General features: G+C 42.1%; 1 pseudogene across 1 annotated transcript; it reads right to left on the reverse strand.

The window, feature by feature from the left end:
* Positions 1–9,177: 9,177 nt before the first annotated feature.
* On the reverse strand, positions 9,178–43,538 carry LOC308609320 (rho GTPase-activating protein 12-like; annotated as a pseudogene). Its single transcript has 5 exons — positions 43,479–43,538; positions 42,357–42,689; positions 40,666–40,692; positions 12,169–12,292; positions 9,178–11,733 (listed from the first exon to the last, which is right to left on the reverse strand). The product of its transcript is annotated as a rho GTPase-activating protein 12-like (transcript).
* Between the last annotated feature and the right edge of the window lie 28,551 nt (positions 43,539–72,089).

Consider the following 72,089-nt stretch of genomic DNA (forward strand, 5'->3'; position numbering starts at 1 on the left):
ATTCTTTTGGAGCCTAACTATCCCTTTAGCCATCAACCTCCATCTCCTGGGCCATGCCAGGAGTTTCTGTCTCCTCACTTGTGCCTTCCAGAACTGTTTCTCACACATTCCCTCCACTTTTAAAAATTAATAGACCATCTTTTAGAGCAGTTTTAGGTTTACAGAAAAACTGAGCAGAAAGCACATGTACCCCCTCTCCCTCTGCACCCGTTGCCTCTATTATTAATATCTTGAATTAGTGCGCTACGTTAGTTACAATCGATGAACCAATAATAATATATTATTATTAATTAAAGTCCATAGCTTTCATCAGGGTTCACCCTTTGTACTGTACAGTTCTATGCATTTTGGTAAGTGTATAGTACTGTATCCACCATTACAGTATCATACAGAATAGTTTCACTGCCTGAAAAATCCCCTCTGCTCTACCTATTCATGCCTCCCCTTTAGCCCCAGCCCCTGGCAACCACTAATCTTTCTACTCTTTATAGTTTTGCCTTTTTTAGAATGTGATTTAGTTGGAATTATGTAGTATGTAGCCTTTTCAGACTGGCTTCTTTCACTTAGAGATACGCATTAAGTGATATTAAGTGTCTTTTCATGGCATGAGTGCTCATTTCTTTTCATTGCCGAATAATATTCTATCATCTGGATGTACCAGATTTTATTTATTTGCCTATTGGAAGATATCTTGATTGCTTCTAAGTTTTGGCAATTAGAAAGAAAGCTTCAATAAACATTGTGTGCAGGTTTTTGTGTGGACCTAAGTTTTCAACTCATTTGAAAACTACTAAGGAGTGTGGTTGCTGGATTATACAGTAAGACGATGTTTAGCTTTGTGAGAAACTGCCAAATTGTCTTCCAAAGCGGTTGTACCATTTTGCCTTCCCACCAGCAATAAATGAGAGTTCCTGTTGCTCCACATCCTCCTTGCCAGCATTTGGTGGTGTTAGTGTTCTGGATTTTAGCCATTCTAATAGGTGTATAGTGAATGGCATCTCGTTGTTTTAATTTGCAATTCCCTAATGACATGATGTTGAGCATCTTTTCATATGCTAACTTGCCATCTATATATGTCCGGTGAGGTTTCTTCTCAGATCTTTCACCCAGTTTTAAATTAGGTTGTTTCCTAAGTTTTAAGAGTTTCCTATATTTGGATATTAGTCCTTTATCTCTTTTGTGTTTTGGAAATATTTTTTCCCAGTCTGTGGCTTGTTTTTTTCATTCTCTTAAGAGTGTCTTTAACAGGGAAGACTTTTTAATTTTAATGAAGTCCAACTTACTATTTCTTTCTTTCATGGACTATGCTTTAGGTATTTTATCTAAAAATCATCACCAAACCCAAGGTCACCTACATTTTCTCTTATGTTATTTACTAGAAATTTTATGGTTTTGCACTTTACATATAGGTCTAAGATCCATTTTGAGTTAATTTTTGTGAAAAGTATAAGGTCAGTGTCTATGTTCTCTCTCTCTGTTTTGTTTCTTTTGCTTGTGGATGTTTAGCTATTCCAGCACCATTTGTTGAAAGGGCTATCCTTTCTTCATTGAATAGCCTTTATCTTTCTGTCAAAGATGAGTTAGCTATATTTGTGTGGGTCTATTTCTTTTTCTCTTCCAGTTTTATTGAGATATAATTGGCGTACAGCACATTGTATTAGTAAGGTGTACAGCATACTAATTTGACTTATATACAACATGAAATGATTACCACAAACCACAATAGTTTAGTGAACATCCATCATTTCATATAGATACAAAATTAAAGAAATAGAAAAACGTATTTTTCCTTGTGATGAGAGCTCTTGGGATTTACCCTCTTAACAACTTTCATGTATAACATACAGCAGTGTTCATTATATTTATCATGTTGTACATTACATCCCTAGTACTTATTTACTTATAAATAGAAGTTTGTATCTTTTGACCACCTTCATCCAATTCCCCCTCCACTCCCCCTCTGCCTCTGGTAACCGCAAATCCGATCTCTTTTTCTATGGGTTTCCTTGTATGTTTGTTTGGTTTTGAAGTATAATTTACCTACAACACTATGTTAGTTCCTGCTGTACAACATAGTGATTCGATATTTCTATACATTTCAAAATGATCACGACAACAAGTCTAGTTACCATCTGTCACCCTACAAAGATATTACATAATTATTGACTATATTCACCACACTGTACATTTCATACCAGTGACTCATTTATTTTGCAACTGGAATTTTGTATTTCTGAATCTCCCTCAGCGACTTCTCTCCTCTCCCCACCCTCTGTGGGTCTACATCTGGGTGCTCTATTCTGTTATGTTGATTTATTTGTCTGTTCCTTTCCCAATACCACATTGTCTTGATAACAGTAGGTCTTGAAGTTGGAGAGTGTCAGTCTTTTGACTTTCTTCTTCATCTTTTTCTTCATATTGTGTTGTTTATTCTGGGTCTTAATACCTTAGCATATATACTTTAGAATCAGTTTGTCAATATCCACAAAGTAATGCTCTGGTATTTTGATTGGGATTGAGTTAAGTCTATAGATCAAGTTGGGAAGATCTTTGCATCTATGTTTATGAGAGATATTGGTTTGTACTTTTCCTTTCTTGTAATGTCTTTGTTTGGATTTAATATTAGGGTGATGCTGACCTCACAGGACAAGTTAGGATGGGTTTCCTCTGCTTCTATTTTCTGAAACACACTGTAGAGAATTGATATCATTTTTCCTTAAATGTTTGGTAGAATTCACCAGTCAAACCATCTGGGCCTGTTGTTTTCTCCCTTGGAAGGTTATTAATTCTTTTTTTTTTTTTTTTTTTTGGTATGCGGGCCTCTCACTGCCGTGGCCTCTCCCGTTGCGGAGCACAGGCTCCAGACGTGTAGGCTCAGCGGCCATGGCTCACAGGCCCAGCCCTTCCATGGCATGTGGGGTCCTCCCAGACCGGGGCATGAACCCGTGTCCCCGGCGTTGGCAGGCGGACTCTCAACCACTGTGCCACCAGGGAAGCCCCGGTTATTAATTATTGATTCCATTTCTTTAGTCAATATAGGCCTTTTCAGATTATCTATTTCTCCTTGTGTGAGTTTCGGTAACTGTGTCTTTCAAGGAATCGGTCCATTTCATCTGAGTTATCACATTGATGGGCATAGAGTTATTGCTAATATTCCTTTGTTTTCTTTTTAATTTCCATGGGATGCCCTCTACTTTTACCCCATTCATTCATTTAAAAATTATGTGTTGGGGCTTCCCTGGTGGCGCAGTGGTTGAGAGTCCGCCTGCCGAGGCAGGGGACACGGGTTCATGCCCTGGTCCGGGAAGATCCCACATGCCGTGGAAGGGCTGGGCCCGTGAGCCGTGGCCACTGAGCCTGTGCGTCCAGAGCCTGTGCTCCAAAGCGGGAGGGGCCACAACAGTGAGAGGCCCGCGTACCACAAATAAATTAATAAATAAATAAATAAATAAATTAATTAATTAATTAAAAATTATGTGTTGAGCACTTACTATTAAAAACATGAATTCAGCATACATTCATTGAATGTCTATTATATGCTAGGTACTGTGGTAAGGTTAGGGATAGCACGGCATTGTCCTCTTGGAACTTACATTCTAGTGAGGAAGATCGAGTTTGAATAAATAAATAAACACATCAAACAACTGCAATTGTAGTGGATGCTAAAGAAGGAAATAAACAGTCAGGAGAAAACTTCTATAGTAAGGGTGGGCTGGGAAAGCCTCTCTAAGGAGGTGACATTTTAGCCGAGAATTAAAAACTGAGAAGGATCCAGCCTTGAGAAAAGCCTAGGAAAGAGCACTGCAGGCAAAAGGAACCACATGGGTGAAGATCCTCCAGAGAAGGAAGAGCTCACATAGGAGAAGATGAAATCCCTTCAGTGTGTCTAGAGCATAGTGAGCAATGGAGACAGTAGCCCCAGAAGAGGTCTGAGAGGTAGGCAGGGGCTTGATCCTGGAGGACCTTCTAAGTCATGGGAAGGAGTTTGGATTTTCTAAATGAAATGAGAAGCTTTTGAAGGATTTTAAGCAGGAGAGTGACACGATCTGATTTACATTTTTAAAAGATCACTCTGTGATCTTTCCTGACAGCTGTGAGGAAAATAGAATGGAAGGAAATGAGAGGGAACAATCAGGGAAACCAGATAGGAGCTATGACTTTTGTCTAGGCAGAAGGAGCTGGGTGTCTGGACTTGAGCAGGGAGGGCAGTGACAGTTGAAATGGGGAGAAGTAAAAATGAATGAATTGGGATCTATTTTGCCAAGCACAGGACTGGACATTACAAGCTGCATTAGCCAGGCCATCCACGGAAGGATGCCTTTCTCTACCTCCAGTTTGAGGATTTCTTCCTCAAGAACCTCAGTTGCTCAGGAGCCACAAAGTGACCTCACTGGTTTCTCATATTATCCCAATAAGCTCTGGGAGTGACTATTATAGTTCCCTGGGCTTATCAATGACATATGTTCAGGGATCACAATTTCCATCTCAAACAGGTGTTTCTACATTCTGGGCACATTCCAAATAGTGCAGCCCTGAGGATCTCTGTTCTCATCTCTCCCAGCTGGGTGACATTTAGAATGATTATTGTTCAGTAGCACTCAGACTTCTACTAAATGGTATGGCAGAAGGAAGAACCTTGACTATCAGCGTGATTAGACAGTGGAATGGATTGCCAGAGGAGGTTATGAAGTTTCCTCCAGCCAGACAAGCTGCTGAAATATGAAGACATTATGTACCAATGTGAGCAGCATCTTTATATTCTAAGGGTGGGTAGAGAAAGCAATTCAAGTGACAGGGGGAGTAAGGTGGAAGGACACAGTCAGTGCTAGGTCATGGGTGGCTGCCAAACAACGCAAGCCAGGACACACAGCCAGGCTGGGCCAGCAGGTGAATAGGGGAGCTAGAATGAATGCCCAGGGAGCTAGTTACTGTGAGTTATGAGGTTGAAGCCAAGGTCTGAATCCAGGGTGTAAAACCAAACTGGAGGACACAGACAAGGTCTGGAGTCTGAATAGACAGGAAAGAGTAATCCTGCAGAGGTCCAAACCAGGCAGAAAGCAGTGTCAGGAGAATCCTGGTCTAATGGTGGTATTGGTCTGTGGCTGGGCTTCAAGCTAAGAAGAGAGAAATAGGTGCAGATAAAATCAGAGTGGGACAGGTTATCTCCTGAATCAGAACAGCTAGGTGGGTCCACATCATAGCTCAGCCAAGGATGTGCCACTGGATCTCAGAAATGGGACCCATCTGCCCTCTGCCTTATTTCGAAGCTTCCCAGAGAAAGGCAGTTTCACAGATTTTTGTGACTTCAGCACAATGCTACGGGCTCTGGGGGATGGGGCCTCACTGGGTGATCTACTGCCTCTATTTTCTGTGGTCTGTGGACATCCTTTTGACGTGGCAAACAGATTGGGAGTAAAATCAAGTTCACAACATAATCACAAAGAGGAATTTCTCTGACTCTGCCTTTTCCTGTATTTGCCCCTCTTCAAAGCCTTTCACTAATCCAACTATTTCTGCGAGTCTCCCAGAGGTCTGTGACATAGGTTCATTAACGATATCCTTTCACCTCCCCAGTGGCTTCCACCATTTCCTCCTTTCCTCTCTAGCTCCCTGGGGTGATAATCTGCTGCCAAGTCTTCTGATGCCTGTAACAAAGACATTGATGCATTCAGGTGGCCGCTGCTGGTGCTGTCGCAAAGCTGCTTCCCACCCAGCTGGAACTACTAAAGCCAGTGCTTCTGATGTGCTCTGTGTACTCAATGCCCCACAGAGATTTTAGTGAAATAGTCCTTTAAATTGGTACTTACTCTTACAAAGCCCTCTCTACTTAGGACTCAGGTATGAGTCCCGGGAGGTAGATCAGAAGATAACCAGGGTAGTGGCCTCTGGTGGGTATTGTGTTGTTGTTGTTGTTGTTATTTGTTTTTTGCTCTTCCCAGCAAGCTTTTCCACTCCCCTTCAACTGGTTATGGCCTCTACTCCTGGCCTCAGGGATGAGTATATGAACTAGAGCTGGCCAGTCACAGAACATCCATTCTCTTGGCAACAGTGATTGGACCGAATGATGGGCACACGACCAAAAAAAAAGGCCAGTCAGAAATGTTCCCTGGGATAGATCCATGGACTCTGGGAGATAGAATTTCTCTTTGTGAGGCTTTGCCTGCTGACAGCCATGTCTCTTTCAATGTGGAGAAGACCAGTGTGCAAGAAAGGATGAGACAAATGGGGAAAGAGAAGCAGAGATAAGCAGCGATGAAATATAGACCCAGAGAGTTCTGACAATGTTGAGTTGTTAATTACAACCTGAGAGTTATACTCAACATCTTCCCTCCCCCTCAACTCTGAGGTCTAGGAGGGATCTTAGATGTCCATTCTTTCTTCCATTAGGATGCCATCTTTCCTGCAAAGCTCTTTCAGCTTCTAAACACATAGTTTCTCAGTGGACCCACCTCCTAGACTCTCCAGACAGAACAATACATATGTGAATCCAAGGGTGAATCCAATTTAGGCTGCTAAGTTAGGCCCCTTCCACATAATCACTCATTTAACAAATATTTATTGAGCTCTTACTATGTACCAGACACTGTTCTAGGAGCTGAGAATATAGAAGTGAATAAAATAGACAACATTTCTACCCTCATGAAGCTTGTATTCTGATGATCATTAGATAACAAATAATTACACATATAATTTAATCTCATCAGTGTTATGAAGGAAAATGGAGCAGGTTAATAAGATAGGAAGTGATGGGGTAGAGTACTATTTTAGGCAGTATGTGCTGGGGAGGCCCTCCAAGGAGTGAACAGTCCTGAATAAAATGTGGATATGAGTCATGTGGATATTTAGGAGAAACATAGTTTAGGCTAGGTAGACAGGAAGTACGAAGGCTTGGAGGTGCTTGACATGTTCAAAAACAGCAAAGGAGGCCAGTGAATTAAGGTGAGTTAAAAGGAGGAGTGGTAGGAAATGAGGTCAGAGAGGTAGCCAAGGGCCAATCTGCAGCAGGCCTTGGAGGTTGGGGTAAGAACTTTGTATTTTTCCCTAATTGTGATGAGAAGCTATTAGAGTGTTTTGATCTGGGGATTGGCAGTATCAGATTGACCTTTTACAAGCATCCCTCTGGCTGTGGTGGAGATAATGGATTGTAGAGAGTGAAGCAGGGAGGCAAGACAGGAGATTATTGTGTGAGTCCAAGTAAGAGATGATGGTGGTGCCAACTAGGGTGGCAGCAAGGGAAGCAGTGAAAAGTAGGTGGATTCAGCATCTATTTTTCTTTTTTTTTTTTTTTGGTTTTGTTATGACCAGAAAACAAGTGAGAAGTTTTAATTCACAAAAGATGAAAACACAAGACATTGATCTCATTATACATACAATATTACAATAAGCTGATTAGCTGTGGACTATGAAAACATTTAAGACTTCACATACGCACATGTGTACTTTGAAACAAGAAACACAGGACAATTTTAATCTTTGATATGTCATAACTACCAAGAGAAAGAACACTGATTTGAGTCCAATTGTTTTCCTGGCATGCAATCACTATATAGGCCAGGCCGAAAGCATACTGTATATTTTTAAGGACATCTTTAGGCAAATATAAACATTCTCATTTGGGAGCTTTTTCTCCCCACCCAAAACAATCTGCTTTTTCCATCGCTGTCAAGTAGCTTGGTTTGTTATCAGTTTAACAAGATCACGACAACAAACAACATTTTCACCACAAAACTCAGGTGAGAGGTTTTTACACAGGTCATACAAAAAATATTTGTTCCCAAGAAAGGCAATCTCTAAATTATAGATGCAACCCTAATAAAAAGAGTCTTGGTTACAAATCATTCACTTTCAAATATTGATGAAGAAATAAAGAATGGAGGGGTGGGTAGGGGTGGGTGGCAGAGGCACTGGCATGGCAGGGAGCACAAAAGGTGTGAAATGAGGAAAACATTTGCCACAGGAAATACTGGATTCAGTTGATTTTTTTTAAAATGAGGTATTATAAGAGTGTGCCAGTAAATGCAATAAAACCCCCAAAATTAGAAACCAAAATGCACATTTCCAATGGAAAAATCTCTAAACCTCTTATAGTTTTCTTTATTTAGATTAGACATTCCATGTACAGCAGTTAATCTAGAAAAATACATTAAAAAAATCTTCAGCAGACCATGCTCTCTGTAACAAAACTTTCCAAACCCTGTTTTATTATACAAACCAATCTACAATAGTAGTGTAAAAAGAAATTCTCAAATTTAGCAATGTCATTTTCGATCTGACATCCGTCTAATTTACATATGGGTTTCCACTATTCGTATTGCAGAGCTAGAATTCTGTAATAATTTTTTTTCTAATGTATTCTGTACATATTAAATAATCTAAAATGTTCCTCTTGTAGTGCATTTACCATTTAGCAAGTCTATTCAGCATTTTTCCAGTACCATTTGCATTACAGTGATTTGCCTGTAAATGTAATTAAAATCTAAAAGTGCACACAGTTAACTTTCTTAAATAATGGCCTATTTCTGGAGGAAACCTAATATTTACAGAAAAGAATTACCAATATCGTGATTAGAAATGGGGGGTTAGAATGCACTCTGAGACTATGTAGCACAATTATATACATAAGCTAAAGGACAGTGAGTCTTTAGCCTGTATTTACATCAAATAATGTTGGTTTCCACAGGGTCATACCAAGAACTCAGTATGGCACTAGATAGAATTAGGATTGTTAGCTACAGGTCAGTGTAGAACAGACAGCCCCAAAATACCCTGAACTGGCTTATGCTAAATTAAAGTCCAGTATATTACAATGTTTTAAATACTATTAGTGTGCTGCTGTGCTACTCTGTAAAGACAGCAAGCCTTCATCAAGGGATCGCATCTGGCTTATAATGGGTCCTAGCAGTCAAAATGCCAGTGTATGCAGAAACCCTGCAAAAAAAATACACAGGTTTCAAAACAGATATACTACATTTTGTTTAAAATGCCCAGGAGTGTTTTCAAAATAACTGATAGTAAGTATTGTTTTATAGAGTGATGAACCTATTGAATCATAAGAAGAAATTCTACGTTATCCAGTTTGAGGAGAAAAAATGTTGTATCCTTACCAAATTATCCAGTGTATATGACTGGTTAGAATCGCAAGTTTTGATTTTTACTGAAATTCAGAGTATGAAATGCAAACATTCAGGATAAAATTAATTCAAACGTACACACAGTTCTATCAACTTGCAAAGAAGCAGCAAATATGAGGGCCTATCCCACATCTGGACTCTCCCATTCCTTTCTGATCCCTCAGAAAAGTGCAAAATCAAAGAGTCACTGCTTGGTCCAAACATAAAATACATCAGGTATAAGGACTTGGAATCTGATGAAATCCGGCTTCTATTCCACAGGTCGTCTTCAATAAGAGTCAACGTCCGAAGGTGGAATTTATCTCGAGAAGAATTAACTCTACAATCTGATTCTGGTAGACAGTATGAACTGCTATGCTACCAGTCTCATTCTCTGGCTTTAACAGAGTGGGACCAGACACAATTGCTATACTCTGATACGTCATTCTGTTTTTTTCTCCGTTTTCTATAACTCTTTTGAGATGTGTAAAGAGAGTCTACATTGTGTCCTGATTTGGCTTTGGCAACTGTTTGATTAGATCCTTCACAGCAGAGACACGCTGTCTTGGTTCTTGTTTAACTGCATTAACAAAATCATTAAAATGATCAAATGTAAGGAGAGGTACTGGTAATTCTCGAAGAAACATTTTCAGTGCTCCAGTGATGACATGAATATCTTCCCATTTACTATCCTTCAAGTCCAATTTCTCATGACTGCAAACCTCAGCTTCTGGATCACTGCAAGGTTGCCACTAACTCTGTAAATCCCATCAACATCCAACCCATATTGTTCAACATGTTCAATGCACAATTTCACAAATTTTGGCACTGTGCCATTCTCTCTCTGACACAGATTAGCAAGATTGGTTCCAAATACCTAATCTTTAATATAACCTTTTTCACGAACAGCTTGCAAAGTGGGGCGTCGTGTAAGAAACTTCTTTAAGTTGTTCTTGTTTTCTTTTTTTCTGTTCTGAAGAATCTCTGCTAGATACTTTTGTGGAACGCAATTTCTTCAGATCCTTATGGTCCTTTTCTTTATTGCGCTTTTCTATTCCTGGTGAATCTGGTATATCTTCCTCAATTGCTTCATCAGGTTCTACTGTCTGATTACTGATAGTGCTACTAAGAACTTTAAACCACTCATTGATAACAGCGTCATTATCAAACTGAATCAGCACTTCCGTTCCTTGACGGGGTTTCAGCTCAAATACATTCTTTTTGCTGGATTTATCCTTTGAATCTCAATCATCGCCCTCTTATGGTCCACCGTGAACTCTGGTTTGGACTGATTACTCCCAAACCAGCTTGTGCTACTTCCTTGAGTTTTGGTAAATAGTAAAGATGAACCCTGCAACATGGCCCAAGAAGACAACTAGTTCTTTCAAACCTTTTTCCCATTTTCAGTAACTTGTGTTACATTTAATAATCCATATTTCTCTTGACCCTTTGGACTGCTGGCTGTATCTTCGTTCTTTGGTGAAGAGGGAGAAGACTCATTTTCAGAGTAGCAGGGTTTTGAGGCAGTTGGAGATTCCTTGTCATTGGTGTTCAACACAATGGTGCTATGTCTCCACTTTGTTAACGCTATTGGTTCTTGCAGCCGCCTGTCCAGACTCCTACTTTTAATAATTTCTCTTTGCTGCTGAGATGAGGCATTATACTTTGGCAACTCCCATTCTGACCGAGATCCATCTGCACTGTAGTAATATTGTCTACCTTGATCGTCAACATGCTTGAGCCACTCTTGATCTCCTGGACTTTGGGAATCTCCTTTGCTGATGTTTGTATCTCGAGTCCAATGAGGGGGTTTCCGAGTTCTTTCCTGTGTTCCTCTGTTATAGTAAAAACAATGCCCTGAACTATCTTTATGAGGTTCCCATTTTCCATTAATCTGAATTGCTGGGCTTCCGGGGATTGGGGGGGAGAGACGACTGGGATATTTTCAGTTCTTGCAGGTTAGCGTAGACAGGAAAATCTGGCCGTCCTTGATTTGGAGGTGTTGTCGTCCTTATCTGCTCAGTGGAGCTGCTGCTAAGCTTATCACCGGACTCTGAATCTTGATGTATCCGTTCTGAGCCTTCTCCTGCTGAATCACAAGACTGTTCCTGGGAGAAGCCAGCTTTCTCTACATCCAAGAACTCTGGACCGGGAAAGTGACCAAATAAACGTGTCCTATTCTGGCCAGAAACTTTGGGAAAATGTGAGTCACTGTTGAACTTTCCATTATTATGGGTCAGGTTCAGGCTGAGGTTGACAGTCTGACCTGGAATATAATTGGGTCCAAAATTCTGATTGGCATCACGAATAAGACCTGTTCCTTTAACAGACGGCAATGGCTTTCCAAAACTTGAAAGCTCGGGCAATTTGTTCACATTTTCTGTTGACCTCTGAAGGTGGAGTCTCTGCATCATTTTCACAGAATGATGCGGCAGCCCCGCTGCCTGTTGCACAGGCGGCATCAGGCCTCTGCGGCCGACCTCCCTCAAGTACTGGACAGGCACATAAAACGCTTTGGAGTTCTCGTCAAGCTTGACCTGCCACCAGTCATCGCTGATCTTCTTCACCAGGATGTATCGCTCCCTTTGTTTTATCACGACCTTTCTGTCCTTCACCTCATATTCTTTTTTTTTTTTTTTTTTTTTTTTTTTTTTTTGCAGTGCGCAGGCCTCTCAATGTTGTGGCCTCTCCCGTTGCAGAGCACGGGCTCTGGACGCGCACGCTCAGCAGCCATGGCTCACAGGCCCAGCCGCTCCGTGGCATGTGGGATCTTCCCGGACTGGGGCACGAACCCGTGTCCCCTGCATCGTCAGGCAGACTCTCAACCACTGTGCTACCAGGGAAGCCCCGCTTCGTATTCTTAATCATACTCCACTTCAATATACACGTGCCCTGGAACAATCTTCCCACCTCTTCAGCCGTTTTCTTTCCATAATATTCACCTCTCAAAAAGGATGCTTTGCCACATTATGACTCTGTGGCTTGTTGGAGCAATATGGCTTAGAAGGAGAACTAAACATCCAGTCTTACATTTAAACTGAGGGCCCGGTGGCCTCACGGGGGCCGGCTCCGGCGGGGAGCCCAGGCGAGCCCGAAGGGCGCTCACTCGCCTGCAGCCGGGCCGGCGCGTCCCCATCAGCATCCATTTTAAAGGCAAAGCCAGTTAAAGCGAGAAAGCTGTGCTGATGAATTGGACATGGAGTGTGAGAGAGGGTCAAGGATGACTCCCAGTGTCTCAGCCTGAGCAACTAGGTTGATCGGGGTGACGTTTTTTGAGATGGGGAAGAATGAGAGAGGCACAGGTTCAGGGATGGGGGAAATCCTCAGTTGAGTTTGGAACCTTTTAAATTTGAGGAACCCATTAGGCGTCTAAATGCAGATGTGAAGAAGATTGGAGAAAGGAAATATATATCAAACAAAGGGGTGCAAAGTGCTTGGATGGAAAGGGAGAGTTTCGGAGAAGCAAGCAGAGTTCCAGCAACACCCAGGCAGAGCACATCACACTGCCAAAAATGGAAAGAGAGCAGATAACTTTTCTTTTTTCTCATTATCTCCCTAACCAGGGCCTGGCAAAAATTCAAGCTATATTAGATGGAGGGGGTTTTGTTACTGTAAATCAAGATAGGTAAAGGGACAGAGACTCTTCTAGCATCATAATCCACCAAAAAGGCATGCCAAAAGAATGTCAATGGCGGTGTGGAATGTTCAGCTTTCACAAAGAGATTCCACCCCGAGGCCAGTCTTTGGTTTCTGCTCTCTCCATCCCCCTCCACTCACAGGACTGGAGAGGCTTCTTCATCTCCATTCAAGTTTGGAACTGGATGGAGCTGAGTGACTACCCAATCTAGACACCCACATCAGACAGGGAAGTTCCCAGAGGTCCAGGTGGATGGAGAGAAGAGGCAGGGAAAGTTTTCCCACTGACTGCAAGAGGGGGAGGAGTGCTCCAAAGCATCTAGAACAGAGATCTTGTGCCCACTGAGGAACTGAGAATTGAGTGGAGTAGTAAGGGGCCACTCAAAAGCAACGTGTCCTATTGATTCGGATTGGTTAGAAAGTGTGATTTAAAGGAGGAATAAAGGCCATTTGGTGCATTTTTCTGCACCCCGTGTATATATGGGTGACCAACTAACATGCTCTTTTAATCTCTCTCTTTCTTCCACCCAGAGGTTGCACAAGTATTCAGAGCACATGGAAATACTGAACTCTTTGAGGGCAGGAACCGGCGCTTAGTTTAGTAGCTGGCACACAGTAGGCACTCAATAAGTGCTTGCTGAATTTTTTTAAAAGCTAAAAGAATAATCCAAATAAACTGAGGTGAGAATCAAACCAAAGGGATAAGTGAGCAGAACAGAAGGAGAGGAGAAAAAAGGAAATGCAAATGTGAGGGATAAGGGCTGTCCGGCTGCACTTGGGAGAACAGTAAGATGCAATAGGAGTAGGGAAATAAAAAGGAAGCAAATTAGGGGCTTCCCTGGTGGCACAGTGGTTAAGAGTCCGCCTGCCGATGCAGGGGACATGGGTTCGTGCCCCAGTCTGGGAAGATCCCACATGCCACGGAGCAGCTGGGTCCATGAGCCATGGCCACTGAGCCTGCACGTCCGGAGCCTGTGGTCCGCAACGGGAGAGGCCACAACAGTGAGAGGCCTGTGTACAGCAAAAAAAAAAAAAAAAAAAAAAAAAGGAAGCAAATTAGAGAGGTTAAAGTTATCATTAGAAAAGAGAGGTAGAAAAAGAAAAGAAAAGAAAGGTAGAACTGAGCAAGTTTTGGCTGCCAGCTTTTCTTCCTGACTTCTGCCAACAGGGTGTGCAGTTTTGTTGATGACGACTTTTTGTGTGTGTGTGTGGTACGCGGGCCTCTCACTGCTGTGGCCTCTCCCGTTGCGGAGCACAGGCTCCGGACGCGCAGGCTCAGCAGCCATGGCTCACGGGCCCAGCCGCTCCGCAGCATGTGGGATCTTCCCGGACCAGGGCACGAACCCATGTCTCCTGCATCGGCAGGCGGACTCTCAACCACTGCGCCACCAGGGAAGCCCGATGATGACTTTTTCTTGGCCCTGTGCAACAACAGATCGACCACAGAAGAAAACTCAGAGTTTCAGCATTCAGAGGTCACAGCCAGGTAGTGGGGACGGGAGCCAGCCTTGATCAATGCAGAATTGACTTACAATTTAATGCCTTTTTGTTTCAAAGTAAGATACCAGAAGAAGACAACTCAGGGGCAGGCTTCAAATTCCTCCTGCCAACACTGAAACACTAATAGGAGGAGTTGACATCATTGAACACAGGCTACACAGTATCAGGAGAGGGTGACCTGTGGAAAGGGCATGACAATGAAGAGGTAGTGGGAAAAAGAAAGGGCAAAGACCTAAAAGGGAAGGCCAGGAAAGTGACGTACAGAGAAATATCAAAGGAGGGCTAGACCTATAAAATAGAAATTGATGGATGAGGGGATGAGGACATTAAAAAGATCTTTAAGAGGCTTCAGGGACTGTAAGAAAGAGGGCAAAGCAGAGATGTCACGTGGAACATCTTACATAACAAGCAGCTAGTGAAAGCTATTGTAATGTATAACATGATGGAAAGAAGGGTGTGCATGTGGAGGAGGCATCCCAGCACATAGTGTCTGCATATAAATAAAGAGTGGAAATTCTATGGCTACCCAGCCAGTGGAGCCCTGATAAAACAAAAGTAGATGCTACAGTCCCTCTCTTTTAAACAGAAAGGAGACTGAGGCAGTGTGGTGACCAAGCATTTGTGTCAACAGAGTGGCATTAAGCATCTCAGTTCTGTCATTTAAAAGGTGACCACTTTGGGCAAGTTCCCTTGATTTCTAAGACTCAGTTTCCTTGTCCATAAAATGGGGACAATAAAACCTAAATCACTGGGTTGTCATTAGCATTAGCAATGTACGGACGGTGCCTTGCCCATAGGAGGCACTCACTATTATGACTACTAGTACTAGTACTAGTACTCCTACTACTTTTTCTATTGATTCTATTATTCATCCGTCTTTTTACTTAAGAAAAATGAAATAAACAAACAAAATACACTGTTGAGGATTATCCCAGCCCTAATGAAAACTTCTTTTTTCTCCTGGTAAGGAAAGAGAGTGAACCAAAGGAGGAAGGGCAAAAGGCATGACCTTAGACATAAAGCCTTATTCAAGTAGGAGAATGCTGGTGTGTGTGTGTGCGTATTTGTGTGTGTGTGTGTGTGTGTGTGTGTGTGTGTACAGCAAGCTGTCAGAGCAGGAATAACATACAGCTGGCCCTCTGTATTGATGGGTTCTGCATCTGTGGATTCAATCAACTCTGCATGCAAATGCTTGGGAAAAAAATTCCAGAAAGTTCCAAAAAGTAAAGCTGGAATTTGCCACACTGTGGCAACTATTTACATAGCAGTTACATTATATATACAACTATTTACATAGCATTTGCTTGGTATTAGGTATTATAAGCAATCTAGTGATGATTTAAAGTATATGGGAGGATGTGCCTAGGTTATATACAAATACTCTGCCACCTTACATAAGGGACTTGAGCATCCGTGGATTTTGGCATCCATGGGGGTCATGGAACCAGTCCCCCGCGGATAATGGGGGACTACTGTATTAAGACCATAGATGGGGAAAGGGTGAAGATTAGAGTTTAATGTGTTGAAAAAGTGGTGTCGACCATTTGTGGAAAGGTGTTTGGTGATAGGAAATGAACTGTAAATGGGAAGAATATCTTGAATCTTTTATAATTAAAAACCCCATGGAGGAAACTTACATAAACCTCTTAGATAGCCTCATCCACCAGAGGGCAGACAGCAGAAGCAAGAAGAACTACAATCCTGCAGCCTGTGGAACAAAAACCACATTCACAGAAAGATACAAGATGAAAAGGCAGAGGGCTATGTACCAGATGAAGGAATAAGATAAAACCCTAGAAAACAACTAAATGAAGTGGAGATAGGCAACCTTCCAGAAAAAGAATTCAGAATAATGATAGTGAAGATGATCCAGGACCTTGGAAAAAGAATGGAGGCAAAGACCGAGAAGATGCAAGAAATGTTTAACAAAGACCTAGAAGAATTAAAGAACAAACAAACAGAGATGAACAATACACTAACTAAAATGAAAACTACACTAGAAGGAATCAATAGCAGAATAATTGAGGCAGAAGAACGGATAAGTGACCTGGAAGACAGAATGGTGGAAACCACAGCCGCGGAACAGAATAAAGAAAAAAGACTGAAAAGAAATGAAGACAGCCTAAGAGACTTCTGGGACAACATTAAATGCAACAACATTCACATTATAGGGGTCCCAGAAGGAGAAGAGAGAGAGAAAGGACCCAAGAAAATATTTGAAGAGATTATAGTTGAAAACTTCCCTAACATGGGAAAGGAAATAGCCACCCAAGTCCAGGAAGAGCAGCCAGTCCCAGGCAGGACAAAGCCCAGGAGAAACAGGCCAAGACACATAGTAATCAAATTGGCAAAAATTAAAGACAGAAAAATTATTTAAAGCAACAAGGGAAAAACGACAAATAACATACAAGGGAACTCCCATAAGGTTAACAGCTGATTTCTCAGCAGAAACTCTACAAGCCAGAAGGGAGTGGCATGATATACTTAAAGTGATGAAAGGGAAGAACTTACAACCAAGATTACTGTACCCGGCAAGGATCTCATTCAGATTCGATGGAGAAATCAAAAGCTTTACAGACAAGCAAAAGCTAAGAGAATTCAGCAGCACAAAACCAGCTCTACAACAAATGCTAAAGGAATTTCTCTAAGTGAAACACACAAGAGAAGAAAAGGATCTACAAAAATAAACCCAAAACAATTAAGAAAATGGTCATAGGAACATACATTTCGATAATTACCTTAACGTGAATGGATTATTTTATTTTTTAACATCTTTATTGGAGTATAATTGCTTTACAATGGTGTGTTAGTTCCTGCTTTATAACAAAGTGAATCAGTTATACATATACATATGTTCCCATATCTCTTCCCTCTTGAGTCTCCCTCCCTCCCACCCTCCCTATCCCACCCCTCTAGGTGGTCACAAAGCACTGAGCTGATATTGCTGTGCTATGCAGCTGCTTCCCACTAGCTATCTATTCTACGTTTGGTAGTGTATATAAGTCCATGCCACTCTCTCACTTTGTCACAGCTTATCCTTCCCCCTCCCCACATCCTCAAGTCCATTCTCTAGTAGGTCTGTGCCTTTATTCCCGTCTTGTCTCTAGGTTCTTCATGACCATTTTTTTCTTAGACTCCATATATATGTGTTAGCATATTGTATTTGTTTTTCTCTTTCTGACTTACTTCATTCTGTATGACAGACTCTAGGAACGTGAATGGATTAAATGCTCCAACCAAAAGACACAGGCTTGCTGAATGGATACAAAAACAAGACCCATATATACGCTGTCTACAAGAGACCCACTTCAGACCTAGGGACACATACAGAATGAAAGTGAGGGGATGGAAAAAGATACTCCATGCAAATGGAAATGAAAAGAAACCTGGAGTAGCTATACTCATATCAGATAAACTTTAAAATAAAGAATGTTACAAGAGACAAGGAAGGACAGTATATAATGATCAAGGGATCAATCCAAGAATAACATATAACAATTATAAATATATATGCACCCAACATAGGAGCACCTCAATACATAAGGCAACTGCTAAGAGCTATAAAAGAGGAATTCGACAGTAACACAATAATAGTGGGGGAATTTAACACCTCCCTTACACCAATGGACAGATCATCCAAACAGAAAATTAATATGGAAACAAAAGCATTAAATGACACAAAAGACCAAATAGATTTGATTGATATTTATAGGACATTCCATCCAAAAACAGCAGATTACGCTTTCTTCTCAAGTGCACACAGAATATTCTCTAGGATAGATCACATCTTGGGTCACAGATCAAGCCTCAGTAAATTTAAGAAAATTGAAATCATATCAAGCATCTTTTCTGACCACAATGCTATGAGAGTAGAAATGAATTACAGGGAAAAAAACACAAACACATGGAGGCTAAACAATACATTACTAAACAACCAAGAGATCACTGAAGAAATCAAAGAGGAAATCAAAAAATACCTAGAGAAAAATGACAATGATAACACGACGATCCAAAACCTATGGGATGCAGCAAAAGCAGTTCTAAGAGGGAAGATTATAGCTATACAAGCCTACCTCAAGAAATAAGAAAAATCTCAAGTAAACAACCTAACTTTACAGCTAAAGGAACTAGACAAAGAAGAACAAACAAAACCCAAAGTTAGCAGAAGGAAAGAAATCATAAAGATCAGAGCAGAAATAAATGAAATAGAAACAAAGAAAACAATAGCAAAGATCAATAAAACTAAAAGCTGGTTCTTTGAGAAGATAAACAAAATTGATAAACCATTAGCCAGACTCATCAAGAAAAAGAGGGAGAGGACTCAAATCAATAAAATTAGAAATGATAAAGGAGAAGTTACAACAGACACGGTAGAAATACAAAGCATCCTAAGAGATTACTACAAGCAACTCTTTGCCAATAAAATGGACAACCTGGAAGAAATGGACAAATGCTTAGAAAGGTATAACCTTCCAAGACTGAACCAGGAAGAAGCGGAAAATATGAACAGACCAATCACAAGTAATGAAATTGAAACTGTGATTAAAAATCTTCCAACAAACAAAAGTCCAGGACCAGATGGCTTCACAGGTGAATTCTATCAAACATTTAGGGAAGACCTAACACCCATCCCTCTCAAACTCTTCCAAAAAATTGCAGATGAAGGAACACTCCCAAACTCATTCAATGAGGCCACCATCACCCTGATACCAAACTGGACAAAGATACTACAAACAAAGAAAATTACAGACCAATATCATTGATGAATATAGATGCAAAAATCCTCAACAAAATACTAGCAAACAGAATCCAACAACACATTAAAAGGATCATACACCATGATCAAGTGGGATTTATCCCAGGGATGCAAGGATTCTTCAATATATGCAAATCAATCAATGTGATACACCATATTAACAAATTGAAGAATAAAAACCATATGATCATCTCAATAGATGCAGGAAAAGCTTTTGACAAAATTCAACACCAACTTATGATAAAAACTCTTCAGAAAGTGGGCATAAAGGGAACCTTGCTCAACATAATAAAGGCCGTATATGACAAACCCACAGCAAACTTTATTCTCAATGGTGAAACACTGAAAGCATTTTCTCTAAGATCAGGAACAAGACAAGGATGTCCACTCTCACCACTATTATTCAACATAGTTTTGGAAGTCCTAGCCACAGCAATCAGAGAAGAAAAAGAAATAAAAGAAATACAAATTGGAAAAGAAGAAGTAAAACTGTCACTGTTTGCAGATGACATGATACTCTACATAGAGAATCCTAAAAATGCCACCAGAAAACTACTAGAGCTAATCAATGAATTTGGTAAAGTAGCAGGATACAAAATTAATGCACAGAAACCTCTTGCATTCCTATACACTAATGACGAAAAATCTGAAAGAGAAATTATGGAAACACTCCCATTTACCATTTCAACAAAAAGAATAACATACCTGGGAATAAACCTACCTAAGGAGACAAAAGACCTGTATGCAGAAAACTATAAGACACTGATGAAAGAAATTAAAGATGATACCAACAGATGGAGAGATATACCATGTTCTTGGATTGGAAGAATCAATATTGTGAAAATGACTATACTACCCAAAGCAATCTACAGATTCAATGCAATCCCTATCAAATTACCATGTCATTTTTTACAGAACTAGAATAAATCATCTTAAAATTTGTATGGAGACACAAAAGACCCCAAATAGCCAAAGCAGTCTTGAGGGAAAAAAATGGAGCTAGAGGAATCAGACTCTCTGACTTCAGACTATACTACAAAGCTACAGTAATCAAGACACTATGGTACTGGCACAAAAAGAGAAACATAGATCAATGGAAGAAGATAGAAAGCCCAGAGATAAACCCACATACCTATAGTCAACTAATCTATGACAAAGGAGGCAATGATATACAGTGGAGAAAAGACAGTCTCTTCAATAAGTGGTTCTGGGAGAACTGGACAGCTACATGTAAAAGAATGAAATTAGAACACTCCTTAACACCTTACACAAAAATAAACTCAAAATTGATTCGAGACCCAAATGTAAGACTGGACCCTATAAAACTCTTAGAGGAAAACATAGGAAGAACTGTATTTGACATAAATCACAGCACGATCTTTTTTGATCCACCTCCTAGAGTAATATAAGTAAAAACAAAAAATAAACAAATGGGACCAAATGAAACTTCAAAGCTTTTGCACAACAAAGGAAACATAAACAAGACAAAAAGACAACCCTCAGAATGGGAGAAAATATTTGCAAACAAATCAATGGACAAAGGATTAATCTCCAAAATATATAAAGAGCGCATGCAGCTCAATATTAAAGAAACAAACAACCCAATCCAAAAATGGGCAGAAGACCTAAATAGACATTTCACCAAAGAAGACATACCGTTGGCCAAAAGCACATGAAAAGCTGCTCAACTTCACTAATTATTACAGAAATGAAATCAAAACTACAATAAGGTATCACCTCACACCAGTTAGAATGAGCATCATCAGAAAATCTACAAAGAACAAATGTTGGAGAGGGTGTGGAGAAAAAGGAACCCTCTTGCACTTTTGGTGGGAATGTAAATTGATACAGACACTATGGAGAACAGTATGGAGGTTCCTTAAAAAACTAAAAATAGAATTACCATATGATCCAGCAATCCCACTACTGGGCATATACCCAGAGAAAACCATAATTCAAAAAGACACATGCACCCCAATGTTCATTGCAGCACTGTTTACAATAGCCAGGTCATGGAAGCAACCTAAATGCCCATTGACAGACGAATGGATAAAGAAGGTATGGTACATATATACAATGGAATATTACTCAGCCATAAAAAGGAACAAAATTGGGTCATTTGTTGAGATGTGGATGGACCTAGAGACTGTTGTACAGAGTGAAGTAAGTCAGAAAGAGAAAAACAAATATCGTAAATTAATGCATGTATGTGGAACCTAGAAAAATGGTATAGATGAACCGGTATGCAGGGAAGAGTTGAGACACAGATGTGGAGAACAAACCTATGGACACCAAGGGGGAAAACCGCGGTGGGGTGGGGATTATGGTGTGCTGAATTGGGCGATTGTGATTGACGTGTATACACTGATGTGTATAAAATTGATGACTAATAAGAACCTGCAGTATAGAAAAACAAACAAACAAACAAAAAACAACTAATACTAAACTTTCTTTGGGTTATTTGTATGGAAATTTGTTAATATAATAGTTTCAGACATTAAATAAACAAAAAAAAAACAACAGAAAAACCCCCCATGACATGGCTTAGCCCTTCATCTGTCTGGCATAAAACAGGGGCAGCTCGAACGGAGAGACAGAGAGGAACTGGATAATCTTATCCTTTTCCGAGCTGTCTCTTTTTGCTTCCCTTCTCTTGCCTCAGAGAAGAGGCAACCGTCCCAGAGCCTCAGAGCTGGGCTGGGCTACACGTCGATAAATGCTTGCCTGGTAGAGCTGGGGAGGTTTCTTTTCTTTTCTTGGCCATGTGTCTTACTTTAGTAATAAGCAACAAGCAATACAGAGAATGCTCAGACTGAGGGGGAAGAGGATAAGACAGACAATCCTCAGAACTCTGGTGAAAGCCTGTTCCTGGGGGTGTGGGTAGGAGCACTGCCCACGGAGAAATGAGTTTCATCAGTGGTTCTGAAGAGGAAAAGGAGCCCCAGGAGGGGACAGAGACTGGAACAAGCCACACAGGGAACCAAATCAAAAAGCTGCCAGTAAGAAGAGCAAGGCTTATAGCAGCCCCAAAGTTAAAAAGCAGAGAGCTTAGAAATGCAAAAGGCTACCTACCTATGCTGTTCTTCGGGGCGCAGGCTGGCTGCTGGTTTGGGGTCAAGGTCAGGGGCTCAGAGAGGCCCTAGGAAGAGGAATGGCTACACAACTTGCAAGGCTCAGTGCAAAATGAAAATGCAGGGTCCTTTGTTCAAGAACTATTAAGAATTCCAAGACAGTGACAGCAGTAGATTAAACTAAGCCTGGGCCTTATTGAGCATTGGACCCTGTGGGACTGCATGGGACCCACACCCATGAAGCCAGCCTTACCTAAGAACTTTTTTTTTTCCTGCGGTACGCGTGCCTCTCACTGTTGTGGCCTCTCCCGTTGTGGAGCACAGGCTCTGGATGTGCAGGCTCAGCGGCCATGGCTCACGGGCCCAGCCGCTCCGCGGCACGTGGGATCCTCCTGGGCCAGGGCACAAACCTGTGTCCCCTGCATCAGCAGGTGGACTCTCAACCACTGCGCCACCAGGGAAGCCCTACCTAGGAACATTTTTAAGTGGATCCCCAAATATAGGCTCATTTTATTTTATTTTATTTTATTTTATTTTATTTTTTTTTTTGGTCGTGCGGCCTGGGGGATCTTAGTTCCCTGACCAGGGATCGAACCTGTTCCCCCTGCAGTGGAAGCATGGAGTCTTAACTATTGGACCGCCAGGGAAGTCCCTCACTATTTTACTTAATAAATCAAGATGATAGGGCTAGAATAACGTTTGTGTTGTTTTGTTCCAAGCTTTGTTTTCTGAATTTGAAAACTTTTATATTATTTTATATTGTATAATATATATTCTATTAAAACAATGCAATTGTCTAGTCATAAGAGTAAATGAAGAGAAAGTGTGAATATCTCTTGCAGATGTGCATGAATGGCCAAGCACCTGTCCTTTAAATAGGAGCTCTGTTTCCTATTTCCTTTAGCGGCCCTGGTCATGTGTGATTTTGACTGAGGCTCTGGAAAATGGAGAATAAAGGAGGGGAAGACTATTTCCAGGACTCGCCTTCTCTCAGCCCCATTCAGCACATACATTCTCATTCTGGGCTCTTCTCCCAGCTCCCCTCCCTCCCAAATCTTTCCCTGAGCTCTTTAATGTTCATTCTGTTTGTCACCCCTTGTGGCAGCTGTTAAACCAAATCCTTACTTTGAGACTTGATAATTAAATGGAAAGAATTAAGCATTTATCCTGCCTTTCCAGTAGGAACTATATTTCAGCATAATTAAATAGCCATAGTTTCATTTAACTTTGTATTTATTTAACACTTACATAGTACTTACCATGCACCAGGCCTTATTCTGATTGCTTTAGTAATACTACCTCCTTTAATTCTCATAGCAACCACATTTTACAGATGAGGAAATTGAGGCACTGAGCAGTTAAGTGACTTAGTCACACAGGTAGCAATGGTGGGACCAGGATTGGAATATAGACAGTCTGACTCCAAAGTCCATACTCTTACCGCTGCCCTAAGCTGCCCTGGTTGAACAAAGGAAGTTCTTTCTTGAAGAATGTCAGCTAGTAAATAGAGATGGAGTGATAGAATTAAGAAACTATTTTTAAAACTCTCAGGAATTCACTGATCCAGGCAAAAATTTTCAAGTGGCATTAAAACTATTGTGTGGATAGTTGATGCGGAGCTGGACATCTGTGTGGGGCTAAAGTAACAGTCCACAGACTATTTTCTGGGCATCGGGAGGCAAAGATAACTCTGTAATGGATCTGGCTGCCATCATGCTGATGCAGTGGTCAATCATAACATTACTACCGGTGGAGCAACCAGACGTGTGTCTTCTGATGTGCTGCAGTATGTGACACAATGCTACGTTGATGTACACTAGCCAAAGATATTGGACTTGAATGTGATCAAGCCTTTAGACCTAACGTCCTGTTTACAGGAAATATAGGAGATTGAGGAACAGCTAAATAATACCACAAGCAAGCATGTAGACAAATCCCAAAAGTGGGACGTTCTTCAGAACAACTGGCCTGGTTTCTTCAATAAGTCAATTTAACATGAAATTAAAAAAGAGTGTTCTGAAGTCAAGGAGATGTAAGGGACAGTATCAGATGAATGCATGATTTTGGACTGAATCCTGATTTGGACAAACCAGCTGTAAAGGATATTTCTGGAATAATTGGGCAAAATTTGAGTACGGGGCTTCCCTGGTGGCGCAGTGGTTGAGAGTCCGCCTGCCCATTCAGGGGACACGAGTTTGTGCCCCGGGCCGGGAAGATCCCACATGCCACGGAGCGGCTGGGCCCGTGAGCCATGGCCACTGAGCCTGCACGTCTGGAGCCTGTGCTCCGCAACGGGAGAGGCCACAACAGTGAGAGGCCCGCGTACCACAAAAAAAAAAAAAGAAAAAAAAATTTTGAGTACGGTTTGAGCATTAGAAGGTGTTAAAGAATTTGTACACTGAAGTAAAGAATATATATGATTATTTTAAAAATGTCCCCTCAAAAGTAAATTAGGTCCTTCACTCTCACTCTTTTACAGCATGGTCTGTCCACTTCTTTGGTCTGAGCCCTGGCTCCCTGCTTGCACATTGCTTCCTGCAGCAGATGTTGATGCTCCACCCATGTCTTCTGGGCTTTTAACATTTCTGTCCATGCTAGTCTGACTTCCAACTACCAGCTCCTCTGTCTCTTTGCCTGGAGTTTTTTCTCCAGCCCCCAGAGCCCTCTTTGCCTGCACATGGAAGAAGCCAGAAGTACCAGGGGATGCATGACCTCCCTAAGACAGCTCTGAATCAATAACTGACAGGAGAGGGTTATTCCTCAGGTGGGATAACTCTGAGATGCATGTTCTACTGTACTTCCTAGAATTCTCCAGCATGATTAAGCTCTAGTTATCCACGGTGGTAATTTGCTTTATAGCACACCCATTTATTGGCTTTCTTCTCTCCCATATCTCACTTCCCCACTCCTTTATGGGAATTTCCTACAATCACCTCCCAAACAGAGTACATATACTGGAATCCTTATCTCAGAGTCTGATTTGGGAACAATCCAAACTGAAACATTTCCCCTAGAGCTGTCTCCTGTGGGAATTGCTCTTTCTCCCAAAGTCGGAGAGCAAGAGAGACACCAACAGCTTTTTCCTAGCGCCCTTCTTTCACTCCTGTGCAACATTTCTTCCTTCTTTCATTCTCACACCATTTACTCCTATGCCTCCTCATTGCTATCATTTATCGGCATCCTGGTCACTACGCCAGATCCATGGAAGATTCTGGTACTCCTCTGTACTCCCCTTCCTGTCATTAGCCCGAGGGCCCCATATGGAAGTCCCAACTCAACTTCTTGGTGCCTTCATCTCAGGTTATCTTCAGCTCTGCCCCATTTCACCCACTGCCTTAGCCACACTATGGACCTCATCATCACCCACTGCTCTATCTCTGAATCTCTAAACTCCAATTTCCATCCTTAAACTGTAAGATTCCACTTCACCAGCTGTTTTTCTTTTTTGATATTTGGTTTTGGACCTGGCTGCACCTGCCCTATAAGCCCCCACCCAAAGTCAGTCATATAATCTACCTTTTCTGAGAACTGCTGGAGAAGATCACCCAAGCTTGAAGATCATTGACATGGTCTTCAGCCTCATTTGAACTCTCAGCTCTTAGTCAATCTTTTGCTTATGGTTATCAGCCTCTCTCTCTAGTAATGTTCTTGACAGTTGCCTAGGACCCTTCTCATTCGCTCCCAACCTCTTCCAACTGGGTTTCCATTTTGCCTCTGAGTCTTGGCTCTGTCCTCTTTTACACTCTTCCTTTTCCCATCTAGTGGTTCCATTCTTCCTCAAGGACTTGGCTCAAATGTGTATGCACAACATTTCCTCTAGCTGTCCCTTCAGGACCCCAACTCTGGCTCTAGGCTTGGACTGCCAGCTCTGCTGGGCCCATCCAACTTCACTGCTTCCCTAGTGCTTTCCCCTCCCCTCTCAACCACTAAAAGGGGATTCAGACAACTCCTATTCATCAATTCATCTTTTCAACAAATAGTTGTTACGTATCTCTTGAGCCTGGTGACAGGTGCACTGCCAAGAACTATGCTAGGTGCTGGGATATGATGGTAAATGAGAAAGACAACGTTTCTGACCTCATGGCCTTGCACACTGTGACATTACCATTGAAGAAATCTGATAGAAAATATTAATAGTAAGAAGGAACTACTTTAGGTAGGGTAGTTAGGGAACACCTCTATGAGGAAGTAACATTTGATTCAGGACTTGAAGCTTTAAAAGGAAGCAGACATCTGAAGAACCCAGTGGAAAAGCATTTTAGGCAGAGGGAACTACAAATGAAAGAGTTCCGAGGCTAGAAAGAGCTTGATACATAACGCAAATACAGAAGGTCAATATGGACGAGGCATAGTAAGTTGAGGGGAGAAGAGTAGGAGAAATGCATGGGGCCATATCTGGTAGGAGTTTGAATTTTATTTTAAGTGTGATGGGAATCCAGTAGAGGGTTTTGATCAGGAGAGTGACATGATTTAATTTCCATTTTTAAACGATTACCTTATCTTACAGTTTGGGCAACAGATGAGTTTCCCTTGAGTTTGAAATTTATTTTAAGTGTGATGGGAATCCAGTAAAGGGTTTTGATCAGGAGAGTGACATGATTTAATTTCCATTTTTAAACGATTACCTCATCTTACAGTTTGGGCAAGAGATGAGTTTCCCTTGGGCTAGGATAGTAAAAGTGGAGGTGGGAGAACTGGATGAATTAGAAAATCATATTGGATGTAGAATGGTCAGGATTTGCTGATGGATTAAATTTGGGGAGTAAGAGAGAAGGAGGAATCAATGATGACTCCCAGGTTTCTGACATACGTTAGTGTCATTTTTCTAAGATGGAAAACATGGGGAAAGACAGATTGGGTGGGAGGAGGGTGTCAAGAGTTCTATTTTATAGGTGTCGTATTACAGATGTGCAATAGAAGTCCAAGTGTTGATTTTAAATGGGCAGGTGTATATGTGAATCTGAAGTTTAGAGTATTTTTAGGGTCTTCACTGGGAATCATCAGCATAAAGATGGTATTTAGAGCCATAGACAGTGATGAAACCACTTAAGGAGTGATTTGAGAGAGAAGAGAAGAGGGAGCTCAAGACAAAATATGGGTAACTCTGATATTTAGAGTTCAGGTAGAGGACCCTGAGAAGTAAAGATTGGTTAAAAAAAATATGGTATTTACAAAGCCAAAGAGGAAAAGTTTCAAGGAAGTAAGGAGTGATCACCTATGTCAAATGCTAATGAGAGGGCTAATAAAATTAGGACAGAAATGTAATCATTGGATTTTTTGGGGGGGGAGTCAAAAGCCCCATGTTTTATTATTATTACTGAAGAAGGAGCACCTAAAAGAAGGGTTTGAAGGGTTAAGTACAAGGTCTTAAATTGATCATTTTTATCCTTTTGTTTAATTTTGTCATTCTACCCTTTCTCAAGCTCCTCTGTAGATCACAAGTAGATTTATTTATTTGTTTGTTTGTTTATTTATTTACTTTTTAACACCTTTATTGGAGTATAATTGCTTTACAATGGTGTGGTAGTTTCTGCTGTATAACAAAGTGAATCAGCTATACATATACGTATATACCCATATCCCCTCCCTCTTGGTCTCCCTCCCTCCCACCCTCCCTATCCCACCCCTCCAGGTGGTCACCAAGCACCGAGCTGATCTCCCTGTGCAATGCAGCTGCTTCCCACTAGCTATTTATTTTACACTTGGTAGTGTATATATGTCCACGCCACTCTCTCACTTCGTCCCAGCTTACCCTTCCCCCTTCCCGTATCCTCAAGTCCATTCTCTACGTCTGCGTCTTTATTGCTGTCCTGTCCCTAGGTTCTTCAGAACCATTTTTTTTTTAGATTCCATATATATATGTGTTAGCATACGGTATTTGTTTTTCTCTTTCTGACTTACTTCACTCTGTATGATTATTGGATTTTGCAACATAGATATCTCTGGGGATTTGACAAGAGTGGTTTCAGTAGATTGATGGGCATAGAAGCCAGACTGGAGTGGATTTAAGATGAAATAAGGCGTGAGGAAGAAGAGATTGCATGTGTAGGCAATTCTTTCAAGAATGTTTTCTGTTAATGGATACAGAAATGTGGGGAAGCAGCTGGAGGGATAGTAGGGTCAAGGAAAAGTTTATTTGGGGGATAGTAAATGCTAACTCATGAATTATATGCTGCTAAGAATTGTATGTTGCTAAGAATTATTTAGTAGAGAGACTTCCCTGGTGGTCCAGAGGTTAAGACCCTGTGCTCCCAATGCACAGGGCCCGGGTTCGATCCCTGGTCAGGGAGCTAAGATCCCACATACCACAACTAAGCCCACGCGATGCAACTACTGAGCCTGTGTGCTCTAGAGCCTGCACACTGCAACTAGAGAACCCCGTGCACGGCAATGAAGATCCAGCACAGCCAAAATAAATAAATAAAAGAATTATTCAGTAGAGACAGCAAAAGTCCTCATAAAGGAGAGAAGTGATGTCGTGGCAATGACTTCTAGATATCCTCTAATAACTGTCTCCTCCTCTTCCACGATAATAAAACTCCCAATTCATAGCTGGCCTCATGACCTACTAGAATAAAGGTTATACTTTCCAGCCTTCTTTGCTGCTAGATGTGTCAATATAACTATCTCTGGCTAATAAGATATAACCAGAAGTGTCATGTGACAGCTCTTGGGAACCTTCTTTGAAAGACAGCTGGCACATGCCCTTTGTCCCATCTTTTGTCCTTTCCTCTATCCAGCTGCCTGAAATTTGGATGTGATGGCTGGAACTCAAGCTACTGTTTTGGGCCTTGAGGACAAGGGCCACATCCCAGGGATGCACTGAGTTGAGAGGCACATGAGCTTTGAAGATTTTGTGGAGCAGGGTCACCATATCAACTCTGGACTGCCTACTTTCATTCCTTTATGTGTGAGAGAAATAAACTCTCTTGTCTAAGCCACTATTATTTTGGACCCCTGTTGCTCACAGATGAACCTAATCCTAACTGATTTAGGTGGGATTCAATGCACAAGTGAAAGGAATGGTCTTTAACAGCAGACAGTTCATCCAATATATCAGAAAGTAAGGGTACAGGTAGAGGTAGGTGGGTAGATGTGGTGGTGAGAAAGTAAGGAAGTTCTCATTTAATTCATTCTCTTTTCTCAATGCGGTGGGAGGTGAGGTTTTCAGCTGAGAATGGAGATGGACAGTAGAGGGTTGTATGTAGAATAGAGAAGGTATCAGACAGAATTTAATATCTAGAAGAGCAAGGAGATGGCTTTGACATCTGTGAGGAACCCTCTATTAGAGCTGAATTATTTCTCTCCTTATTTCTACCAGCCCTGTTCTCCTGAATCCTTGACTCCATGATCACTTTTTTGTGCTTTATTTTCTAGAGTACCCTGATTCCGATATCCACATGATTTCCACCCAGTACTTCCAAAGCTGTGCCCTCTCCCTGAGTTCCCCAGATAGGATTCCTCTGGGATCTCAGTGCTTTCCTAAAGCTGAACTAGATTTGCCATGCCTTTGTTGGACTGGATTGGCAGGTTTTAACACCCCACCCCACCCTGGTCTCACCATTTACTTTTCTGATTTGCCTCATAGGCCTTCTAGCTTTCTCTCTCTTAAGCAAACTCTGGCCATCAACTGACACCTTCTCCACTTTTCATCCCAATTTCCAGCTTGCCCTTCTTTCAAACCCTAGTTCTTGTCGCGCTTCCTTCAGAAAGCCTTTTCTAACTCGTTTCATCTACCTTGATTTTTAAATTAGTGAATGAATAAGTTGACACCTAGTATGTGACTAGAGTTGATTTCTGTCTCTGAATAACTATCCATAAGTATCCATATACTTATAATCTGTACCACATAGTTGAACACGTGACATGTGGAAGTTTGTTCCCACTCTTTGCACTCTCCCCTTTCTTTCCTTGCACCTTAACCTCTTACTAAGAGTGGGCTTTTTGCAAATAAAAGTTTCAACATTTTCCCCCTCCAAAATGAAGCATTGGAGTCATGCTTCAAGATGAGCTCGATACTAGCAAGAGAGGTTTATGTTGTACATGTGTTACTCTGAAGAGCATGAAAGACCATAGATAGTGTTTCTTGGACCAGTTACATCAGACCCAATCTGGAGAGCTGGTTAAAAAATGAAGATTTCTATGAGCCAAGAGACACATGTAAAAATATTTAGGGCAATGTTATTTATAATAGCCAAGGAAACAAACAATAACAACAACAAAACTGGAAACAACCCAAATGACCATGAACAAGAGAATGGATAAATAAATTGTGCTGTACTCACAAAATGGAATACTGCATAGCAATGAAAATGACTAAACTACAGTCAAATGCACCAACATGAATGAATCTCAAAAACAGTGTTGAATGATAAAGCAAGTTGCCCAAGAATATAAATAGTATGACATCATTATATAAAGTCCTAAAACAAGCAAGCTAAATAGTTTTTTTCCAATTCAAAGATACAATCACATGTGGAAAACAATAAGAAAAGCAAAAAGTAATTAATATAAAATTCAGAAAAGTGCTTGCCTCTTGGAGGAAGAGAGAGGAATGCAACTGGGGAGGGGTACACAGAGAAATGTTCTATTTATAAAGCTCAGTGTTTGGTACATGGGTGTTCATTGCATTACGGTTCTTTAAATTATACATATGTATCATATATACCCTTTTGTATGCAGACCTCACAGTGAAAAATTTAAGTGTAGATTTCTAGTCCCTGCTCAGATCTACTGAACCTGAATTATTAATAGTGAAGTTCCTGAATCTACGTTGTCATTTGGTACCCTGAATGGTTCTGTAGTCAGAACTACTGACATGAGGCCTCTTTACATACATAACCCATAGAGCCAGGAACCTGGAGCTGAAAAGCAGGCTAGAAAAAGACCCAAAGGTCTGTGGAAGAGAAGAGAAAGAGAAACTATAGAGCAAAGGGACGCCAGATACCCCTTCCAGATGCCTATGTGTTGCCTGGTAGAAGACCTGAGGTTTTGGAAAAGTCAAGACAATTTGTATACCATTCTTTGAGTTCCATATTTTAATTGTGATTGGTCATAGAAAAGCCTTTTCTATATCTACACACCCTCCCAGATATTACAGGCATAAGTAAAGTGTTACATGAGGTTTTCTGTTCATCTTACTAACTACAAGTTCCACAACAGTATGTGAACTAGTCAGCTAGGGCTGCGATGACAAAATACCACAGACTGAGTGGCTTAAACAACTGTATTTTCTCACAGTTGTAGAGGCTAGAAGTCCGAGATCAAGGTGTCTACCGGGTTGGTTTCTTCTGAGGCCTCTTTCCTTGGCTTGCAAATGGACACCTTCTGGTTGTGTGTTCACGTGGTTGTCTCTCTGTGCGAGCATGTGTTTGGTGTCTCTGCCTGTGTCCTAACTTCTTTTAATAAGGACACAGTCATATTGGATTCGGGCCCTTCCTAATGATCCCATTTTAACTTAATGTCCTCTTTAACGTCCTTATCCGCTGCATTCTGAGTTTCTAGGGATGAGGGGTTCCACATATGAATTGGGGAGGGGCACAATTCAGCCCATCACAGTATGGAATGTGTATTTTGGTTTTGTTTGTTTGTTTTGGTATGACCCTTATGGTACCCTGCAGAGAGCTGTGCATACAGTGGTGCCTAATTCATATTGATTGCTTGATCAGTAACTCAGCTAAAAGGTTTGGTGGGGAAAAAGGTATAAAGCAATGTGTAAAATGGATTCATCTTTCTCCAGAGTTGACTGGTTGTCGCATGTTCATCAGATTGACTAGCTGATCAGTTATCTTCAATTCAAAATAAGCCAGGCATTAAGAATCTAGGAGACATTCACTCCAAAACATTATAAAGCATTAAGCTGCTTGAAGGCTGAGCTCTTAGCAGTTTGACATTTCCTTTAAAAGCTGTTGGAATCCCTCTCTCCAGGAAACCCCGTCGGAGGGAGCTTAGTGTTTTACTTATCCAAGTCTTTGCAGCAATAAATTAAACATGTATCGAAAAGGGAGGCGTCAAATCTTGCAGTATCTCCCTGTCCCATGCTGAGCTGGCACGTCCCAAGGACAAGGCCAATCACCTCGTCATGGAATGGCGGAGTCAGACAGATGTATTGGAGAGGAGGAAAAAAAAGCAAAGAAAACACTTCCCTTGGCAAAGAAAGAGCCTTTGATTTAGAGCTGCTGAGACTGTTTCTTTGACTCCTACTAGCACCGGCCTGCCCTCTGGGGGATCTGGCAGGCATGTGGGGATTGGGAATAAGGGAAGGAAGCAGAAGTTTGTAAAGGAAAGACACAAAGCAAACCTGGCCAGACCCTGCTAATAAACATCCAATGTGCACATCCACATCTACCACTTCATTTCACCTTGACAACAACCTTAGGAAATAGGCAGGACAGGTACTATTTCTCTCTCATTATAGATATGAAAAGAAGCCCAGAGAGATGGAGACGTGTACAGACAGCTGGCTGGTGGTAGAGCTGAGGCTAGAGTCCAGGGTTCCAGGGATCTTTTAACAGACTGGTTCTCCTTGGATTAAGAATTAATCTAATTTTCCTGCCACCACAATTTTATATATGGAGCAGGGGGAGATGATTTACACCACAGATTTTAGAATGAGAACGTAACCTTGGAAATCATCAGAAGAGAATACAAGAATTCAGGGAAAGGCCCAGTGGGACTCCAGAGGTCTATTTCTTTCCATAACTCACTTTGTAAAACCACCTCTGTGAGATTGCCTGGCTTGTGCCTCCTCTGAAATATCCAACTTATCCAACTTCAGTAGTGACCCATGAGGTCTCCCTGTGCCAAGCCCTGCTTACCACTCTGACCTCCTCTCTCTCCAAGTCTCTACTATTGTCCCACGATCCAGCCAACAGGACCGTGAACAGTTCCTGGAGCATGCTGGATTCACACCTCCCAGCCTTCTAACACTTGCTTTTCTGCCTCCTTCAGTCTCATGAGCTCTCCATTCTCCCAGTCTGTTAGTCACTTCTTGGTCTCCCTTCTCTACCAAGCAGGACCCCATGGCATGCCCCCTCAGCATTATTGTCCCTTTGCTAACACCCTTACACTTCATTCACACACACCCAACCAAACCCCAACTGGGGACAGCACAACGCGACTTCTCTGCTCCTACAATTGAATGGCTAAGCACTGCTGGAGGCATATCCCACAACTCTGGAGACTGCTGCTCCTATAAACTTCCAGTCTCTTCAGCTAGGCCTGCAGCCCACTCATCAGGCCTCTCACTTGTCCATGGTCCAATCCCTCTCACACTCTTCTCGATGATGTCTCCAAACTTTTCACTACCCTCCTCAGTCCCTTTACTTGACCTTGCTTGCCTCCCTCTTGGCAGAAAACTTTGCTTCCCACCTCACTGAGAAATTTGAGGACATTGGGAAGGATCTCTCCAACTTCCTACTCCCATCAACTACAGTCTCCTCTCCATCTGCACCCATCCTTCCTTTCTTCTCCCCCAGTTTCAGAGGGTGAGGTACCCTCTTCCTGTTTAAGGCCAACACTTTTACCCAGGCCTTGGACCTACCCCTCCTGCTTCCTCCAGGACCTTACTCTGTTAGATGACCCCTTTCTCCCTCATCCTCTATATCTCTTCCTCAACTGGATTCTTCCTCTCAGCCTAAAAATTCAAGTCTCTCTTATAAAAACAAAACAAAAAAGCCAAAACAAACCCAAACCTTTTTTTTGGGCCCTCTTTCTTGATCACTTCTAGCTACTATTCAGTCTCTCTTCCTCTCCTTCTCATCTAATTTTCTCAGGAGAGTATTCTACATATGCTATGTTCACATTTTTTTTTTTTTTTTTTTTTTTTTGCAGTACGCAGGTCTCTTACTGTTGTGGCCTCTCCCGTTGTGGAGCACAGGCTCCGGACGCGCAGGCTCAGCGGCCATGGCTCACGGGCCTAGCCGCTCCGCGGCATGTGGGATCTTCCCAGACCGGGGCACGAATCCGTGTCCCCTGCATCGGCAGGCGGACTCTCAACCACTGCGCCACCAGGGAAGCCCTGTTCACATTCTTTACATTCACTTCTCAACCAACTAAAGTCTGGCTTCTGTCCCTCCCCTACTACTTTGCTAATTACTCTTGCTAAAAATCACTAGTTGCCTACTCCTTGCCAACTCAATGGACACTGCTCAGTTCTTAGCAAATCTCTCTGAGGTTTTTGAGATTTCTGACCACTCCCTCTTTAAAGAAAAAAAATAACAGGCTCTTGGCTTCCACAGCCCCCTGTTCTCCTTGTTAATACCCGTTATTTATACCTCTGCACGTGTGTAGGCTCCTTTTCTGCCACTTACCCCTTCACTGTTGGTATTCCCCACTGTTGTCCTTAGCCCACTGCTTTCATCCTGTGGTAGTTTCTCCCTGCATGATCTCATTCATTCTCATGTTAGTAACTCCTCTTTTGGTTGGAGAAAAACAAAAAAACCCTCACTCAAATTATCCTCGATGGCTTGGCTTTGATTTGAGGCTGCACATAGACTGAGATGGGAATTCTATCAGGTAGTGAAGCAGCTTCAAGAATGGGCAAGTCCCTCCATCTTTTTCTTGGGCCACATGCTCACTTTCTCTGTCTCTCTCTTTTTGTATCCTTTTGTCCAGTGTCTACTCCATTCTTCTCTTTCTACTGCCCGATATCCTCTGTTTATCCATTGTTTTTGTCCCCTTCTTACTTCAGCTTCAAATGGCCTCAGCTTGTCATGTCCCAATTTTCTACAATTTTCCATCTTCGACTTCCAGTGTTAACTGGCCTAGAGTCTCTGTAGTTCTTAGTTCAAAATCCTTAGAGAGAGAGAGATTCTAATAATCCCAGTTTATCTTTTTCACCAGGCCATGGGTTATAAATCTCTGGTCAGTTCACAGATTGGCTGCCCTTGGGTCAGGGACATACTTGGTTCCATTGGCTGCAAGCACGGCAGGTGGAGGGGAGTAGGTTAGATGGATCATGTAGCACAAACTGTACCTGCTTGGACATCAGTCAGTGGATGCATTAAGTTCCCTTAGAAGTGCTGTGGTCATGGCAGGCCATGACTAATATCCCCAGTGTAATCTCACATCTAAATCTCTAGCATAGTCTCTCCCCAGGGCTTTAAACGTTTTAAATTTTATTTTATTTTATTTTATTTTATTATTATTTTTTTTGCGGTACACGGGCCTCTCACTGTTGTGGCCTCTCCCGTTGCGGAGCACAGGCTCCAGACACGCAGGCTCAGCGGCCATGGCTCACGGGCCCAGCCGCTCTGCGGCATGTGGGATCTTCCCAGACCGGGGCACAAACCCGTGTGCCCTGCATCGGCAGGTGGACTCTCAACCACTGAACCACCAGGGAAGCCCAAAACGTTTTAAATTTTTAATATTAAAATGGAAGCATTTAAATTTCAAAATGCATGCTAGGCATCACCTCTCGGATACTCCCTAGGCACATTAAACTCAACTTGTCCAAAAGGGGAAATTCTCCATTTTCTTCTAAACCAGCACTACCTTTTGGATTCTCTATCGTAGTTGATGGCACCACCATTTTATTGCTCTTTCTATTACTGCTGTTGTTAGTACTATCCATAAAGCTACCCAAACTAGAGATCTGAGTATCATTTTGAAGTTTCCTTCACATAAATCATCCATATTCAATTGATCACAAAGCCCTGCCTATTTTACCTCCTGGTTTTTTTTCCCCATTCTCTCCTTTCCACAGTGCTCCAGTTTAGGCCACCATTATTTTTCACGTGGATGGTAGCAACAGCCTCCCAACTGGGTTCCCCTTTTATGGTCTTGTCCCTCTATAACCCATCCCTCACACCGCAGTAGAGTGATCTATATTTCTGAAAACATACATGACCATTCCTCTTCTCTGTCTTAGATCTTGCAATGACTCTCTGTTGTCTACTGGATCAAGACTAAGCACTTAAAATAACGTACAAGGCCCTGCTCTTCCTGTGCTCCAGCTCCTCAGCTACCACGACTTGCCTTTCATTTCACATCTCAGCATCACCACACTGTTTATTCCCTCCACACAACATGCTGTTTCTCACCTCTATGCCTTTGCTTCTGCGGACCCTCTCTGCTTGGAATACCTTCGCCCTGTTCCTTCCTCCACATGACGGGATCATTCAGATTCTGTTCAGGTATAACTTCCTCCAGGAAACTATTTTGTCTTCTCTCCTGTTTCCAATGTGAACAAGGCAGTCCTCTATGTTCTAATTATGTCCTGGTCTTATTTCTAGCATTGCGTATCTTCCCACATTGCTCTTCAGAGGGCAGAACCTGTGTCTTATTCATATCTATATTACTAACACCTAGCATAGGTCTTGGCATGCAGTAGCGGCTCAATTTTTGTTGAATGCATGAAAGAAGGAGAGGAAAAGGACGCTGAGGCAATAACAGGCAGGCCGTTGAGACAAAGGAGATGGGGAGGATGAGAGGAAGAGGGAGGGAAGATAGAGAAGATGGGAGGGGAGAGTGAGAGAGAGAATGAGAGGAACCACCACAGTGGGTCAAAATCATCTTTCCTCTGACCTAACTCAGAGAAACTAGCCAGAGGGCCGGGAGCTGGCTCATCCCCCTTTTCCCTCTCCTAGAATCACAAAAGCTGGCAGAGCTACGTCAAGGGCTGGGCACAAGAAGCCCTGGAGATAGATGGAAATGCAGGCTAAAGAGCTGTCAGCTGGGTCACTGCTGACAGCTGTAGCAAAAGGGCAGCAGACTATAAGAGGATGTGGTCCTGCTGGGCTGCTGGAACCAGAGATGGGAGAGCCATTCGTTATTAATAACCATAACTAGGCCGTGGTGGCGCAGAGAGGTGACTGCCTCCAACTGGCTAGGATTCCACTTTTCAAATAAGCCATCGCTTCTCACACCTGTGGGTAATGGCGCAGTTCCCAAAATGAAGCCACAGTCCTATCAGCCAATCCCAGGTGGTTTGGGCTTTTAAACCACATAGAGAAATGACAAATGACAAGGGCTTTGAAATAAGAGGCTGAAAGCCTAGGAATTATGATAGTGTGGCCTGGACTCAAGGAAGACTAATCCTAGTAGAAGCAGAAAGAAGTCCCTTCCCCTGGAACAGGATGCTCCATCCTCCTGTTTCCCCCAAACCACTCCTGGCTCAGGCTTCCCCATTTCTGTCAAGGATGTAAATAGCCTCTCAGTCACCAGGCTCTTCCTCACTATTTAATCATTAATTAGCCAGACTTGCTTAATCTTTCTATAAAATTTCTCTCTGCTCTTCCCCAGTTAAGTTCTTTACACTCAGGTTAACATATAACATAGTTACCTCCTAAAGCCCAAAGTCTTCAGTGGTTCCATGGTGTCCAACAAATGGAATCCACACTGCTAATCCCAAGCTCTCTTTCCAGTTTTGTTTCTTACCATCTCCAGTATCAACCTTTTACTCCTGCCAGTCTAGAAACTCGCAGTTTTCTGAACTCTCCCTTATGCTGTCCTACATCTGGGCTTGACTTGAGGATTCCTTCCACCTAAAATGCTCTTCACCAATCTCTCCCCCCGGGACATCACTGCTAAGTCCATACTCAGAGCCAAGAACAGCCCCTGTCATTTACTATCAGTGTGAAATTGGGCAAGTTCTGTTGCCCGCCTAAACTTCCATTTCCTCATCAGTAAATGGGGGTAAAAACAATACCATTCAGGGCTGATGAGAGAAATACATAAATTTTTAAAAGGCATTCAGTGCTCTAGTTATGTTCAGAAGAGGGAATTATTGAAAAGATAGCAGGTTGCTCACAGAATCAACTGGAAAGTCTGGCTATCCAGTTCAGAAAAGGGTCAGGGACCAAGGGAAGCTGGGTAGGGAGACCCCTAAGTAGCTCACATCTCAGGGTCAGTCTAACTAAAATGCCACTGCTGATGCTACCTTGCCACGGGTACCACCCTTGGACTCCTGACCCCCCTCTGCTTAAGTGCTCCGTGAATGGTAGCTTTCATATTAAATCTTCACCATCTTTTGAGGCTCAACTCAATTACCACACTAATAATACCTCCTGCCCCCCAGTTTCCAACATCCTGAAATGTTGATATTCTCACTTGATCCTTTCAAGCACCTGGTCAGGTAGAAAGTAGCCAGCTGGAGCAGAACTGGTTAGGTCTAGGATACATGGCCAGTAAGTGACAGACTGAAAGCCAGGTCTTCTGTCCCTAAGTTCTATAACAGTAAAATTTATTTGGTGATTACTATGTGTCATGCACTAATCTAAGAGTTTTGTGTGTATTAACTTATCTAATCTTAATATAACCCTATGAGATAGGTATTATTATATAGCCCCATTTTACAGTTGGGGAACTGAGGAACAGAGAGGTTTAGTAACTTGCCAAGGTCATAGAGCTGATAAATACCAGATCTGAACCCAGACAGTTAAGCCTTAGAGTCTATCTTCTTAACTGCAACACCTAGGCCAGAGTGCCTTCAGAGCCTAAGCTCTTAACTGCTGTACCGTATTGCATTGCAAGTCTGAGATTCCTTTTATGCAGACTAACGTTCTTCCTTTTTCAGTGACCAGTCCAATCACCTCAGCTAGAAGTGATGCCACACACCTAGTTCATCTCTCACGCTACAGGGTAGATATGAAGCATTTACAAGACATTAAGTTCCTTGAGGGCAATGTGCTATATCGCTTGTAGCACTTTGTAACTGGTGAGTGATTGAGTGAAGGAGGAACTGAGTGAAAGAGAAAAAAGACAAGTGAATTCAGCTATGGAGAAATGGGCATTGGGTCCAGGGTGCATGTTGGGGGAGGATTACAAACCTGGTCAAGCTCCATGTCAGAGGCCCGTATGATTAAGGCCCAGGGATGACTCTGAGGGTTCCCCAGCATCCCAAAGCTGAACTGGAGCCCAAGGTTTGCTGATGATTGGACCTTGTCTTAGTTTGCTAGGGCTGCCATAACAAAATACCACAGACTGGTGGGCTTAAGCAACAGAAAGTTATTTTCTTATAGTTCTGAAGGCTGAAAGTCCAATGTGCCAGCAGGCTTAGATTCCTTGAGGCCAATCTCCTTAGCCTATAGATGGCCACCCTCTTGATGCCTCTTCAAGTGGTTGTCCCTCTGTGCCTGCATGCCCCTGGTGTCCCTTTTGTGTGCTCAACTTTCCTCTTCTTCTTTTTTTTTTTAATAAATATGTTTATCTTATTTATTTATTTTTGTCTGACTTTGGGTCTTTTATTTTTTTGGTTGGGGGTAGGAGTTTATTAATTAATTTATTTATTTTTGCTGTGTTGGGTCTTCGTTTCTGTGCGAGGGCTTTCTCTAGTTGTGGCAAGCGGGGGCCACTCTTCATCGCAGTGCGCGGGCCTCTCACTATCGCGGCCTCTCTTGTTGTGGAGCACAGGCTCCAGACGCGCAGGCTCAGTAGTTGTGGCTCACGGGCCCAGTTACTCCGCGGAATGTGGGATCCTCCCAGACCAGGGCTCAAACCTTTGTTGGTGCACACGGGCTTTCTCTAGTTGTGGCGAGCGGGGGCTACTCTTCGTTGCGGTGCATGGGCTTCTCGTTGTGGTGGCTTCTCTTGTTGTGGAGCATGGGCTCTAGGCACGCGGGCTCAGTAGTTGTGGCTCATGGGCTTTAGAGCGCTGGCTCAGTAGTTGTGGCGCACGGGCTTACTTGCTCCGCGGCATGTGGGATCTTCCCAGACCAGGGCTCGAACCCGTGTCTCCTGCATTGGCAGGCGGATTCTTAACCACTGCACCACCAGGGAAGCCCCTTTCCTCTTCTTATAAGGACATCAGTCCAATTGGATTAGGGCCGACCTTGAGGGCCTCATTTTATACTTAATTACCTCTTTAAAGGCCTATCTCCATATACAGTAACATTGTGAGGTATTGGGGTTAGAGCTTCAACATATGAATTTTGGGGGATACAATTTAGCACGTAACAGAACCCTTCCCCCATCTTACCCTTGGCTTTTTCCCAACTATGGTAGAAGGGAAATGGGTGTGCAGCGGAGGTAAACACATTGAGTCACACTGGGCCTTGTTCACCTACCCGGGGACCTTAGGCCTGTGTAACTCTATGCATTTGCCTTGGGCCTGAAGTGGGTAGAAAGTATCTTTTGAGATTGGACTTAAGGTTGAACAGGACAATGCTGGCAACTTTAGTGCATCCCTTCCAGATATACAGAAAATGAAAGTTGTGCCATCTGGCTTTTAATATTCCACTTGGGTGCTGTCTATTTAGTTAATAAAAGAAAACCCTAATCACTGTCCTTTGCTAAGTGAGCTGTTATAACATCTGTTTGAAAGCCCCCTACACACAAGTAATTAAACAAGCACCGTGTCCTCTGGGGGTGAGGAAGGGAAGTCAGCTGTACTGCCAGTGTTCTCCAGCTGCACAATGCTCAACATCCCAGAGTGCTAGTTCATTCAGCAGCTATTTACTCAATGTCTACCATTGCCCAGGCCCCAAGGGAGGAGGTGGGAATAGAGACAGAGAGGGAGGCCTAGTTCTTGCCCTTAAGAAGCTTACAGTCTAGTGGCGGAGAAAAATGGGTAGCCAGATAATTCAGTACAGTGATCAGTGCTCTGGCAGAGGGAGACACCGGGTGCTGTGCAAGGCGAGGAGGGGCATCTCACCCGGCCTTGGGAGCCAGAGCAGGTTTCCTGGAAGAGGAGGAGATGAAGAGCTCAGTCAGGAAGAGGGACTTCCCTGGTAGCCCAGTGGTTAAGACTCTGTGCTCCTGATAAAGGGGGCGTGGTTTCCCTGGTTGGGGATCCTGCATGCCACACAGTATGGCCAAAAATTAAAAAAAAAAAAAGAAAAAAGAGAGCTCAGTCCTGAAGAAGCAGAAGTTAGAAGTTAGTGAGTTAAAGATGGGAACAGGCTGGGGTGGGAAGGTGAGTAGATGCTGCAAGCAAGGTGATTGTGTTGCACAAGTCCAGGGGGCACCATTCACCCTGTGGTCTATGATAGAAACTGCCCCTGGAGTTATGTGACTCAGTGACAGAAAGGAATCAGCCTCCCAATTTTCCACAAAACCTTTTTTTTTTAACTGGTTGGTGCTTTTTCTCTTTCCTTTTTTTCTTTTTAATTTTATGTTGGAGTATAGTGGATTAACAATTTTGTGTCAATTTCAAGTGTACATCCAGAAAACCTTTAGAAAGCTAGACTGAGAATCTGGACAAGGTCTTATGCTAAATGCAAAGAAAAGGTCTTTAGGAGGAGGTTATGGCACGAGGGAAGGGGGCACGAGTGGGTTTCTAGGTTCCTACAAAGACTGAGTTGAGATCTCCACTGAAAGCATCTCACCATGCCCCTAGACCTGGAAACAGTGCTGGGGCCTGGCTGGAGAAAGGAAAGGCTGTCAGGAGGTAAAGCTGGAGAAGGCTGCAACTTCAGACCAGGAACGCTAACAGGCAAGACTCATCCCTAACGGAAACCAGGAAAGAAATTCACCGTCAGTCTCATATTTTACAATCAGGAATGGCTCATTTTCATGAACCCACTTTTAATACGAGAAAGCCCTGGGCAAGATTGCGAAATAAAATAATCATACTCCTTTCATTCATACTGTATTGTGTGGTTTACATAAAGTTTCATTTTCTTGTTTTTTTCATCCTAGCTTCACAATAAGCCAATGAGGCAGTTAGAACAGGGATTGCCACTCCCTTCTGCCAGATGATAAAACTGAGGCCCAGAACAGTTAAGTTACCCCAATACATAGGGAAGCAGCAGAGCTAGAATTCAGGCCCTTTTAGACCTGGTGCATGCTTGTTCCACTCACCATGGAGAAAAGCCTGCCTTTGACAGCTTGCTGGCAAGCTCCCTCACCCCAGCCTCCTGCCTTGGGGCATCACACTCCTTACATCCACTTCGGATTTTTCACCCGTTCGGCAGCTACCCTTTCTAGGCCACATGACCTCATCCACATCCAGCCTTTCTCTTATCTCAGGAATGTGTCCAGGTAGAGAAGCTCTTTTTAAGGTTCTACTCCATGGGAGGGGGGGAGAACTTACCCACTAACCTAATTAATATTCCTGAGAGGTTTGGGAAATGACTATTACCCCTCCCAGAGAACAGTGCACTTTAAGTTCTCAATGCCTTAATCCAAAGGATGGACGCCAATGGTGAGAATTTTAGAGTTTTGGCCTATTTGAAGCACACTCAGACCCTACCTTGTACGTGCCCCCAGCACACACACACCCTGGGACTAGCCCCACCTGGGGGAGCTAACAAGCTACTCATCTAGTCCTTTGCCCATAGGTTAGACAACTGCCTTCTGCCCTCTGAACGCCACGTACCAAGGGACCACATCTCCTGGACTCACAGCTGACCACTGGCACGGTGGCCAGCTGGCACCGTGAGCTCTCCAGGGAGAGCCAGCTTCGGGTGCTAACGGCACACTCCTGCCTGGTCTGGAGAGCCGGCCCCCCGCCATAGGTGCCCCCTTCCTGCCCCTCCAGGTAGCTGCAGCTTCCCTCTCCTTTCCCCTGGGATGCTCTGGGATTCTTGTCAGGTCGGAGCCAGGAGGCGTGCGGCCCAGGTTTGTCACGATGGGAAAATGGAAACCATGCAAATCACAATCACAGAGCACACGTGCGCTCTGTGCTGACCGAGGTACCGGTCCTGGGGCAGGTCGGCTCAGGCCTCTGATAAGACCCTGGGAAGAGAAAGGAGGAGAAAGATTTCACTTAAAAGCCAACGAAGCCCAGAAAGGACAGTGCCTTTCTGTAGGAAGGGCTTATGCCTGGCACTGAGCTGGAGGAAAGCGGCCATGCTCCCCGTAACTGGGAAAAGGGATGGAGCTGCACAGGCCTGGTGAGGGGGGAGTCCTGGGGGCGCTGGGAGGGAGAGCAGGAGGCCCATTTAGCACTTTGCTCCTGCGGCCTCCCTCGGGCTGGCAGGTACAGTGGGGGAGTGCCCATTCCTCTCCCAGCAAGAACTCTGTGGAGCCATCACTGTGGGAAGGGAAGTCCTTTAGTCCTCTGTGCTACTTGCCCGCAGGGCTGAGCCCCTGGCCCTGATTTGCCCTCTGGGCTCCTCCCTCAGAGCCCCTTCCCGTCCCTGGTCTCTCCTATCCAGGCCCTCAGTCCACCCTGCTGTCCTCCAGCCCCCTCCTTCCACGGTGAGGACTGCACAGTTTAATTATGCTCCAGCACTGTGTTTCCCTGCTCCCCTGGCTATAAAACTGCCTAATTTAGCTCTCTAGATCTATTTAGATCTCTGAGTGATATGAGAGTTGGAGCGTATATCTCCCCCACCTCTGCCCTTTATTTTCTTTCTTTATTTCCTAAAATCTGTTTGCCTTTCTCAAGTCTTCACAACTGGAACTGAAATTAGAGCTGCAAAGCACATCATGCCAGTGGCTGCAATGAAACTAAATCTCTGTTCAAAAATACTTATTCATAGTGTATTCCAAATGTTCTATTTCACGTGCCAAAGCCTTTACCACTAGCAACAAGCCATTGGAGACATAAGTACTAAATGTAAATCCAGTTAGACCAGCCATGGGTCCTATTTGAAATGACTGGTCAGAACAGATAAATTCAGAGTCAAGTGGAAAGGCAATTCCTTCTAATTAGGAAACAGGGTTTTGTATACCCTCTCTATCAGTATGTTTTTGTCTCCCATTTTTATCTTCCGTGTAGTAAGGAAGAAAGAAGTAGAGAGAATGGGGCAGCTGAGAAAGCAAATGAAGTTAAAGTAGTTTGCATTTGCATAGTGTAGGTCAGTGGTTCTCAAACTTGAACCTGAATCAAAATCACCTATGGGTCTGGGGCAGGGCCTGAGAATTTTCATGCTAACATGTCCCCAGGTGGTACTAATGCTGTTGGTCTGGGGACCACACTTTGAGAACCACTGCTTTAGGGGCTGTGCTGAGTAGGCTTGAAGGTCAGGAGTCTCTGGTCCTGGGAAGACTTGTCCAGTGGCAGGGACTGCCCCGTGTGCCCTGGAGGAGGTTCTAGCTCAGCGGGCAGAGCTCAGCAACCCGCTCCTGGGGAGCCTACGGTGGCCAAAGAGCACAGGTTACGCCCGGGACCTCCTGTCAAAGGCCTGGTCTCTTCTGGAGTCGTCTAACTCCTGCCAAGTCATGCCTCCCTCTTTCTGGGTGGCAGATGGATCTGTAGCACTGATAAGCCCGAGGGAACGTGGCCTAAGGTGAGCCCCAGGCTGCAGAGCAGGCGTGGTTCTCAAACTGAGCATGCATCAGAGTCTCCTGGGGCAGGGGTGCCTGGGAAAAGCCAGATTGCGGGGCCCACCCGCAGAGCTTCTGAATGTTAGGTCTAGGGTGGTGGTGGCTGAGAATGTGAGTTTCCAGCAAGTTCCCAGGTGAGGCTGACTGGTGCCTCTTGGCCAAGAGAATAAAAAGGCTTCTGTGTTCTTACGACTGAGGCAGAGAGGCTGCTGAGAAAGATGCAGACCAGGAACAGCCTGAGCAGAGACTGGCTATTTACTTGGCACCAGACTAAAAATTCTGAGTGACTAGATTTTTGTTAAGGATTAGTGAGAAAAGCACCGAATTATATACAGCATTTACTCATTCTAAATATATTTGAAACTAATCATTGGGTGATGTTATTTACATTCAGCTGTTTCAACAAAGGGAAGAGGCTTTGCAGTAGGCCCTTTACATATGTTACCTCATTCGTTTCTCACAACAAACAAATGGAAAAAGACATTAAAAAAAAAAGTCTTCACTTTTCCAGATGAAGAACCTGAGCCTCAAAGAGCTTGAGTGACCTGCCTAAGGTCACATAGCTGATAAGAGCGGGACCTGAGTTGAGGTCTGGCTCCAAAGCCCTTTCCGCTATACCCTGCTCACGAATGCATCCTTATTGAAAGAGCAGAGGAAGGAGGGAGAGTGTTTTCAGGGAAATCATGATAGAAACAAAATATCTGCCATGGAGAGTAAGTAATGAGGATGGAGGCTGAAGGGATAGGTCAGGACTAGACTGTGAAGGGCCTTGAAAGTCACCCAAGGAATTTGTACTTTATCATAGTCAATGAGGAGCTGTTGCAAACGTTGTAGCAGGGGTGGGATGCTAAATTGGGTGTAGCCTAAGAGGCCTGGTGAGGGGGAGTCCTGGGGGTAAGAGCAGAGGGTGTGGAATCACAAAGCCCTGGAGCTGGAATTCCTCTTAGGCTCTCTCTCTATGACATCCATCCAGGGATTTGGGACAAGTGACCTTAGAGACTGGGTCAAAGAGTGCTAGGAGAAATGCCCCTCATGTGCCAGGAGCGCCCTGCACGGTAATGAGTACATGTGTGCGTGGAACAGTTAGAGCTGTTACAGGTTCAGCCGCCAGGAGGAAATGCTAGGTGCCTTCCTGGCACCTCCGGGCTCCTCCACTTGCTTGGGACAGTGGCTAGGGGAAGTCAGCCTGGACCAGGCTGAAATAAAAGAGATCACGTCAGTGGCTCAGGGCTTGGAACCCAAGGACCTGGACCAGGTGAGGCTGGCCTTGAGGACTAAAGCTCTTCCCCAAGACACAGAGAGGCGTGCTAGGGATTTTCAGAGGGCCCACCACACCCTGCTAACGCATTTCCTGCTCTTCATTTTGCAGCAAGGCCCAGGGGTTCACAACTGGCACCTATGCTGTGCCCACCGTCAGGATCTGCTCACTGGAGTCCTCCCCCACCATGTGTCGGCTGCCACTGCAGCCTGTTTGGTGGTGGAGTATGTGGAACCTCGCATTATGGCCTGTTTACAACCCGGTGGAGCCACAGTGATGGAATTTGTATGGATTCCTTTGCTGCTTCTGTTTATCGTTGTACAGTGGCAGCGAGGCCCAAAGGAGACCAAACCCTCGACTTTCAACAGTTCCCGGGCCCCTCCGGATCACCCCTCTGTCTTGGGGAGCTGGAGAGGGGCTGAGAGGAGGCCTCTGACCCCAGTTAACAATCAGGAGGCCAAGTACTTGGGAAGACACAAAGCTTTTGTTTAAACATCAAATCCCCCAAGTAGTAAACAGGCCAATACTTCGTGCAGTGTTCACAATGCTCCACAGCAAGTGAGACAGATGGACCACAGGCCTTAGAAGAAGGCCAGGAAATGGGCATTTTTAGAAGTTCCAAGACTTGAGCCAAATAAGAGTGAGGGCCAAACAAGGCTTTCACAAGTGTTGTGCTGGGCTGAGAGGGAGAAATGGCCGTGGGTCACCGTGCGAGGAAGATTATGGATGCTCGGTCCGGACAGAAGGGTGCTGGTTAAAACCTCACCAGAATGGACGTTTATTGTCCCTGCTTCTGTGTCCTGCTTAATATGTTTCTCTCATCTGTAAAGACCAATCTCTCTGTTATTAAAACATTTTATCATGAAATTATTCAGATATACAAAATATATAGAATAGCCAAATATACACCCATTTATTCACCATTGTGTTTAAGAAATCAGACCTTACAAATATAATTGGCATCTCCTGTTTACCCCATTCCCATCCACTTCCCCACTCCCAAGGAAGAGTACCCTGATTTGGAGTTTATCATTCCCTTGCATGAGAAAGCACCTTCTTTGTTTTCTGTTAACCCATATTCATCAGTAATTTCAAACCTATAGGGCAAAACTCACCACCTGGTGCAAAATCATCCCCGATTAATCACACCTCACCTAAATTTCTTTATTCTCTCTTCTAAGGTTTACATCTTCCACTTTTTTTAACTCTGTTCCCTTTTACCTGTGGATTCATTCCTTGATAACAGTAAACTTCCTTTATGGGCTCCCTTGATCCCTCCAACCAGCACTGATGTTAGTTCTGAAGGGAAAATATAGTTGGCTTTTTTTGTGTGTGTGTGGTATGCGGGCCTCTCACTGTTGTGGCCTCTCCCGTTGTGGAGCACAGACTCTGGACGTTCAGGCTCAGCGGCCATGGCTCACGAGCCCAGCCGCTCTGCGGCATGTGGGATCTTCCTGGACCGGGGCACGAACCTGTGTCCCCTGCATCGGCAGGCGGACTCTCAACCACTGCGCCACCAGGGAAGCCCTATAGTTGGCTTTTAAGTTAAAATAGTCCTGGATTCAAATCCTGACTTCATCACTTACTAGCTCTGTAACCTTGAGCAATCAGCTCCTTTCTCTGGGCCCCTAGTTCCTTATCTATAAGATGGGGGGGCGGTCACAGTAAGTTTGCTGAGAAGATCAAGAAAGATAACATATTGGGGTTTATCATCCCCATGCATGTGAAAGTCATCTTCAGTGTTTTGAAGTCCACAGCTATCATTAATTTCAAACTTGTAAGCACTGATTTGGTTGCTTGTGCTTATTTGATTCATCTATTGGTTACGCATTGTCCCCTGATACACTATAATCGCTCCATGTGCGTAAATGTCTTGTCTTCTCAGAAAAGCTGTATGCTCATGAAAAGCAGAGAGTGAGCCACACAGAATGACAATATAATTTATTGCCCAAGCCAAGATATTTTTTAGAGTAGGGAAGGGGTGTTAATAATTGCATCAGGTCCCAGCATAAACAAGGACTGTCCTAAGGGAACCGGGATATATGGTCATCCTAGTCATATATCTCTTCAGAATCTCCTCCAACCCTCAGCCCAGTGCCAGGTGGGGGGTAGATTCTTGCTAAATCAATGCTGTGGAGTGGAGTTGAAGGACTGGCAGCCTTGGAAGTTAGCAAACATGGCTAGCCTTGTATAGCTCATCCCTTCCTCCCTCTGTCTCTTGCACGCCCTTCTCCTTATTCAGCACTAATGTCACCCCCAAATGGTACATTCATCATCCCAAATTAGCCATTATTAAAGCCATTCATTTGCAGGGCTGCAGCTAAAATGAATTGTGTTATTATTCCAGTTATGGCAATGAATGGCTGAACATCAAAAGCCATCTTGATTTTGCAGCAAGAAGGCAATCAATTATCGTGTCCTGCTGGTTTGTCCAAAGCAGCATCTAGCTTGCTGCTGGTGAAGAAAGTCTCCCTCGGGCTTCCCTGGCGGCACAGTGGTTGGGAGTCCGCCTGCCGATGCAGGGGACGCGGGTTCATGCCCCGGTCCGGGAGGATCCCACATGCCTTGGAGCAGCTGGGCCCGTGAGCCGTGGCCACTGGGCCTGTGCGTCCTGAGCCTGTGCTCCGCAAAGGGAGAGGCCACAGCAGTGAGAGGCCCGCATACCACCAAAAAAGTCCCCCTCCCCACCTAGTCATACACACAATTCCTTGGGCCTCCCCTCATGACACTTGAGAGCCCAAGAAGGAGAAGGACATATTTCTTTTACCAGTCTGGGGTCAATTTTACCTCTCAAAACCTGGGGTCTTCTTCCACTACAGATGCAAGAAAAAAGTGTCCTTGTGTTTTCTTTCTGATTGTGGTGGCCAGATTGAATGGAGGAATACAGCAAAAAAAAATTGCAGCTCACAAATAACCCTGTGAGCAGTAAAAGCCTGCTTTACTCCAAAGAAGAATTTGAGTTTACAAGAAAAGTATTGGAAAATTATTCCCCTATACCCTTGCCTTCTGTGATTCCACTTTGAAAAGCATAAGGGTTGGGACTTCCCTGGTGGCGCAGTGGGTAAGAATCCACCTGCCAATGCAGGAGACACGGGTTCGAGCCCTGGTCCGGGAAGATCTCACATGCCACGGAGCAACTAAGCCCGTGCACCACAACTACCGAGCCTGCTCTCTAGAGCCTGCGAGCCACAACTACTGAGCCCACGTGCCACAACTACTGAAGCCCGCGCACCTGGAGAGCCCATGCTCCACAATAAGAGAAGCCACCGCAGTGAGAAGCCTGCTCACCGCGACTAGAGAAAGCCCACGCAGCAAGGAAGACCCAGTGCAGCCAAAAATAAATAAATAAATAAAAGCATAAGGGTTAAGTCTAATTAAAGCCAAGCCAATGGGAAAAAAAAACCCTGGGGTCTTCTTGGCTTTGAGGCTGAGGTATGAGACTCCTCCTGGCTTACACTGCTTTCATCTCTCCCTTTCTGATCCCTACAGACCTGGGCAGTGAGCCAGACTTGGGGTGATTCGTTGGTTCAGTCCCCTCCACTGTCCTGCTTACCTACACTATAGGCTGGTCTTGTTGGAGGCAACGTTGCAAGGCCCAGCGGCCTCATTTCTGGGTTCCTCCTTCTTGAGTCACACAGTTCTCTGGATCCCCACCCTGGCTGCCCAGTACTATCACGTTGCCAAGTTACTGATGCATGAAAAAGGCCTGAGGCAGATCATCTCCCGGTAAACACCTGCATCTTAATAGGGTCTTTACTGCTTTACCTCAAAGAAGTGATTTAAACTCCCAGGGTAGGACAGTGCAGTTTGGGATGGAGTGATGGTGACAATCTTGCCCAGATAAGGTATTGATTAGCAGGCTCTTTCTGGGCTGGGAATAATGATGACGGTGATGAGAATAATAGCAGTGACTGGGCTTTGGCTGTTTACACTGTGCTAGACATAAACCAAGCAGGCCGGGCTCCTCCAAACCCCACTGTGCACAGCCTTGAGCTGTTGGGAAGATTAAATGAGCTAAAGTATTGCAACACTTCAAAGCATATTTCCTGAGGGCTGTACCGGGTAAGGTGCTGTGAGCTCTGCTACTTCTCCTCATGGCACACTTTGGCTCTGCTGCCTGCAGCCAGAGACCCTCACTGATAGTCCATCTCCCCTTCTCCCAGCTTGGCTTTAGGAGTCGGGCCTGGGGGTAAGACTTAGCAAGAGTGTGTGACGTAGAGCAAGTTTTCCAGGCCTGTCTCCTCATCCACAGATAGTGGGAACAGAGGCCACGTTAATTAGCTGAAATGAAGTTCTCTCAGTTGGAGAGTGCCCCCAAGGGCTACCACTATAGAAATTCATTTGCCTGTGCCCAGTGACAGAAATTACACAAGCCCTGGCATTTCCCCCAAGCCCCAGAAACAGAACTGTGTGAGACTGTCAGCCCCAAGGTTCTCTGTTCACCACCACCCCTGCACTCCTGATCTGTATTTCCCAATGTGTTGTGCACACACACACACCACACGTACACACACACCACATACACAGCCACACCCACAATACCTCCCCCCCAATCTCACCCCGGCACACACACACACCCACCCCTCCCCACCCCCTTACCCCTCACACACACACCCTGAGGAACCTTTCTGCTGAGATCCTCCTAAGAAATGGGCTACGGGGACAGAAATGGCCCTCAAGCATCAGCCCCCAAATACTTGCCAGCTAATATATGGATTTTTGATGTATATTTGCATTGTCTATGGGAACACAAGCAAGATTATGAAGTATTTGATCAATGTTTTTGTTTATGTTTTTAGCTGCATTTCTGCCACTACCATGAAGAGGAAGGCCTCTATTTCCAGGAGCAAAAACAAGTATGAGAAGTAAGTGACTTGTCGAAATGGTGTGACAAATCAGAAACTGGACTGGAACAGCAAATGTAGCTTCAGAGTTTCTGATTTGTTTCCTCACTTTTAAGTTATCTCTGAGTTGAGAGTACTCATTTATTTGTTCTGTTGGGCCAGGAAGATCCCAAAGATTACCGTGGTCCTGCAAGTACCCATCCAGCTTGTCTTTCTCTATTCCAACTTTTTATATCCCAATGGAGAGCAACAGCCTTTAAAATACAAAGCCCAGTTCTTTAAAAAAAATCTGTAATTTTTTTACAATGTAACAGTAAAACAAGCTTACTTCAGATGTTTAGAGAATGAAGATAAGCTGAAGTATACACAACCTGTAAGCATTTTGCTGCATTTTCTTTTTGTCTTTTTTCTGTATGTGTGTTTCTAGACATATTTCAAACCACATTTCCTGAATCCTGAGACACATATTCTTCATTTCTGAAATCAGGATGCATCTTATAATGGATGTCAAAAGTGATTTGCAAATGGCCAGACAGAAGAATCTACTGTGACATTGTTGTCATTGCCTGTGTGTGCGCAGACTTAGCCGGGTGTCGAGGATATCTGTTCATCTGACTCTCACTTCAAGTGAGTTATTTGCATTGGTTGCATCACTCATGGTTAAATTTTTAACTTAAATTTGGCTTTCTCCCTAATTGTCACTTAAAATGTCTTCTAAAAATTACACTATGATGCATCATTGAAATGAAAAATTATTGTGTCTGCAGAAGATTGCCTGTCATAGTGCAGACAATGCAATTAAAGACAGTAGAAATTGCCAGATCTCTTGGAATAGATCATAAAATTTTCAAAACTAGGAAAGGTGGGTGAGACCATTGCATGCATTGTGAGGGACTATTACTCAGGCACTGAACGTCTATCTGTCAAAAGCTTCTGAGTGACTTTCAAGAGAAAGTCTGATTGATTTCTAGCTAATGTAATTGAAGTGAAAAAAAAAAAATAGACAACGGAAAGAAAAAAAGAAACTATGAGTTTAACCGAAGAGGAAATGTGGATGAACTCCCAAGATTCTTCTACATGCTTTGATATGATCTTGTCACATCATCACAAGCCAGGGTTATGAAAAGCAGCCACATCTCAACACAATATGCTGCGACACTGCCAATGGCCAAAAGTAATTCAGAAGGATCTTTAGATTCTGGAACATGAAGAAAGGTTAGACTCTACTTTTGGGGGTGTTCCTGAAGAAGAAAGTGGTATAAATTGTATGTATCTATGCACATTACTATCAGCAGAATACAATTTGGGTATATTAAAGGTAGTGTTCCTTTCCCCCCAAGCTATTAATAAACCAATTTCTTACAATCTATGTCATCTCTGAATTGAAAAAAATAGGATCATACTGTATGTACAGTTTTGGATTATGCTTTTTCATTTAATATATCATGAGCATTTTCAATGTGGCTGAATATTTGAAAACCTGATTCTATGGCTTGCTATTTTTTAGTACGTGACTATACTGTAATTATTTCAACCATTCCCCTATTATTGGACATGTAGTGTTATAAATAACACTGAGATCAACATCCTTATCTTTTATCAGGAATTCCTCAGTTGAAAGACATAAAAATTGTGAAGGCTCTTGATACACGTTGAAAAACTGCTTCTCAGGAAGGTTTTGCCAATTTACAATTCCACCTACAGTGAATGAGAGTGTATTCCATCAGTACACTTTTTTTCAGTTGAAAAATTGGCCTTTGCTAATTTGATAGACAAAAAAAGATAGCATCTCATTTATACTTGCAGTTCATCGATTACTACTGAGGTTAAATGCTTAAAAATATTATTGTTGGCATTCATATTTTTTGTGTACAGTTTGCCGATTCATATCCTTTGCTCCTGTGTCCACTGGAGTCTCCAGGTCTGTCAGATTTGTTTCCAGTTATGTCCAAGATGCTGTTGATGTCCCATATTCCCCGGCCCACCTGATTTCACCTGCAGCTGCAGTTTCCAGCATCCTGACAGTCATCCACGTTAAGTGGACTGTCTTTCCTCTCTGTCTGCGGCTTTCTTGGGCACAACAGAAGTTTGCTCTGCCTCCCCCAGGTGTGCCCTGGAAGTGCAGGATATTTTAACACCACTGAGGCTAAACTTCAACCAGTGGAGATGGAAGTCCATGGACAAATATCACAGACTCTGTCCTCCAGCAAGATGATTCTGAGACACGTCTTGCACAGTTTCTCAGCAAGTCGCCAGCAGGCCTGAGACCCAGCTGCCCACAGGTAACTTGCACATTAACATTCTCCATGTTAGTTTTCTTCCTTGTCTCACTTTCCCTATTTTCTTTTTGCGCTTCCTGAGATCACCTCCCAAATAAACCACCTGCACCCAAATCCTTTTCTGAGGGTCTGATTTTGAGAACTGAAAGTAAAAAAAGAAAAAAGAAACCAGTATGTTTTCTGTCCGCATGCCTTTTGACAGCAATGTTCATTCTCTCAGATCGAACTCCTCCAATATGAATGGCATATTTGAAAACAAACACAGAAGAATGAACACTATCCCCTTAGTAAACTTCAGAGTGCAGGACACGGCAAGGCAGATGGTCCCGTCACGTGGGGAATACCAGTTGGTTGCTTCCAAAACCTTGCAGGAGATGTCTGGACTGTCAGCGTAAAGACAAAATTAGCTTTCTGTAAGGCTAAAGATCAGAGTCTGGATTGAGTGAATTCAATAAGGTAAAGTCAACTTAAGCAGGCTCACGTGGCTTTTTGATACATAGAGACTTCAATAACGTTTGTATTTATATCTATATTTCTCTATCCTCCACAAATATATTGGTATTCTGGTCTTACAGATAGCTATACTGGCATGCCAATTTATTAATTTACAATGAGAAATACAATTGTTAAACAGGCTAAAATGCTTGAGTGGGCAGATCAGTGTATTCTCTCCCTGTGGACAAGTTGTACGGGGAGCCAAGTAAATTATCAAAACATTGCTTGGTGAGCATAAAATGAGAACAAGGGGAGTTAGTTGATCATAAAAATGATCTCTCAGATTAGACAACCTGAAGCACTCTCATCAAGTATAGGGCCAGCCTTGCCAAAGAACCCATAATGCTGGGTTCACTTGGCCAAGATCATTCTCTTGGATGGAGCTGGCTGGTAACTGTCATTTCTTTGCTTCTAGCTGGCCAACTACTTTCTATTCACTCCAAGAAGTGGATAATACAATTAATTTGGTTTCCACTTACCAAAATTATAGTTGCATTCCAGTTCTGCCTCCTTAAGATTTGTCCTAGTTCACCTTGAGCAGAGTTTTGAGAGTTTGCAAAATTTCCAGTCATGTGTTTACTGATAATTTCCTGGTTGATTTCCAGATATCTAATCCTGTGCCTTGCATGTGAATTTTACTAGTTTAACTCTCAGGTGGCAACTTAATTTACTTTTTTTGGAGCGGGTAAAGTGTATATAGGGAGCATCACATAGGTGCCCCCACCCCTGTTGAGACGAAAACTACTTTCAACTCAACAGATTTCTGCCTTCTTTTCCAGCTTCATCTCCCTCAATCACTCTGTGTTCTAGTAACAGCCTTCAATGTGCCATCCCCAGAATAGCCAATGCTCTTTCTCCTTCCCATAGTCCACACATGAGAGAATGTGCTTCCTGTCCTCATTCCCCAATGAACTCATCCATTCTTCGAGATCCAGCTAACATAGCACTTCCCCTGAGATTACATCCTTGAACCACCTCCATCCCTACTTCAGCACCAAAGAAATGGACTCTTTCTCTTTAGTGTTGTCACAACACTTAATTCAAACTTCTATCAATCATACCATTTACCCCATTGTACTACAGTAATTTATAGGTCCACCTTCCCAATAGACTATGAGATCCCTGGTGGCAGAGGCTGGAGTCTTATTTATTTATTTATTTATTTATTTCAGTTATTTTTGTTTTTGCCTGTGTTGGGTCTTCGTTGCTTGCACGGGCTTTCTCTGGTTGTGGCGAGCGGGGGCTACTCTTCATTGCTGTACGCGGGCTTCTTATTGCGGTGGCTTCTCTTATTGCGGAGCACGGGCTCTAGGAGCGTGGGCTTCAGTAGTTGTGGCACGCGGGCTCAGTAGTTGTGGCGCACAGGCTTAGCTGTTCCGTGGCATGTGGGATCTTCCTGGGCCAGGGTTCGAACCCGTGTCCCCTGCATTGGCAGGCGGATTCTTAACCACTGTGCCACCAGGGAAGCCCCTTATTTATTTTTATATTCCCAGTGCTTAGCATAGTGCCTAGCCCTCAGTAAATGCTTGAATAAACGAATTATCCAAAGTCAGACAGCTAAGTATCCGGGAACTGTTATATTTCGAAAACTGTTGTCTTGAAACATATATGACAGAAAATCATCAAGGGTCGTTTAACAAAGTTGACAGAGAGCTATGAGCTAATATCTTATGCCATCCAGTCATTCATCAACAAATATCTGTGCCCAGCACTGGTGACATAGCAGTGAGTATGATACACAAGGCCTCTATTTCATGGAACTTACATTTCTATTGAGGGGAGACAGATGATAAGCACATAGATAATTAAAATAATTTCCAGATTGTGGCAACTATTGTGAAGAAAATAAAGCAGAGTGACATGAAAGTAAGTGATCTGAAGAAAAAGGGTTTTCTTTGATTAGCTGGTCATGGAAAGCCTTTTTGATAGAATGACATTTCATCTGATATCTGAATGATGAGGAGGGGCCAGGTATTCAAGGATCTGAGGAAAGAGTGTACCAAGCTAAAGGAATGGCAGGTGCCAAGTCCCTGAGGTAGAAGGAGGCTTGTGGTTAAAAGAACAGAAAGAAGTTCTCTGGGGCTGAAGAATTTGTGAGTGCTGGAAGCATGGTGCGGGATGAGCTCAGAGAGTTGATAAGAGCCCAGATCATGCAGAGTTGTGAAGCCACATGAAGAAGCTTGGGTTTTATTCAAAGTTCAATGGATAAGCACTGGAGGGTTTTCAGTAGGAGAATGATATGCTTTGATTTGCATTTTAAAAAGATCACTAGCCTGTTGCAGGATAATTATACATAGAAACCAAGATTCCCATAAGCAATACAAAACTGAAAGCTATCACTAATTCTGCTACTTCAACAGCACTCAACAGCACTCAGTCTAATGGTACACTGATACACAAGGGAGTGAAAAACCAACTTAAGGTTCTAATATACCCTCCAGAAAGTTAGTTGAGTGGCACCACTTTTACAGATGGTTGGGGCAGGTCATGAACACCTTACTCCTTTATAAAGAGAACTTTAAAGAATGCAGAGTCCACTCCAGCTGGATACTTAAAAATGAGGAGGGAAGAAGAGTAGTCCACAAAATGGCCTAGAGTAGGCTGGGGAGGAGACTCTTTGGTCCATGGCCAGATTCATCATTAAGGTATAAGTAGCTTTCAGCTCACTTTTAGTGGTCAATAATCTGTGCAGAAAACCCCACCTAAACTCCCTAACAAATGTTTAGGAGTTGGAAGAGAAAAGGGCTGAGCAGGAAGCTGTCCACAGAGCACCCACTTTCCCCTCCTGATAAATCACTGCAGAGAAACTACACAGCTGCTTGGTCTCATTCTCAGCTCCTCTCTGCAAGCTGCAGGATCGGGAGCAATACAGGTGCAATTACAATTCCACCATAACATAACCTGTGTGCCCTGTGAGGTTCTGGATTTGAATTTCCCTTAATAAATCTTAGGAGAGATATGGGAACAGAGGCCCACTGAAGTATTCTGTCAGAGTTAGGCTTTTTGCTTAGAGTGAACCAAGAAGACTTCTGGTGAAGCCTGAGCAAGACAGAGCAACGTCATCAACTAGGGAAGAATTTTGAGGCAGAACCATGGAGGCTATTTCAATCTCAACCCCTCCCCCACAAAGAGGCAGGAGCATTGGATAAAGAAGGCAGACCTAAGACTCATATCTTAGAAACCGAACATGTAGAGGGTTGAGCCTAGCAAGAGGGGGGAGATTTAGAATACAACAAGGAGGAGGTCCAGATGGATGCTGCAAACTGCCGGGAATCTAAGGTAACGCACTGCCAGAGGTACTAGTGATGCTGATGAGACAAGGTCTTTGCATGAGAAAGAAGAAAACAAAAAATCCAAGGCATTGAGACTGCGTAGATGGAAGAAGGGGGCTACTAATACTGTTTGTCCCCAAAGGATATTTAGAATCCAGGTGTTATAGGCAAGGGGATCAGGGTCCAGCTGTGAAAGTGAGGAAAGGGTTTTAAATTCTTTCCCCTAATGGGTACACAAAAATTAAGGTAGCATCTAAGCCAGGGGTACAATTGAAACATCAGGTGAGGGAATTGAAGTTGCTTCTAAATTAATCAGGGGAGTTTGGCCATGTAGATTAAATTCAAAGTACTAAGACCTTAACCAGTATTCTGGCATCTATATGAGGGCCCCAAAGAAGGGAAGGGACTGGAATTTTTTAAATGAGCACCTGGGGAGAGGTTTTGCTAGTCCTTCAGTGAAAAGGATCCCCAAGAAGAGAGCAGGAAGAGAACTGAATGGAGGAGCTACATGCTGTGAGTAAAATGGCCTACCTAGTGAGAGGAACCTAATGGAAATGTGTGGGAAGGGCTGATTAATTAACTGACTTGTATGCAGGGATATAATTATAAATCTCCCACAATTCTATTACAGCACCTCCAGTAGGGGCAGTCATTTACTTCATAGCCCTTGAGCACCTGAATCAACAGTGCATGTGGTGCTCCTTCCCCCTCCATATGAGACCATCATCCAGAATTGACTGGAGAAGATTACAGATTGTATATGAGCAGTGCATGGAATTGTACTAAGCCAGGCGCATGTGGGATGAAGGGTGGAGGGAGAAAACAGTGACCTCGAGGTAGGGAGCCCATCTTTGAAGCTGCTGATTGGCTACTCAGGTGCCAAGGGCCTATTAAGGAATATCAGTATCTATTGCCACCCGCCCCTCCTCCCCAACATATTGCAAAGCTACTTCAGCCTAGGGAAATATGACACCTCGTCAATTGGTGGGAAGACAGAATAGCAACTGCATGATATGCCGTCTGGAAGACAGCTGAAGCTGCAGGTTGGATGCAGGACATTAAGGGAAGGAGTGAATGTCATGGCTCCTATAAAGGGACATATCACAAAGGAATCCATTTTTGTAATATTGTTTGACCTGATGTGCTTGAAATATAGCAAACTGTCCAACTCTGTAACACTTGAAAGATTTTGGCCTGACAGTTCCTGATTCCTTCAATATGGGTGGCATTTCATTTAGAAAAATATATGACCATCGCCAGAAGAGATATAAAGCTGAGAGAGAGAGAGATCCCAGCAATAGTTAGCCAAAGCTCTATTGGCCTTTTTCTCAACCTTGGGTTGATCTGTCAAGTCTAAATTGTATTGTATTTTCACAGAGCCTTTAGTTACTGTTTCAAAGTGTTCACAGAGGCAGTGGGCTATAGGGGTAGAACACTGAATTACACTCAGACCATCTGAGTTCTAGCAAGTGACAGAACAAGGATATGAGTAGCTTAACCACCCCAAGCTTCAGTTTCCCCCGCATAAGGAGGAGCCAAACCTCATCTACCTCACAACGTTATTTTGAAAATCAGCTGAGAGAAAATGGATGTGCTTTGTAAACTGAAATGCACTCTATAAACATGAGGGATTATTGCTTATCATCACCATAGATCAGGGTCAACAATCTTTTATTTGTAAAGAGCCATATAGCAAATGTTTTAGGTTGGTCAGATTTGGCCTGTATACCATAGAATGCCAACCTCTATCCCAGATTATCAACATATTTTGGGACTGATGATCCACCTTCTCTGTATTTTGTAAGGTCCCCCATAAAATCTATCTTGACTGTAAAACTATAAGGATTATCTGAACTCTCCAGTTTTATTAAGGTAAAATTCACACAACATAAAATTCTCCATTTTAGCCATATTAAAGTGTACCATTCAGTGTCTTTGAGTACATTCAAAATGATGTACAACCATCATTATTATCTAATTCCAGAGCATTCTGATAACACCAAAAAGAAACCCATGCCACTAAGCAGTCACTTCCCTTTTCCCACTTCCCCCAAATTGGCAGCTGCCAATCTGCTTTCAGTTTCTATGAATTTGCCTGTTCTGGACAGTGAATGTAAATGGAATCATGCAATATGTGACTTTTCATGTCTTGCTTCTTTCATTTAGCATAATGGTTTCAAGTTTCATTGATGTAGCATATATCAGTACTTCATTTTTTATGGCTAAATAATATTCCATTGTATGGACATTTTGTTTATCTACTCATCAATTCATGGATATTTGGGTTGTTGCCACTTTTGAACTATTAAAATAGTGCTGCTATGAACGTTCATGTACGCATTTTTATGTGCACATATGTTTCTGCATTTTCATATTCTAAGTATATATCCATTTCCCTTGGGTATGTGGTTAACAGTGGAATTGCTGGGTCATATGGCAATTCTATGTTTAACATTTTTCAGAACTCCCCAACTGTTTTGTACAGTGGCTGCACCATTTTATATTCCCACCAGCAATGTATGAGGGTTCCAGTTTCTCCACATGTTCATCAACAACTTTTTTTTTTTTTTCTTCTTTTTTTTTTTTTGGCTGCGCTGCATGTGGGATCTTAGTTTCCTGACCAGGGATTGAACCCATGATCCCTGCATTGGAAGCAGAGTCTTAACCACTGGACTGCCAGGGAAGTCCCTTTTGTTTGTTCTGGTTTTTAATAATAACCACCCTAAAGGGTATGAAATGATATCTCATTGTGGTTTTGATTTGCATTTCCCTAATGACTAATGATGTCATGTGCTTATTGGCCATTAGTATATGTTCTTTGGAGAAATGTCTACTCAAATCCTTTGTCCATCTTTAAATTGGGTTGTTTGTCTTTTTGTAGTTGAGTTGTAAGAGTTCTTTTATGTAGTTTGAATATTAGACTCTTTGCAGATACATGATTTGCAAATATTTTTGCATTTTGTGTGTTGTCTTTTAATTTTATTGATAATGTCTTGATGCTCAAAGTTTTTAATTTTGGTAAAATCCCATTTATCTATTTTTTTATTGCTTTGCTTTTAGTGTCATTTTAAAGAATCCACTCCCAAATTCAAGGTTACAAAAATTTATACCTATGTTTCCTTCTAATAGTTTTATAGTTTCAGCTTGTACATTTAGGTCCTCGATCAATTTTTAGGTTTTCTTTTTTTAATGCAATGTGCTGGTTAATTTTATGTCAACTTGCCTGGACCCCAGGAGCCCAGATATTTGGTCAAACATTATTCTGGGTGTTTTTGTGAGGGTGTTTTTGGATGAGACTAACATTTAAATTAGTAGACTGCCCTCTGCCAATTTAAAGGGTAAAGTAGAATGCTCATGTGGATGGACCTCATCAGATCAGTTGAAGGCCTGAATGGAATAAAAAGACTAACCCTTCTCTGAGTAAGAAAGAGTTCTTCCTGCCTTTGAACTGGGACATTGGCTTTTTACTGCTTTTGGACTCAAACTGAAACACTGTCTCTTCCTGAATCTCAAGCCTGCCAGCCTTTGGACTGGAACTACACCATTGGTTCTTCTGGTTCTCAGGCCTTTAGAATTGGACTGGAACTACAGTCTCCTGAGCTTCCAGCTTACCCTCCACTCTATCATAGATCTATCTATCTATCTGGAAGAACACAAGAATGTGTGCTCTCACTACTCCTATCCAACATTATATTCCTGTTGGCTCTGTTTCTCTGGAGAAACCTAGTACATATTATGTGAGGTCTAACTTCATTCTTTTTACATGTTCATATCCAATTATCGCAGCCCCATTTATTGAAAAGATTCTTCTTTCCTCATTGAATGTCTTGCAGTAAATCAACTGACTGTAAATGTAAGGGTTTATTTATGGACTCTCAATTCTATTCCATTAATATATATGTCTATCTTTATGCCAGTATCTCAGTATTTTGATTATAGCATCTTTGTAGTAGGTTTTGAAATCAGGAAGAGTTTCCCAACTTTGCTCTGCTTTTTCAATATTGTTTTGGCTATTCAAAGTCCCTTGCAATTCAATGAATTTTAGGATCAGCTTATCCCTTGCTGCAGAAAAAGGAAGTTGAAATTTTTATAAAGATTGCATTGAATCTGTAGATAAATTTGGGTAGTATTGCCATCTTAACAACGTTAAGGCTTCCAATCCATGACCATGGGATGTCTTTCCACTTATTTAGGTCTTCTTTCAACAGTATTTTGAAGTTTTAAGTTTACAAGTCTTATACTTCCTTGGTTAAATTTATTCCTAAATATTTTATTCTTATTAATGCTTTTATAAATAGAATTTTCTTAATTTGGTTTTCAGATTGTTCATTTCTAGTGTATAGAATATAGAAGTACAGCTGATAGGCATGGGAGGATGTAGAGTTTGCCTCTCCTCACAACTAGGGCACCTGCCGGACACTGGTGGGGGATCTTGACGCCCAAGGAGACAGGAGGAACCCCCGAGTGACCAGGTAGAATGTTGGGGGGAGTGAGGGGGGAGGACAAATGGAGGCCAGACAGGACCAGCACCCCTGAGGGGTGACAGGGAGAGGGGAGGTGTTTCTTGGCCTGGAGGGACCCTTGAGACTTCAGAGGATCAGGGGAGGCATGGAGAGTGTTTCCCCCACCCACTCAGGCCCCAGGAAGCCTGCTGGGCTCCCAGGCCTGGTCCTCCGCCCTCCAAGAACCCCTCTGGCCAAGGGGGAACTAGGGGTGTAGGAGGGAGGGACGAGGGGGGAAGAGGAGGAGAGGAAGACAGGGGGTACCCTCAGGGATCGGAGGATTGGGGGGAATACTCCTAGCACTTCCCCACCCACATGGGCCCAGGGAGCCTGCTGGGGTCCTGGACCTGGTCCTCCATCCTTCAAGGCCAGAGGCACTCCTGGGCACCTCCTGCTGCGTTGAGCCTAAGCCCCACCCCACCTCCCAGGGCCTTTTCCGGCCCAGTGGGTCCTAAGCATAGGCCCCGCCCACTTCCTAAACCCTGCACCTGCCTAAGCCCCACCCCCACAGCCAAGACCTTTGCCATCTTTTTTTTTCCCTCTTTTTTGCCATTGTGTTCTGTTTTACCTTCAAGTTGTTTCACCTATATTTTTATATTGTTATTTTTCTAACATATCTGTTAGTTTTCTAATCTTATTCTATTCTTTACTCCTTGTTACTGTTCTGCTCCTTTTTTCCTTTTTTTTTATTTATTTATTTTTCCTCCCCACGCAGCTTGCAGTATCTTGGTTCACAAACTGGGGGTCAGGCCTGAGCTCCTGTGGTGGGAGCTCCAAGTCCGAACCACTGGACTAACAGAGAACCTCAGACCACAGGGAATATTAACGGGAGTGAATTCTCCTGGAGGTCTTCATTAGGGCACCAAGACCCAGCTCTACCCAACAGCCTACAAACTCCAGTGCTGGAGGCCTCAGGCCAAACAACCAGTAACACAGGAACACAATACCACCCATCAGAAAAAAAAAAGAGATGACAAAAAAATATGTCACAGATGAAGGAGCAAGGTGAAAACCTACAGGACCAAATATATGAAGAGGAAATAAGCAACCTACCTGAAAACAAATTCAGAGTAATGACAGTAAAGATGATCCAAAATCTTGGAAATAGAATGGAGAATATACTAGAAATGTTTAACAAGGACCTAGAAGAACTAAAGGGCAAACAAACAAGGATGAACAACACAATAAATGAAATTAAAAAGTCTCTAGAAGGAATCAAGAGCAGAATAACTGAGGCAGAAGAACGGATAAGTGACCTGGAAGATAAAATAGTGGAAATAACTACCACAGAGCAGCAAAAAGAAAAAAGAATGAAAAGAATTGACGGCAGTCTCTGAGACCTCTGGGACAACATTAAATGCACGAACATTCACACTATAGGGGTCCCTGAAGAAGAAGAGAGAAAAAAGGGATTGAGAAAATATTTGAAGAGAGTATAGTTGAAAATTTCCTTAATATGGGAAAAGAAAGAGTCAATCAAGTCCAGGAAGCACAGAGAGTCCCATACAGGATAAGTCCAAGGAGAAACATGCCAAGACACTTATTAATCAAACTTTCAAAAATAAAATACAAAGAAAAAATATTTAAAGCAGCAAGGGGAAAGCAACAAATAACATACACGGGAACTCTCACAAGGTTAACAGCTGAACTTTCAGCAGAAACTCTGCAAGCCAGAAGGGAGTGGCAGGACATATTTAAAGTGATGAAAAGGAAAAACCTACAACCAAGATTACTCTACCCAGCAAGGATCTCATTCAGATTCAACGAAGAAATTAAAACCTTTACAGACAAACAAAAGCCAAGAGAATTCAGCACCACCAAACCAGCTTTACAACAAATGCTAAAGGAACTTCTCTAGGTAGGAAACACAAGAGAAGGAAAAGACCTACAATAACAAACCCAAAACAATTAAGAAAATGGTAATAGGAACATACATATTGATAACTACCTTAAATGTAAATGGATTAAATACTCCAACCAAAAGACATAGACTGGCTGAATGGATACAAAAACAAGACCCATATATATGCTGTCTACAAGAAACCCACTTCAGACCTAGGGACACATACAGACTGAAAGCGAGGGGATGAAAAAGATATTCCATGCAAATGGAAATCAAAAAAGAGCTTGAGTAGCAATTCTCATATCAGACAAAATAGACTTTAAAATAAAGACTGTTACAATAGACAAAGAAGGACACTACATAATGATCAGGGATCAATCCAAGAAGAAGATAGAACAATTGTAAATATTTATGCACCCAACATAGGAGCACCACAATATATAAGGCAAATGCTGACAGCCATAAAAGGGGAAATCAACAGTAACACAATAATTGTAGGGGACTTTAACACTCCACTTTCACCAATGCACAGATCAACCAAAATGAAAATAAATAAGGAAACAAGTTTTAAATGACACATTGAACAAGATGGATGCCATTGATATTTATAGGACATCCCATCCAAAAACAAGAGAATACACTTCTCAAGTGCTCATGGAACATTCTCCAGCATAGATCATATTTTGGGTCACAAATCAAGGCTTGATAAATTTAAGAAAACTGAAATCATATCAAGCATCTTTCCAACCACAACGCTATGAAACTAGATATCAATTACAGGAAAAGATCTGTAAAAAATACAAACACATGGAGGCTAAACTATACGCTACTAAATAGCCAAGAGTTCACTGAAGAAGTCAAAGAGGAAATCAAAAAATACCTAGAAACAAATGATAATGAAAACACAACTACCCAAAACATATGGGATGCAGCAAAAGCAGTTCTAAGAGGGAAGTTTATAGCAACACAGTCCTACCTCGAGAAACAAGGAACCTCTCAAATAAACAAACTCTCCTTACAACTAAAGCAATTAGAGAAAAAAATAACAAAAACCCCCAAAGTTACCAGAAGGAAATAAGTCATAAAGATGAGATCAGGAATAAATGAAAGAGAAATGAAGGAAACAATAGAAAATATCAATAAAAGTAAAAGCCAGTTCTTTGAGAAGATAAACAAAACTGGTAAACCATTAGCCAGATTTATCAAGAAAAAAAGGGGAAAGACTCAAATCAAAAGAATTAGAAATGAAGAAGTACAAGTAACAACTGACACTGCAGAAATACAAAGGATCATGAGAGATTACTACAAGCAACTCTTTGCCAGTAAAATGGGCAATCTGAAAGAAATGGACAAATTCGTAGAAAAGCACAACTTTCTGAGGCTGAACCAGGAAGAAATACAAAATATGAACAGACAAATCACAAGCACTGAAATGGAAACTGTGATTAAAAATTTTCCAACAAACAAAAGCTCAGGACCAGATGGCTTCACAGGCAAGTTCCATCAAACATTTAGAGAAGAGCTAACACCTATCCTTCCGAAACTCTTCCAAAATATAGCAGGTGGAGGAACACTCCCAAACTCATTCTACAAGGCCACCATCACCCTGATACCAAAACCAGACAAAGATGTCACAAAGAAAGAAAACTACAGGCCAATAACACTGATGAACACAGATGCAAAAATCCTCAACAAAATACTAACAAACGGAATCTAACAGCACATTAAAAGGATCATACACTATGATCAAGTGGGATTTATCCCACGAATGCAAGGATTTTTCAATATATGCAAATCAATCAATGTCATACACCATATTAACAAATTGAAGGCTAAAAACCATATGATTATCTCAATAGATGCAGAAAAAGCTTTTGACAAAATTCAACACCCATTTATGATAAAATCACTCCAGAAAGTAGGCATAGAGGGAACCTACCTCTACATAATAAAGGCCATATATGACAAACCCACAGCCAACATCGTTCTCAATGGTGAAAAACTGAAACCATTTCCACTAAGATCAGGAACAAGACAAGGTTGCCCACTCTCACCACTCTTATTCAACATAGTTTTTGAAGTTTTAGCCACAGCAATCAGAGAAGAAACAGAAATAAAAGGAATACAAATTGGAAAAGAAGAAGTAAAACTGTCACTGTTTGCAGATGACATGATACTATACATAGAGAATCCTAAAGATGCTACCAGAAAACTTTTAGAGCTAATCAATGAATCTGGTAAAGTATCAGGATACAAAATTAATGCACAGAAATCTCTTGCACTCCTATACACTAATGATGAAAAATCTGAAGGAGATATTAAGGAAACACTCCCATGTACCATTGCAACCAGAAAAATAAAATACCTAGGAATAAACCTACCTAAGGAGGTAAAAGACCTGTACTCAGAAAACTATAAGACACTGATGAAAGAAATTTAAGATGATACAAACAGATGGAGACATATATCATGTTCTTGTATTGGAAGAATTAACATTGTGAAAATGGCTATACTACCTAAAGCAATCTACCGATTCAATTCAATCCCTGTCAAATTACCAGTGGCATTTTTCACAGAACTAGAACAAAAAATTTCACAATTTGTATGGAAACACAAAAGACCCCGAATGGCCAAAGCAATCTTGAGAAAGAAAAATGGAGCTGGAGGAATCAGGCTCCGTGACTTTAGATTCTACTACAAAGCTACAGTAAACAAGACAGTATGGTACTGGCACAAAAACAGAAATATAGATCAATGGAACAGGATAGAAAGCCCAGAGATAAACCCATGCACATATGGTCACCTTATCTTTGACAAAGTAGGCAAGAGTATATAATGCAGAAAAGACAGGCTCTTCAACAAATGATGCTGCGAATACTGGACAGCTACATGTAAAAGAATGATATTAGAACATTCCCTAACGCCATACACAAAAATAAACTCAAAATGGATTAAAGACCTATATGTAAAGCCAGGCACTATAAAACTCTTAGAGGAAAACATAGACAGAACACTCTATGACATAAATCACAGCAAGATCCTTTTTGACCCACCTCCTAGAGAACTGGAAATAAAAACAAAAATAAACAAATGGGACCTAATGAAACTTAAAAGCTTTTACACAGAAAGTAAACCGTAAACAAGACGAAACGACAACCCTCAGAATGGGAGAAATTATTTGCAAATGAAGCAAATGACAAAGGATTAATCTCCAAAATTTACAAGCAGCTCATGCAGCTCAAAAAAACAAACAACCCAATCCAAAAATGGGCAGAAGATCTAAATAGACATTTCTCCAAAGAAGATACACAGATAGCCAACAAACATATGAAAGGATGCTCAACATCACTAATCATTAGAGAAATGCAAATCTAAACTACAATGAGGTATCATCTCACACCAGTCAGAATGGCCATCTTCAAAAAATCTACACACATTAAATGATGGAGAGGGTGTGGAGAAAAGGGAACCCTCTTGCACTGCTGGTGGGAATGTAAATTGATACAGCCACTATGCAGAAGGGTATGAAGGTTCCTTAAAAAACTGAAAATAGAACTGCCATATGACCCAGCAATCTCACTACTGGGCATTTACTGTGGGAAAACCATAATTCGAAAAGGGTCATGTACCACAGTGTTCATTGTAGCACTATTTACAATAGCCAGGACATGGAAACAACCTAAATGTCCAATGACAGATGAATGGATAAAAAATATGTGGTACATATATACAATGGAATATTACTCATCCATAAAAAAGGAACAATATTGGGTCATTTGTAGACATGTGGATGGACCTAGAGTCTGTCATACAGAGTGAAATAAGCCAGAAAGAGAAAAACAGTTATTGTATATTAACGCATATATGTGAATCTAGAAAAATGGTACAGATGAACCTATTTGCAGGGCGGAATAGAGACACAGATGTAGAGAATGGGCACGTGGGCACAGAGGGTAAGGGGACTGTGGGACGAATTGGGAGATTACGTTTGACATAAATACACTACCATGTGTAAAATAGCTAGCTAGTGGGAACCTGCTATAGAGCACAGGGAGCTCAGCTTGGTGCTTCGTGACCACCTAGATGGGTGGGATGGGGGGGATGGGAGGGAGATCCAAGAGGGAGGGGATATATATATACTTATAGCTGATTCACTTCATTGTACAGCAGAAACTAACACAACATTGTAAAGCAATTATACTCCAATAAAAAAAAAAAGAAGTACATCTGATTTTTGTATGTTCTCGTATCCTGCAACTTTGGTGAATTCATTTATTAGCTCTAATACTTTCTTTGTATGTGGATTCTTTAGGGGTTTCTATATGTAAGATCATGTCATCTACAAATAGAGATAGTTTTACTGCTTCTTTTCTAATTTGGATGCCTTATATTTCTTTTTCTTGTCTAATTTCCCTAGCTGGAACCTCCAATACAATGTTGAATAGGAGTGGTGAGATCACACATTCTTCTGTTGTTCCTTATGTTAGGGTGAAAGCTTTCAGTCTTTCACCATTATGATGTTAACTTTGGGTTTTTAATAGATCCTCTTTATCATTCCTATTCTGTTTGTTGAATTTTTTTTTAATAAATGAAAAGGTACTGAATTTCGTCAAATGCTTTTTCTGCCTTAATTGAGATGATAATGTTTTCTCCCCTTCATTCTTTTAATAAGGTATATTATATTGATTGATTTTCATATGTTGAAACACCCTCACATTCCTGGGATCAATCCCACTTGTTCATGTGTATAATCCTTTTGATATGCTGCTAGATTTGGTTTGCTAGTATTTTGTTAAGAATTACTGAAACTACATTCATAAAGGATATTGGTCTATAGTTTTCTTTTTTTTGTGATGTCTTTGTCTGGCTCTGGTATCAGGGTAATGCTGGCCTTAGAATAAATTAGGAAGTGCTCTCTCTATTTTTTTTGGAAGAATTTGAGAAGGATTGGTTTTAATTCTTCTTTAAACATTTAATCAAATTTGCCAGTGAAACATCTGGTCATGGACTTTTATAATTCATTTCATTACAGTAAGTTCAGTAGTAATGTCCCCACTTTCATACTTGATTTTAGTGGTGTGAGCCTTCTCTCTTTTCAAAGAACTAGCTTTTGGATTTGTTGGTTCTCAATGTTTTTCTGTTTTCTATTTTGTTTATATTTGCCCTAATCTTTTTATTTCCTTCCTTCTGTATGCTCTGGGTTTAGTTTGTTCTTCTTTTTCTAGTTCCTTAATATGGAAGATTAGGTTATTGATGAGATCTTTTTTTCTTTTTCAATCTAGGCATTTACAGCTATAGGTTTCCTTCTGAGCACTGGGTTAGCTTTATCCCATAAGTTTAAATGTTGTATTTTCATTTTTATTCATCTTTAAGCATTCTCTTATTTACCTTGTGATTTCTTCTTTGATCCATTGGTTGTTTAAGAGTGTTAATTTCCACATACTTGTGACTTTTCCAGATATCCTTCTGTCATTGATTTCTAATTTAATTCCATTGTGGGTGAAAACATACTTTTTATGATCTAAATACTTTAAATTTATTGACTTGTATTATGGCCTAATATATGATCTACCCTGGAGAATGTTCCATGTGCACTTGAGAAGAATGCATATTCCTCGGTTGTAGGGTAAAGAGTTCTATATTCTTTTAGGCCTGCTTTGTTTATAGTATTATTTAAGTCTTCTGTTTCCTTGCTTATCTTTTGCCTAGTTGTTCTATCCATTATTGCAATTGAGATTTGAAGTTTCTAATCATTATTGTTGAACTGTCTATTTATCCTTTCTGTTCTATCAGTTTTTGTGTCACATATTTTGGGGCTCTATTGTTCGCTGTATATATGTTTATATTGTCTTGATGGATTGACCCTTTTCTCATTATATAATGTCCTTCTTTGTGTCTTGTAACAATTTTTGTCTTAATGTCTGTTTTGTCAAATATTAGTATCCACTCCATTTCTCCTTTGGTTACTGTTTGCATGGAATACATTTTTCCATCCTTCCACTTTCAACCAATATGTGTCTCTGGTTCTAAAGTGAATATCTTGTCTGCAGTGTATAGTTGCATCATGGTTTTTATCCATTATTCCAAACTCTGCCTTTTAATTGGAAAGTTTGCTCCATTTATGCTTAATGTAATTACTTATAAGGAAGGACTTACCTCTGCCATTTTAGTATTTGTTTTCTATATATCTTACATCATTTTGGTTCATTGATTCCTGTTATTGCCTTCTCTATTTTAGATATTTTTTAGTATACTAATTTGATTCAATTCTCATTTTTTTTACTACATAATGTTGATCATTTTTCCTGGGGATTACAATTAACATCTTAATTTATAACAGTCCAGTTCTAATTAATATCAACTTAATTTCAATAGTTTACAAAAACTTTTCTCCTATAAAGCTCTGTCCTTCCCCTTCATATTGTTCTGATCACAAGTAATATACTTATACATTTTGTATTCACCAATACAGATTGCCTTATGTTAATTGTATTTTAAATTGTATAGGAAAAATAGAGGAGTTACTAACCAAAAATACAGTAATACTGACTTTTATATTTTCTTATTTAATTATCCTTACCAGTGTTTTTATTTCCTTATATGAATTTGAGTTATGTTTAGTGTGTTTCCATTTTAGCCTGACAGATTCCCTTTGGCATTTCTTGTAAGACAAGCCTATTATCAATGAACTCTCTAGGATTTTGTTTATCTTGGAATGTCTTAACTTCTCCTTCATTTTTGCCAAACACAATATAGAATTATTGGTTGACAATCATTTACTTTCAACACTCCAAAGATGTCTTCCACTGCCTTCTGGCCTTCATGGTTTCTGATGAGAAATTACCTGCTTATCTTATTGAGAATCCTTTGTATGTAAGTTACTTCTCTTTTGCCACTTTCTGAATTATTTTTGTCTTTTGACAGTTTGATTATAACATGATCTCTGGATTTATCCTTTTTGGAGTTCTTGAGTTTACCGGGCATGTAGATTCATGTCTTTCATTATGACTGGGAAGTTTTGGGTCATTATTTCTTCAAATATTCTTTCTGTACCCCCCCATCTCCTTCAGTGACTAACATTATGCATATGATTGTACACTTGATAGTGTTCCATAGGTCTCTGAGGCACCATTCATTTTTCTTCATTCCCTTTTCTTTTTGCTCCTGAGACTAGATACTTTCAATTGTCCTATCTTCATCTATTCTTTTTCTTCTGATTCAAATCTACTATTGAACTCCTCTAATGAATTTTCAATTTCAGTTGTAATTTTTAACCTGAGAATTTCCATCTGGTTCCTTTTTATAATTTCCATCTCTTTATTCATATTATCTATTTGGTGAGACAGCATTCTCATGGCTTCCTTTATTTCTTTGTACATGGTTCCCTTTAATCTCTTTGAGTATATTTAAGTTAGTTGATTTAGTCTTTTTCTAATCAGTCCAATGTTTGGGCTTCTGCAGGGACAGATTCTATTATTTTTTTTTTCTTGTATGGGCTCTACTGTTATGTATGTACATACGTATGCGTTTATTTTTCATGCCTTGGAATGTTTTTTGTCGAATCCTAAATATTTTGACTATTATGATATGGTAACTCTTGAAATCATGTTGCCGCCCCTCCCACCCCACATAGTTTTCTGTTGTTCCTTGGTGTGTTTGCTCTTGTTTGTTTGTTTAGTGACATTTCTGAACTAATTTCGTAAAGTCTGTATTCCTTGCTGTACATGGCTATTGAAGTTTCTGTTAATTTAGCTTAGTAGTCTGTTAGTGAGTAGAAAGTCACAAAACTCTTCCACAAAGATTCAGGCCCCATTTTTTCTTGATTAAGCATGTTCCTGGTTGCTATAAACCTTTGATTAGTTTCCGGAGCTCCAATAAAGTTGATTCTGATAGTTTTTGCCCATTTATTCACTGTTTTGTTGGAGGGATGGGCCCTTGCAGTTCCCTACTCTGACATTTTCACTGATAAACTTAACTTGTTCAGTTTCCTTCACCTCTCTGGTCTCAGCTTACTCACCTGATAAATAGGAATAATATAACATATATCACCAGGTTGTTGTAAAAATTAAACAGTGCCATCTAGCATGGTAGGCTAGCAATATATTTTTTCCAAAATGCTACTTGGAAAGAGTATCTCACTAAGCCTTATAGATCATTACCACCTTAGCTCTAATTGGTTTCCAAGGAGATGGTGGATCTTGAGAAAAATGTGGGCATAGGACAGGTGAGTTGGATTAAGCAGAGGACAACAATTTGGATGCTACTGGCAACTTGAGAAGTATTAGACACTGCCTAGGGAAAGGAGTAGAATGAAAAGGCAGGAAAGACAAATTTTTACTTTATAATTTTGTCCTAGATCAATTACCAGTGGCCAGCACTTGTGACTTAGCCTCACAGAAAGCCTCTGAGACACACAAAAAGCAGAAGATCCTTTGCCTATTAAGACCTCATTTGATTTATTACCTTCTCCCAAGAACTTTCCCAATTTGTCCAATCCACAGAGATTTCTCCATCTTTATTCTGACTTATTTTTTAGTATTTATTTATTTTTATAGCTGTGTTGGGTCTTAGTTGCAGCATGTGGGCTCTTCATTGCAGTGTGCAGGCTTCTCTCTAGTTGTGGCATGTGGGTTTTCTCTTCCCTAGTTGTGGTGTGCAGGATCCAGAGTGCTTGGGCTCTGTAGTTTGCATCACGTGGGCTCTCTAGTTGAGGCGTGTGAGCTCAGGAGTTGTGGTACATGGGCTTAGTTGCCCAGCAGCATGTGGGATCTTAGTTCCCTGACCAGGGATCAAACCCATGTCCCCTGCATTGGAAGGTGGATTCTTTACCACTGGACCACCAGGAACGTCCCTATCCTGACTTTTTTTTTTGTATTATTATCCCGACTTTAAATCATAAATTGCTTTTGTCCCATTGTAGTTTTAACTCTTCTTGTATACTAACTCATCTAATCCTCTACTGCCCCTCCCTACTTGTACTACAATCTCCTTGAGAGTGTATTTTGACATTTATTTATTTGTATTTGTTATAGCATTCAACAAGTGCTATGCACATAGTAGGTATCCAATAAACATTTAAAAATATTTCTAGCATGATAAAAAAAAATCACTAGCTCAAAAAATAGATGGAGGGCTTCCCTGGTGGTGCAGTGGTTGAGAGTGCCCCTGCCGATGCAGGGGATACGGGTTCGTGCCCCGGTCCGGGAGGATCCCACATGCCGTGGAGCGGCTGGGCCTGTGAGCCATGGCCACTGGGCCTGCGCGTCCGGAGCCTGTGCTCTGCAGCGGGAGAGGCCACAGCAGTGAGAGGCCCACGTACTGCAAAAAAAAAAAAAAAAAAAAAAAAAAAAAGATGGAATTCTTTCAACATC

This window comes from Mesoplodon bidens (assembly GCF_964165515.1).
Source record: "Mesoplodon bidens genome assembly, chromosome: X".
In the NCBI taxonomy this organism is placed as follows: Eukaryota; Metazoa; Chordata; class Mammalia; order Artiodactyla; family Ziphiidae; genus Mesoplodon; species Mesoplodon bidens.